Source organism: Cololabis saira, chromosome 20 (assembly GCF_033807715.1).
Source record: "Cololabis saira isolate AMF1-May2022 chromosome 20, fColSai1.1, whole genome shotgun sequence".
NCBI classification, from domain to species: domain Eukaryota; kingdom Metazoa; phylum Chordata; class Actinopteri; order Beloniformes; family Belonidae; genus Cololabis; species Cololabis saira.
This window is the reverse complement of record NC_084606.1, coordinates 9,203,762-9,275,850: the sequence shown is the minus strand read 5'-3', so window position 1 is coordinate 9,275,850 and position 72,089 is coordinate 9,203,762. Positions and strand designations below refer to the sequence as shown.

The window sequence follows — 72,089 nt, the reverse complement described above, 5'->3', positions numbered from 1 at the left end:
CACTATAAATCTGGGGGGGGGATCGGGGTCATTATAAATCTGGGGGGGACCCAGTGCCATCTGCACCCTTGGAAGGGGGGGCGTGCTTTTTGGCGTCTATCGTCGCCACGGTAACGCTTTTGACTGAAAAAAGTAATGCGCGTCGTCGCAGGATCGAGACGCGCATTTTGATGTATAACACACCTGGGTGCATGTTACGGTTCGGGCAAAGAAACGGCCGAAGAAATGGCATAAATTGTGCCAAAATTACACGATTAATTCAAAATGGCCGACTTGCTGTTTGGTTTCGGCCATGGCGCCAAGAGACTTTTCTTTAAAGGGGACATATTATGAAAAACACGTTTTTTTCTTGTTTTAACATATATAAAGTGGTCTCCCCTCACCCTGCCAGCACAGGGGAGACACAATCCCATGAATTTCTGCAAGGTCTCTGACCCCCGCCTTACAGAGTCCCCCAGTGTCACGTGATTTTTTTTTAGCCGATTAGAATCTGCGCCTAGGGTGACGTCACCCGAGGCGCAGAGGTTCGGCCTCCGCTGCTGAAACCACGCCCACAACCAGCTCTCTCCGCCGGCTCGAGCGTCCGCCATTGTTCAGCAGCGGTGGCTGTTTGAACAGCGAGGGAGAGTTAAAATTAGATTTTGCATCGACATTTACCCTCATAAAAGGATCAGTTCCCACAGCACGGACCCGGCAACTGCACACGAGTCAGCGGTAAGTTCCTTTTTTTTTAATGTTATTTATATTTGTAGGATCTTTGCATGGGCTAAGTGTTTAGCTTAGCTCCGGAGCACCGGCGCCGCATACGGAGCTGCCGGAGCTGCTCACGGACCAGACCGCCGAGGAGCCCCGGGTTCCGGGGGAGCTCCGAATCCGGAGCTCGGGGGCTCTATTAGTACCGTAATACATTTTTCTTCTGTGGTTTCAGATCTTTCAAGCACCTGGAGCTGTTCACATTCAGAAGATGCGCGGTCCTTCCTTGAGCCAGCAATAGTGCATAAATTTTATTTATATATTTTAACAATAAAGTTGCCATTTGTGAAAATTCAGTGTTGTGATTTCTTTACAGTTAACATGATTCATTTGTCTTGTAACATAAGAAGTGAAATGATGAGGAATTGGAGTAAATAACCGTGGTGTACCTGTTTAGAATTAAATTCAATCTTCCTGTGTGAAGAGGTGACTAAAGGCTTATGTATGGTTCCGCGTTACACCAAAGCAGAGCCTACGGCGTAGGATACGTGTCGTAGGATAGTTTTCTAGGGGGCGCTCTTGAGCCATTAGGCCACACCCATTAATGCAAACCATTAAATATCACATTTTTCACCAGGGGCTTGTGGTACAACAAAAGCTTGCTTCCCAAGAACAATAAAATACATCAAGATAAAAATACAGTGCATAGCGGATAAGAACATAAGACAGCAATAACCAGGTCTAAAATTAATAACAATATTCACACCACAATAAAAGCTTTTCAAAAAAGGAATGTTTTTAGTAAAGATTTAACAGCAGTGGGGGATTTAGCTGAGTTGATCTCAGCAGGTAAAGAGTTCCAAAGTTTGGGGACCCGGACTGCAAAAGCTCCATCACCTTTGGTCACAAGCCGGGCCCTGGGAATGATCAGAAGGCCACTACTAGGGGCTTGGTTATTTAGGGCCCTAAAAGTCAGCGATAAAATTTTAAAATCAATGCGATATTGAACAGGAAGCCAGTGGAGGGACGACAGAATTGGAGTTTTATGTTCAAATGTTCTTGAGGCAGTGATCAGACGAGCAGCGCCGTTTTGTACCGACTGAAGGCGGTGGAGTGATGATTGAGAAATACTGGTGTAAAGGGTGTTACAATAATCCAGGCCAGACAGGATAAAAGCATGGACAACTTTGTGGAGATCATCAGGAGATAAAAAAAAGATTTGATTTTGGAAATCAACTTCAGCTGGTAAAAACACGACTGGACAACTTTCTTAATTTGTTCATTAAAACAAAGGCCGGAGTCAAATAAAACACCCAAAATTCCTAGCAGTTGGTTTGATGTAGTGTGACATGGTTCCGAGATTGGCAGCTATCTGGCTGGAGGATTTTGGAGTGGCAAATAAAATAATTTCTGTTTTATCATCGTTTAATTTGAGAAAGTTTTGGGATGTCCAGGATTTGATGTCAGAAAGACAGGCAGTGAGTTGGGTGAGAGGGCTCTGATCGGTGGATCTTAATGGAACATAATACTGAGTGTTGTCGGCATAACAATGGTACTGTATGTTGTGTTTCTTGATGACTTGACCCAGGGGCAGCATGGGTGAAGTCTGAGATAGAGGATGAAGAGTTTTTAAGGACCACATTAAAAGTTCTGTTTGACAGGTAAGAGTGTGATAAGTTAAAAGCAGACCCTTTTAAACCAACCCACGTTTCAAGACGCTGTAGCAGGATGGATGGTCAACTGTATCCAGAGTCATCGCGATCCACCCTCCGAGGACCAGAAATGTTCAGTGTAAGCATCACTGCGATCTTTGCGTGGCGGTATTTCAGCGTGGATCACAGTTTCAGAGCAACGCTCCCATCAGACTCAACACACCTCGGCCCCGCCAGCACCGAAACACCAGCAGCTTGTGCTAACACACAGCTGCGACCTGCGCTGGGACGACCTAGGAGTCATGTCCTCTGACCAATAGTGACGTGTTAGCATAGTTAGCCTTTTGTTACTGCCTACTTCAGACAAGCCACGACACCCTTCAGAAACTACCTGGAAGGGTCCAGGGTCGTCGTTGCAGTCCAGCTACTGCTGCTGACCGCCTAGCTGCGTTGAGGCTCCAGTTAGGCCACGGTATCGTCTGAATGTCCCATCATCAGTTATCACGGTCAAATGTATAAGAATCGGACACAAGGACAGATTGCGTCTGCATGAACCTAACGCTAGTTAGCATCATAGGACTACATGAGCTGACTAGCGTCACCAGGCTAATTCATCGGAGCAAATTACGTCAGATAAAAAATTCCTAGATATTAAAAAAAATTATGGAAAATTCAATGGAAACCATTCAAACAACTTTAATTATCCATTCAAACAGAACATGAAGGAAAACAGGTGGAGTCACACTGAGTTGCTAAAATAATAACTTCATTTTAAAAATACACAAAAGAAAAAGATAGAACAACATTAAAATAGTTAAATTACTCTGATACACATGATTCTAATGATATCTGTTGAACACAAGTGTTATTTAGAGAGAGACCCATTGACTTCCTGTTGAGAGATCAGCTCCATTCTCGCCATCAACCAGACGCCGTCGTTGAGATTTCCAGCGCTCCGTTGCTGGCAAGACGTAAACTGATATCTGATGGCAGCCCTCGTCTCACAAGTTCCTCTTTTAGCTGGAAAGACAAACAGGAGAAGCAGATGAGACGACATGTCGATAGATCAGAGACTGTTATTGGTAGCGTCGCGGTAAAGGACGATACCGACCAGTTGTAGGATGGTATCCATGTTGTCCAGGGTGGTGGAGATCCTCGCTCGGAGGCCGACAACAACTGGAAAAACAATGGATCAACATTATGATGGATATGATATGGATATCCAAGTGTTAGCAGCAGCCCCAGCCCCCACTTACATACACGTATAAGTATTAACACCCATAAGTAAATTAAACCAGTGGTTCCCAAACTTTTTTTGCAAGGCCCCCCTTTTGTACGTAACAGAATTTTCGAGCCCCCCCCCGACCCCAACACAGACACACACATCTTTTGCATTCAAATGCGACTGCAATTTATTTCATATATTGAACATATGTGCGAAAAAACTGTCCAACTCTGTAAAAATAGATTTTCAACCTGACCAGGGGTCCGTTTCACAAAGCAGGTTCAACAAACTCTGAGTCTAATCCTGAACTCTAGGTTGATCTACTCTGAGATCGGAAACTCTGAGTTTTCGGTTCCAGAACAGCGGATTTGAGGTAATTTACTCAACTCTAAGTAGTTTCACCTGGAGTTAAGCTTGTGCATGAGGGAAATCAAAAGCCATCATCAGTAGAGCGCTGATACAAGGATTCACCATGGCAACCGGCGACACAAAAGAGCAACGTACATTTTCTTTTTTTTCTTTTTAACTTTATTTATCATTTCAATTTACAAAATCCCTTTGAGGAAACATCAGTTTGCATCTCAAGATCCACATACTTCACGCCACTGGAGTTAGAAGTGTTAATACGTGCGTATGGTGAGTATGAGAGCATATTTTGGAAAAAAAAAATGAAATTTTATTGTCATTTAGATCAGGGCCGTCAATTGGGTACGGCAGCTGCCACACCTCGGCTTCAGGGGAAAATGTAAATGTTTTATTTTTTTAAATACATTTATGGAATTACTCTGTGTCTATTTGTATTGATTTGTTCTATTAATTAATACATATAAAATAACTACAAATGCATATCAGAACAACATGATGGATTTCAGTAGGTATTATCTTTCCCAACACTTGTACCCCCCTCATATCTTGAAATGTCCCAGCGTCCCTGACGACAGTGGTCGCAATCAATCTGGTTTTTAGTGCGCTCTGCAGTGTTACTAACTTACAAAAATGAAAAGGAAGCAGACAACCACGCAATAAAAAAAAAGAAAGAAGACAAGTGATGGGTCCAGAAGATATTAACGAGCCTATAGCCACTGATGGATTAATTATGCAAGTTCATCTCAAAGTAAGATAATCCTCTTATACATCTGTTTAAGGGAAATATTTTACTTTTTTTTACTCTCCCTCTCCTTTTTGCATTTGGACTTTAACTGTTTGAAGTTAAACTCGGATGTCCCTGTGATATTGTTGCACTGACATAGTGAATAAAGTGAACGAGTTAAATTGCGTTTGTTAGATAAGCCTTTTCTGCTCTCTAACTCTGCCGCTTGCTGTCCGTGGTGCAGAAAACGGATGTATATTGCGTAAAGACCCATTGGCTGAATTGACGCCACTGAGGGAGGAGACAGAGAGAAACTCCAGGTTCGCTGAAATAAACCTGGTCCCGACCAGGTTAGTTTCAGAGCGTCTGTTACTACGGTAACTGACCGAAAGCTTAAGTTACCTCTCTTTGTGAAACGGGCTAGAGTTACCTCTCTTTCTCTGGTTTGAGTTACCTCCCTTTGTGAAACGGAAAACTCAGTTTTCCCTCATTTCAGGGTTAACAGACTCAGAGTTTTCACTAAACCTGCTTTGTGAAACGGACCCCAGCTCACAGAGATTGAAACAACATCAATACAAACAGGAGCCAAAATCTGAACATTTGCTCTACAAAAATTACACCTTTAATCCCCACATCTTTTCAGTGATGTGAGTGGGCTTGCTTCATGTGTGCGACACATTTCTTTTTTTCCTTTTTACTGTACAATACAGTATGCATTACTTTCAACATATTTTTGAAAAACAGCAGCAACAGCTAAACAACTACTGTATTTTCGCGACCATAAGGCGCACATACATTTTTTTTTTTTTTTTTTATGTGCCGGGCACCTTATGAAACGGTGCGCCGTGTCTATTACCTGAATTACAGTAATGTAAGGCCGGCCCCATGAGAACGGTAAAAAGAGAAGGGGGCGGGTGAAGCCCCCGTGAGTTGCGACGTGAATGAGACTCCACTGAGCTGTTTAATGCGGAAACAGATGATGAAGACTTTTAAGGATTTGCTTGATGTGTAAAGTGAAATAAAATACAATCAAACTAAGTTTTGCTCCCGCTCTATTTAAATAAGCACACTTGTGTGTGTGTGTTCTGCAGCGCGCGTGTGTTTTGCATGTCGGAACCGAGGATGCACCTGCCGTGGGTTTGCGGGGTCCGATCGCCGCATCTCCGGGGCAGATCCGGCTGAAATGCCGGTGCTCTTTCCCCGGGAGCCCCTGCTACCAGTCCATGTGGGCTCCTCCGGTCCCGGCCGGTCGGAACCGGTCACGTTCCCCGGTTGAAGCCGTGGTGATGCGCGCTGCTCCTCCCGACTTCCTGGTTCCCCAAGCGGGGTCCGATCGACCTGGTTCCCGGCCGCTTTGCGAGCAGATATTTCTGGGGTATGTCTCAGGTCGGATCAGCTTCACCCTCCGAAATTTGCAGCCAAATCTGTCGGTTACAAACCCGGTACCGGATCTCCGACATGCGGGTGTGTGTTCGCGGCGCGAAACACACACATTCTCATTTATGTGGTGCTTGCCTGTGATGAAGCATTTTGACCATTTGGCCCCCCTGCAGGGACACAACGACGCCTTGCAGATTGCTCAAGCCCCCCCTTATGCTCATAGACATGCGGGTCCCAGTTCCTGGGGACCCCTGCCGGGACATTGTCACGCAAGGTCCGGCGTTCTGCATCCCTGCCGAGACTTCCAGCCCCCACAGAGACAAAGAACATATACGGACTTCCTGATTACTCAGGGGTGGTCCCAAAGCTAAAAGTCCCACCTCTCACTGGGCTGGTTTATTCCTGTAACTTTTGTATAAAAACCCTTTGGACAAAGCAATTGGGGTCGACACACCAAATACAGACTCGATCTGCGATGGTTATGTCGACCGCCGGCTGAACTGATTAAAACCTCTCTATACCACGAGCGGACTTCTGAACTGGTTTTTGATAAATTCCACAACAATTTGGCGCTGCGACCCGGATTGACAATAAACCTTCGACGGAAACTCCTTTTCCAGACCAACGACACAACCAGCGACTCTATCTAAATTTTCAAAGGTAAGGGATCCATTTAAATCCCAAATTATTGTTTCTGGACTGTTGTCGAAAGTCTGTGAACTGGAGTGCCAGAGAAAGTTGACGTTATCCTTAAATTTAGGTAAGTCCGCTGTGTGGTTGTGAAGGTTATATTTTTTATTATTATTTTGTGTTATTGGGAAGGTTATTGTAGAGATGTTTTAGGAATGCTGACAATTTCATAACACTTGAATTTGATTGTGTTGTGAGAATGTTCTGCTTCTCCTGCCTTAAGAATCTGACTCGCTCTTCTAAAAAAAGGTTTAATATCTCGGGTAACATTAAAGAGAGAAATGGCCAAGAGCGCCATGGTTGGTCTGGTACCAATAAAAAGATAGTCCAGGGGGACTATTCTTATGCATATGCAGGACGTGGGGTCCGTAAGTGTTGGAACACTGATATATTTGTGAGAAATAGACGTGGGGATGACACGCTCTCCCAAAATGGAGTATATTTCATTTCTGCAAGAATCGACTCGCTCTTCTTTGCATCAACAGGAATGATTTATATGCTCAGGTAGACTGATAGTTGGAAAGTTTTTGGGAAGTTTTTCAGTTCTTTAAACACATGTATGGTAATCACGGTACCGATAGTTTTATTTGTTAGTTTTGTTTGTTACTTAGTTAGTATTAAATATTGTTAAAATAACTAAAAAGCACTTCAAACTCCCTCAGATTTGTGGAGGGATGAAGGTAGACGCCGTAATGCAGAATCTCAAATAGCTTCGCTTACTGATCTAAATAAAAAGCTGATGGCTCTACTACAAGGATTTAAAAACACAACGCAGACGAAAAAGAAATTAGAGAACCAGTTAAATGATAAAATCAAAACCTTTATCCGGTGAAACTGATTAAAGAATCAAATGACGATGACACTTCTGATGACGACTGGATTTTACAAAAATCCAAGATCTGTTGCCTACAAAATTTGGAGCCAAATAATGGTAAGAGATTTTAAATTAATAAACAAAATGGCTAGAGGAAACAGCGGTTAAACTAACTTTGCCACATGATTTGAAAAGTAAAGTACTTGATGCGCAAAGTACTTGATGCTTGTAGAATTCCCTTTTAATCCCACAGCTGTTGCCAAAATCACACCAGAGCAAGCTCAGACCTTTTTTCACAGTATTTATTGCCTTAACAGTTCAAAGGGAAAATTGATAATCCCAGGGAACTTTATGCTAAAACAATTTTGACAGCAAAAGAGAATTGTGGTCTGTCACGAGATCAGATTGATGGATTCCCTCCAGGGTACATGCAAAATATATATTTGCTAATTGCCCTCCACAAAGGGTAGGCCTGGATAACGCAAAAAAAAGAATCTGAAATGTATGAAAATACTAAAGTCTTTTTCAAAAGTGTTTCCTACACAGGTTGAGCGCTGAGAGGAGGCGCAGAGGAAACAGCCAATGATCGGCTCCCATTGGGGTGAGCCAAATCAGAACATCCCAATTTACATAATCTTATCCTGCCTATGGTAAAATTCATCATGTAAGTGCATGGAAATCTGTCTGTGGCCTACTATAACGTCTCTGAATGCATGTATAACTAATCTCTAACTAGAGGTGTCAAGTAACGAAGTACAAATACCTCATTACCTTACTTAAGTAGAACTTTTGGTTGTGTATGCTTCACTGGAGTAATTATTTTTCAGACGGTTTTTACTTTTACTCCTTACATTTTCACGCAATTATCTTTACTTTTTACTCCTTACGTTTTAAAAAACAGCCTTACTCTATTTCATTTGGGCCTTTACAAAACTATCCAGTTAAATTGTGCCATCCGGATAGAGTGAATTTGGTTGTGGTTGGATGAGAAGTATAAACATATTTGGTTTGTACGTGTCTGGTCTCTGAAACGCATGTTAATGCTCAATAATGCACATATATGGTTCTTTAATATATTTGCATTATACTAAGATGCATTCATTTTCAATGGCTTTTAGCCTTAATGGTTTTTCCCCGCTTATATTACTTTTACTTTTATACTTTAAGTACTTTTGAAACCAGTACTTTATACTTTTACTTGAGAAAAAAAAATAAATAAATAAAAATAAAAAATAAATAAATTTTGAGTTGATACTTCAACTTCTACAGGAGTATTTTTGAACTCTAATATCTATACTTCTACCTGAGTAATGAATGTGAATACTTTTGACACCTCTGTCTTTAACACTCGTCCTGACCTTTCCTGTTTTCCTCACTGACGGCTCTGCTTATAAAAATGGAATACCATACGCAGGTTATACAATTTGTGATAATTCTTAATTGTTGAAAGCGCCCTCCATCTCCAGCTCCACCCAAGTAGATGAAACTATATACTGATCAAAAGGTAAAACTGTTACAATCTATACAGATTCCAGATATGCTTTTGGTTGTGTATATTGTATTTTATAGATTTTATATTTTTGGGCGAACCAAGGATTTATTTCATCCTCGGAGATAAATGTGGTTAATTGATTGGTGAACTGTTACAAGCCTGTCAACTACCTTCATCTATTGCTTTGTTAAATGTAAAGCCCACACCCAGTCCAACCCTGTTTTCACTAGGCAATGCTTCAGCTGACCATGCAGCAAAAGAAACTGCCAAATTTGGCTTACCTGTCTATGTAAAACTTTGCCCTTCTATACCCGCTAACGACCTGGTTTCTCCTAATGATGTAGCTCTCCTACAAGAAGACTACTGAGGTGAAGAAAAAACGGATTGTAGCATTCCCATGGTTGTAAAAATGTAAATAATTTGTGGGTCAGCAACGACGGCCGCGTTGTTGCACCCACATCCTTGTACACGTGAATAGTTGATCACAGTTGGCAATCACAGATGAGAAAAAGGGGGAATGTGTCAGATAGTGTTGAAAGACTGATAAGCTCCAAGATTTGCATCCTATAAAAATATTGCAAACATTATCAACACTTCCCCCCACCGTGATTTTTTTTGAAGCTCTGCAAATAGACATTATGTGAGGGATATGAAATTATTCTTGTATGAAAATGTTCATGTATGAAAATGTTTTTGTATGTGCAGAGAATTTTAAACTGGACTTAAATGGACAATGTTGACACCTGTTAACACCCATTAGGAAGCACAAAACTCACGCTTCATGAAAGGATTATGGGTAGTCCTATGACCATACCAAGCAATTCAGTTCTGTATATATGAAGAAGATGGACTTCCATGCCATGGATGAATCCATGATATCATTCTGTTGTACTCTAAACTTTTGCTGTCCAGTCAATCCACAGACAAGTAAAAGCTGTCCAGTCTCCTCCTAGTCACAAACCGTGCCATAACCTCCAACCCGGCAACTGGGTCTGTGTCAGGGAGTTCCGACGGAAAAACGCCCTGAAACCTCGCTGGTCTAAACCTCAACACGTCCTGCTCACCACCAACACCGCCGTCAAGTGTGAGGGGCGTCTAACCTGGTTCCACGCATCCCACTGCAAGAACACAACTCCTCGACCATGCAGCGGAAACCAGCCGATTCCTTCTTCTTCCTGCCCAGAAGTAGCTGAGCTCCAGCACCTGGGACCTCTGCAGAGGAGCAGGGGAGCAGGGGAGCAGGGGAGCAAAGGAGCAAAGGAGCAGCACAGGCCAAACTGTGACTCCACATGCTCTCCTTCTGAAGAACCGCTTGTTAAGCCTAAAACCAGCCAAAATCCACTATTATAGCTACCTTGCTACAATGGTTAATCGCTGTTCCATACCTCTACCAAAGGATGTTTACTGGATTTGTGGCGTGAAGGCTTGTGAATATCTTCCAAACGGTTGGTCTGGAATATGTGGTCTGGGCCATGCGGTACCAGCCATGAGAATCGTTCACATTGTTAGAAGAGAATTGTACACACACACACAAACACCATGGACAAGATTTTTTGGTGCCCTCGTTCCAAATTACGGAGTCATGGCAGCTTTGGAACAGATAAGATATTTATCCCATGCAGTTGAAGATTAGCCAACACCACTGCAAAAGACATGCCTATGCTCTCACAAGAAATGACTGCTTTAGGGATGATGGATTTATTAGCTTCTCAAGGGGGAACTTGTGCTGTCATTAAAACTGAATGTTGTACATTTATACCCGCAATGCCACAGTCCAAGAAATAACGCATCACTTGAAAGATATTGCCAAAATGTTACATACACCTGTCATAAGTAGTTTGTTTCATTGGTTTAAAGAACAGTTAGGACACGTTGGTTACTTGATTTTTGAATTTGCTTTGTTGGCTTGTTGTTATTTGGTTTCCGACCACATGTCTAAGGTTTACTTGCAAACATATGTATCACTCAAACTATTACTAAAATGATGTACTCCACTGTAAAAAAAAAAAAAAAAAAAAAAATTGTGAATTGATGAAGCATTTTGACCATTTGGCCCCCCTGCAGGGACACAACGACGCCTTGCAGATTGCTCAAGCCCCCCCTTATGCTCATAGACATGCGGGTCCCAGTTCCTGGGGACCCCTGCCGGGACATTGTCACGCAAGGTCCGGCGTTCTGCATCCCTGCCGAGACTTCCAGCCCCCACAGAGACAAAGAACATATACGGACTTCCTGATTACTCAGGGGTGGTCCCAAAGCTAAAAGTCCCACCTCTCACTGGGCTGGTTTATTCCTGTAACTTTTGTATAAAAACCCTTTGGACAAAGCAATTGGGGTCGACACACCAAATACAGACTCGATCTGCGATGGTTATGTCGACCGCCGGCTGAACTGATTAAAACCTCTCTATACCACGAGCGGACTTCTGAACTGGTTTTTGATAAATTCCACAACACCTGGCGCAGCTGAATTAGCGGAGCGGAGCTCCTGTCGGATACAACCCGGTACCGGCTCCCCGACGTGCGCGCGTGTGTGAGCGGGACCATCGCGGGGGGGGGGGGGGGGGGGGGGGGGTTTATTTACTCTTGTGCTTGCCTGCCACGCTGATGGACAGAAACTGCCGGCTATGGTGATTTTTAAAAGAAAAGCGTTGCCTAAACAGACTTTTCCAGCCAGAGTGAAATGAAAAGGGCTGGTGGTTGAGACAGGTTTATGTGCGGCGAACCGGTGTTTTTTTTTAATTCTTTAATGCGGAAACAGAATATGAACCTTTGAAGGGTTTGATTGATGTGAAAAGTGAAATAAAATATCAAACTAAGTTTTGCTTCCGCTCTATTTTTAGCACGTGTGTGTTTTGCAACGCGTGTGTGTGTGTTTTTTGCGGCACGCGTGTGTGCAGCTCCGTCTCTGTAGACGGCGCCTTTTGGGTCGGTGCGCCGTATGTGTGTTTTAAAACCAAAAATGACACACAAAACTGAGGGTGCGCCTTTCCACACGGTGCGCCGTATGGTCGTGAAAATACGGTAATCAAAATTTCAACAATTGCTCTGCAAAAATGTCCCACCTTTTCAGTGAGTGGGGTGGGCTTGTTGTCATGTTACAGATCCCCTCAAACCGGTTGCAGGTGAGAAACTGCCACATGCATCTTCCTTCCAGTAGCACAGGTTAGTTGTGGGGCCTTAAGCAGCAGGTCCCCGGTTAGATTCCCGCTGGCCAGACCATTACCTCATGTCATTCCCCTTCTCTCTTCCCCAGATTTCCTGTCTCTCTCTCACTGCACATATGTGTTGAAGGCAAAATCTTAAAGAAATAAAAAATCTTTAAAAAAAAAAAAAAAAATTTTTTTTTTTTTTTAAAATGAATCTACCTTCCAACCTCGCCGCACCCCCCCCCCCCCCCAGTTTGGGAACCACTGGATTAAACAATGTGAAACATCTACTTTTGCTACGCTTATACGTACTTGATGTTGCGTTGTTAGCTGTAGTTGGTGATAGAGTTGTGGGTTCTGTAGTCGTAGTGGTTGTAGTTGGAGCTACAGTGGAGGTGGTTGGAGCTACAGTGGAGGTGGTTGGAGCTACAGTGGAGGTGGTTGGAGCTACAGTGGAGGTGGTTGGAGCTACAGTGGAGGTGGTTGGAGCCAAAGTGGAGGTGGTTGGAGCCAAAGTGGAGGTGGTTGGAGCTACAGTGGAGATAGTTGGAGCCACAGTGGAGATAGTTGGAGCCACAGTGGAGATAGTTGGAGCTACAGTGGAGGTGGTGGTTGGAGCTACAGTGGAGATAGTTGGAGCTACAGTGGAGGTGGTTGGAGCCAAAGTGGAGGTGATTGGAGCCAAAGTGGAGATAGTTGGAGCTACAGTGGTGGTGGTTGGAGCCAAAGTGGAGGTGGTTGGAGCTACAGTGGTGGTGGTTGGAGCTATAGTGGAGGTGGTTGGAGCCAAAGTGGTGGTGGTGGTGGTGGTGGTGCTGGTTGGAGCCACAGTGGAGGTGGTGGTTGGAGCTACAGTGGAGGTGGTTGGAGCCACAGTGGAGGTGGTTGGAGCTACAGTGGTGGTGGTTGGAGCCAAAGTGGAGGTGGTTGGAACCAAAGTGGAGGTGGTTGGAGCCAAAGTGGAGATAGTTGGAGCTACAGTGGTGGTGGTTGGAGCCAAAGTGGAGGTGGTTGGAGCCAAAGTGGAGGTGGTGGGAGCCAAAGTGGAGGTGGTTGGAGCCAAAGTGGAGGTGGTGGGAGCCAAAGTGGAGGTGGTTGGAGCCAAAGTGGAGATAGTTGGAGCTACAGTGGTGGTGGTTGGAGCCAAAGTGGAGGTGGTTGGAGCCAAAGTGGAGGTGGTTAGAGCCGCATTGGAGGTGGTTGGAGCCAAAGTGGAGGTGGTTGGAGCTACAGTGGAGATAGTTGGAGCCACAGTGGAGATAGTTGGAGCCACAGTGGAGATAGTTGGAGCTACAGTGGAGGTGGTGGTTGGAGCTACAGTGGAGGTGGTTGGAGCCAAAGTGGAGGTGGTTGGAGCCAAAGTGGAGATAGTTGGAGCCACAGTGGAGATAGTTGGAGCCACAGTGGAGATAGTTGGAGCTACAGTGGAGGTGGTGGTTGGAGCTACAGTGGAGGTGGTGGTTGGAGCTACAGTGGAGATAGTTGGAGCTACAGTGGTGGTGGTGGTTGGAGCTACAGTGGAGGTGGTTGGAGCCAAAGTGGAGGTGGTAGGAGCCAAAGTGGAGGTGGTTGGAGCTACAGTGGTGGTGGTTGGAGCTACAGTGGTGGTGGTTGGAGCCAAAGTGGTGGTGGTGGTTGGAGCCACAGTGGAGGTGGTGGTTGGAGCTACAGTGGAGGTGGTTGGAGCCACAGTGGAGGTGGTTGGAGCTACAGTGGTGGTGGTTGGAGCCAAAGTGGAGGTGGTTGGAACCAAAGTGGAGGTGGTTGGAGCCAAAGTGGAGATAGTTGGAGCTACAGTGGTGGTGGTTGGAGCCAAAGTGGAGGTGGTTGGAGCCAAAGTGGAGGTGGTGGGAGCCAAAGTGGAGGTGGTTGGAGCCAAAGTGGAGATAGTTGGAGCTACAGTGGTGGTGGTTGGAGCCAAAGTGGAGGTGGTTGGAGCCAAAGTGGAGGTGGTGGGAGCCAAAGTGGAGGTGGTTGGAGCTACAGTGGTGGTGGTTGGAGCTACAGTGGTGGTGGTTGGAGCCAAAGTGGTGGTGGTGGTTGGAGCCACAGTGGAGGTGGTGGTTGGAGCTACAGTGGAGGTGGTTGGAGCCACAGTGGAGGTGGTTGGAGCTACAGTGGTGGTGGTTGGAGCCAAAGTGGAGGTGGTTGGAACCAAAGTGGAGGTGGTTGGAGCCAAAGTGGAGATAGTTGGAGCTACAGTGGTGGTGGTTGGAGCCAAAGTGGAGGTGGTTGGAGCCAAAGTGGAGGTGGTGGGAGCCAAAGTGGAGGTGGTTGGAGCCAAAGTGGAGATAGTTGGAGCTACAGTGGTGGTGGTTGGAGCCAAAGTGGAGGTGGTTGGAGCCAAAGTGGAGGTGGTGGGAGCCAAAGTGGAGGTGGTTGGAGCCAAAGTGGAGGTGGTTGGAGCCAAAGTGGAGATAGTTGGAGCTACAGTGGTGGTGGTTGGAGCCAAAGTGGAGGTGGTTGGAGCCAAAGTGGAGGTGGTTGGAGCTACAGTGGAGGTGGTTGGAGCCACAGTGGAGGTGGTTGGAGCTACAGTGGAGGTGGTTGGAGCCAAAGTGGAGGTGGTTGGAGCTACAGTGGAGGTGGTTGGAGCCACAGTGGAGGTGGTTGGAGCCAAAGTGGAGGTGGTTGGAGCTACAGTGGAGGTGGTTGCAGCCACAGTGGAGGTGGTTGGAGCTACAGTGGAGGTGGTTGGAGCCAAAGTGGAGGTGGTTGGAGCTACAGTGGAGGTGGTTGGAGCCACAGTGGAGGTGGTTGGAGCCAAAGTGGAGGTGGTTGGAGCCAAAGTGGAGGTGGTTGGAGCCGCATTGGAGGTGGTTGGAGCCAAAGTGGAGGTGGTTGGAGCTACAGTGGAGATAGTTGGAGCCACAGTGGAGATAGTTGGAGCCACAGTGGAGATAGTTGGAGCTACAGTGGAGGTGGTGGTTGGAGCTACAGTGGAGGTGGTTGGAGCCAAAGTGGAGGTGGTTGGAGCCAAAGTGGAGATAGTTGGAGCTACAGTGGTGGTGGTGGTTGGAGCTACAGTGGAGGTGGTTGGAGCCAAAGTGGAGGTGGTTGGAGCCAAAGTGGAGGTGGTTGGAGCTACAGTGGAGATAGTTGGAGCTACAGTGGTGGTGGTGGTTGGAGCTACAGTGGAGGTGGTTGGAGCCAAAGTGGAGGTGGTTGGAGCCAAAGTGGAGATAGTTGGAGCTACAGTGGTGGTGGTGGTTGGAGCTACAGTGGAGGTGGTTGGAGCCAAAGTGGAGGTGGTTGGAGCCAAAGTGGAGGTGGTTGGAGCCAAAGTGGAGGTGGTGGTGGTGGTGGTTGGAGCCACAGTGGAGGTGGTTGGAGCCAAAGTGGAGGTGGTTGGAGCTACAGTGGAGGTGGTTGGAGCCACAGTGGAGGTGGTTGGAGCCAAAGTGGAGGTGGTTGGAGCTACAGTGGAGGTGGTTGGAGCCAAAGTGGAGGTGGTTGGAGCTACAGTGGAGGTGGTTGGAGCCACAGTGGAGGTGGTTGGAGCCAAAGTGGAGGTGGTTGGAGCCAAAGTGGAGGTGGTTGGAGCTACAGTGGAGGTGGTTGGAGCCAAAGTGGAGGTGGTTGGAGCTACAGTGGTGGTGGTTGGAGCCAAAGTGGAGGTGGTTGGAGCCAAAGTGGAGGTGGTTGGAGCTACAGTGGAGGTGGTTGGAGCCACAGTGGAGGTGGTTGGAGCTACAGTGGAGGTGGTTGGAGCCAAAGTGGAGGTGGTTGGAGCTACAGTGGAGGTGGTTGGAGCCACAGTGGAGGTGGTTGGAGCCAAAGTGGAGGTGGTTGGAGCTACAGTGGAGGTGGTTGCAGCCACAGTGGAGGTGGTTGGAGCTACAGTGGAGGTGGTTGGAGCCAAAGTGGAGGTGGTTGGAGCTACAGTGGAGGTGGTTGGAGCCACAGTGGAGGTGGTTGGAGCCAAAGTGGAGGTGGTTGGAGCCAAAGTGGAGGTGGTTGGAGCCGCATTGGAGGTGGTTGGAGCCAAAGTGGAGGTGGTTGGAGCTACAGTGGAGATAGTTGGAGCCACAGTGGAGATAGTTGGAGCCACAGTGGAGATAGTTGGAGCTACAGTGGAGGTGGTGGTTGGAGCTACAGTGGAGGTGGTTGGAGCCAAAGTGGAGGTGGTTGGAGCCAAAGTGGAGATAGTTGGAGCTACAGTGGTGGTGGTGGTTGGAGCTACAGTGGAGGTGGTTGGAGCCAAAGTGGAGGTGGTTGGAGCCAAAGTGGAGGTGGTTGGAGCTACAGTGGAGATAGTTGGAGCTACAGTGGTGGTGGTGGTTGGAGCTACAGTGGAGGTGGTTGGAGCCAAAGTGGAGGTGGTTGGAGCCAAAGTGGAGATAGTTGGAGCTACAGTGGTGGTGGTGGTTGGAGCTACAGTGGAGGTGGTTGGAGCCAAAGTGGAGGTGGTTGGAGCCAAAGTGGAGGTGGTTGGAGCCAAAGTGGAGGTGGTGGTGGTGGTGGTTGGAGCCACAGTGGAGGTGGTTGGAGCCAAAGTGGAGGTGGTTGGAGCTACAGTGGAGGTGGTTGGAGCCACAGTGGAGGTGGTTGGAGCCAAAGTGGAGGTGGTTGGAGCTACAGTGGAGGTGGTTGGAGCCAAAGTGGAGGTGGTTGGAGCTACAGTGGAGGTGGTTGGAGCCACAGTGGAGGTGGTTGGAGCCAAAGTGGAGGTGGTTGGAGCCAAAGTGGAGGTGGTTGGAGCTACAGTGGAGGTGGTTGGAGCCAAAGTGGAGGTGGTTGGAGCTACAGTGGTGGTGGTTGGAGCCAAAGTGGAGGTGGTTGGAGCTACAGTGGGGGTGGTTGGAGCCACAGTGGAGATAGTTGGAGCCACAGTGGAGATAGTTGGAGCCACAGTGGAGATAGTTGGAGCTACAGTGGAGGTGGTGGTTGGAGCTACAGTGGAGGTGGTGGTTGGAGCTACAGTGGAGATAGTTGGAGCCACAGTGGAGGTGGTTGGAGCCAAAGTGGAGATAGTTGGAGCTACAGTGGAGGTGGTTGGAGCCAAAGTGGAGGTGGTTGGAGCCAAAGTGGAGGTGGTTGGAGCTACAGTGGTGGTGGTTGGAGCCAAAGTGGTGGTGGTGGTGGTGGTGGTTGGAGCCACAGTGGAGGTGGTTGGAGCCACAGTGGAGGTGGTTGGAGCCAAAGTGGAGGTGGTTGGAGCCAAAGTGGAGATAGTTGGAGCTACAGTGGTGGTGGTGGTTGGAGCTACAGTGGAGGTGGTTGGAGCCACAGTGGAGTTGGTGGTTGGAGCTACAGTGGAGGTGGTTGGAGCCACAGTGGAGGTGGTTGGAGCCACAGTGGAGGTGGTTGGAGCCAAAGTGGAGGTGGTTGGAGCCAAAGTGGAGATAGTTGGAGCCAAAGTGGTGGTGGTTGGTGGTGGTTGGAGCCACCACCACTCTACAGTGGAGGTGGTTGGAGCCACAGTGGAGGTGGTTGGAGCTACAGTGGAGGTGGTTGGAGCTACAGTGGAGGTGGTTGGAGCCAAAGTGGAGGTGGTTGGAGCCAAAGTGGAGGTGGTTGGAGCTACAGTGGAGGTGGTTGGAGCCAAAGTGGAGGTGGTTGGAGCCACAGTGGAGGTGGTTGGAGCCAAAGTGGAGGTGGTTGGAGCCACAGTGGAGGTGGTTGGAGCTACAGTGGAGGTGGTTGGAGCTACAGTGGTGGTGGTTGGAGCCACAGTGGAGGTGGTTGGAGCCAAAGTGGAGGTGGTTGGAGCCAAAGTGGAGGTGGTTGGAGCCAAAGTGGAGGTGGTTGGAGCCAAAGTGGAGGTGGTTGGAGCCACAGTGGAGGTGGTTGGAGCTACAGTGGAGGTGGTTGGAGCTACAGTGGTGGTGGTTGGAGCCACAGTGGAGGTGGTTGGAGCCACAGTGGAGGTGGTGGTTGGAGCCACAGTGGAGGTGGTGGTTGGAGCTACAGTGGAGGTGGTTGGAGCCAAAGTGGAGGTGGTTGGAGCCAAAGTGGAGGTGGTTGGAGCTACAGTGGTGGTGGTGGTTGGAGCCAAAGTGGAGGTGGTTGGAGCCGCAGTGGAGGTGGTTGGAGCTACAGTGGAGGTGGTTGGAGCCAAAGTGGAGGTGGTTGGAGCCAAAGTGGAGGTGGTTGGAGCTACAGTGGTGGTGGTGGTGGTTGGAGCTACAGTGGAGGTGGTTGGAGCCAAAGTGGAGGTGGTTGGAGCCACAGTGGTGGTGGTGGTGGTTGGAGCTACAGTGGAGGTGGTTGGAGCCAAAGTGGAGGTGGTTGGAGCCAAAGTGGAGGTGGTTGGAGCTACAGTGGAGGTGGTTGGAGCCAAAGTGGAGGTGGTTGGAGCTACAGTGGTGGTGGTTGGAGCTACAGTGGAGGTAGTTGGAGCCACAGTGGAGGTGGTTGGAGCTACAGTGGAGGTGGTGGTGGTGGTTGGAGCCAAAGTGGTGGAGGTGGTTGGAGCCACAGTGGAGGTGGTTGGAGCCACAGTGGAGGTGGTTGGCGCTAAAGTGGAGGTGGTTGGAGCCACAGTGGAGGTGGTTGGAGCTAAAGTGGTGGTGGTTGGAGCCACAGTGGTGGTGGTGGTTGGAGCCAAAGTGGTGGTGGTTGGAGCCAAAGTGGTGGTGGTTGGAGCTACAGTGGAGGTGGTTGGAGCTACAGTGGAGGTGGCTGTAGCTAAAGTGGTGGTGGTGGTGGTTGGAGCCACAATGGAGGTGGAATCAGGTGTCCACACAAAATCAGAAAAGAGGATCTGTGGCAGAGAGGAAGACAGGAGCCAGTGGAGAAACAAATACTGATGCGAAAGTGGGGATGGATCGGACACACCCTGAGGAAACCGGCAGCTACTACTACACACCAGGCCCTGACTTGGAACCCCCAGGGGAAGAGAAGGAGAGGACGGCCCAAAAACAGCTGGAGACGGGACACTGAGGCAGAACTCAAGAGCCATGGAATCAGCTGGGGGGAGGCAGAAAGGACAGCCCAAAGCGTTGTTAAATGGAGAAGAGTCGTCAGTGGCCTATGCTCCACTGGGAGCAATGGGCCTAAGTAAGTAAGTTATTGCATAACTTCAGAAACGTACCCTTAACGTTACACTCCAAGGATGTAACTTAGTTAGTTACGGCTGCTGTCAGTCGCTCTCCTAACTGGATTTGATGGGCCAGAGGAGACAATTCGACTTTATTCACGAAATTTCATTTCAACTTTATTCTCGAAATTTCGACTTTATTCTTGAAATTGTATTTCAAAATTAATCTCGACATTTTGACTTTTTTCTCGAAATTGTATTTCAACATTATTCTCGACAATTCAACTTTTTTCCTGAAATTGTATTTCAACAACTTTTTTCTCGACATTTCGACTTTTTTCTCGAAGTGCACAATAAAAAAAAATCTTCCCCTCTCAAATATTTTTTCTCCTGCATGGCCCTAATACTCTTCCATAGTTAAAGACATTTGAATTGTAAAAGACAGATAAAAGGAAGTACCAGGGGTCTTAACGTACCATTCTGGATCCGTTTACGTGAGTCTCCTGGGGGTAGTCGGTCGTCACCGTGAGTTGGTGAGTTGCCCGAATGCCGTTGAGCAGCAGCAGGAGCAGCACGGGGAGCCACATGATGGATGCCCGAGCGTCTCTACGCAGAAGACTGGTAATCAGAGGTGAAACTGACCTTTATATTGGAGTTGTCTGACTGGTGCTTTCAGACGTGCGAACAGGAATGTTTCAGGTATGAGGAAATGCTTCATGGCCGTCAGATTATGATCATACATTAATTTTTTTTTTTATATATTTTTAGCCCGGTTTTTTCCCCCATTTTATCACCCAGTGCTCCTATCTAAGTGACAGTCCTGGGCATTGCCATCCTCTACCAACCCCGGGAGGGCACTGCACTGAGCTCAGGTCTCCTCCTTAACCTGAGGAGTGAGCAGCCGCATCTTTTCACCAGACAGGGTGAGGATTCTCTGGCCGGACGTAGCGCGTGGAAGGATCACGTTATTCCGGCCAGATCCTCCCCACCCCATCTGGCGCCCCGGTTGGCCAGAGGGGGCATGTATAGCCCAGGACTGTGTGCATGTTTGTGAGGGAAAACCCAAGGGAACACGGGGAGAACATGCCAACTCCACACAGAAAGGCCCTTTCGCCAACCCCACCCAGGGTGTGGGTGCTGAAGTCATGGGGGAACTAACACGCACTTCAGCGCCCACAGCGTCCCCGTGCCCCCATGATCAGACATTAATACAGGAGCAGGTTTTCATTACTGGAACCCTGAACTGTAAATGCTGTAGATCATGTTGGATAAAATAATTCAAAATCACACTGAATATGTAAACTGCATGTGCTGATTAACTAAATGTGTCTATGTGTTGAAACTGATGTGAGTGTAAGGAGGAATGCTGTACCAGACACGAGATAAGGGGGGGCCCCAGCAATAAAATTTGGGCCATCTCCCCCCTTTTTCTAAAAGTAATAAACTTGCTCTCACACACAGAGCGGGCAGATCTAGCAGGACGGCTGCGGAGTCTGTTGTTCTGCTGGTCTCCCTCTGCAGAGGACCTTTTTAATTATATGCCAGTCTTGTGTCTTTCTTTAACTTTTCCAGCTCAATCAACAAACCCGGGGTGATCAGTTCGATCACAACAATCACTTCTCTAAAACAAGAAAAAGGAGCAACAGGAATCACACACACTTATCCAAATGCACTAATAAAACTGTATAAGTAAGCAATTAAATGGATAAACAAACAAGCACTTCACTCCACAAACGTGACAGTACACAGCAAACCTGCCCATTCTGGTTGCAACTGGTTGTTATTTTAACACTATTTGGATTAAAAGAGTACATTTCATCAAGTGTTAGTGTATATCAGCGTTAGATAACCATTTTAAAAGTGTTAAAATAACACTCTAAACAGTGGACACACATACACACTTCTCGAGTGTTGAACTTAACACCCTCAGGGTTTAACATCCGCTTGTAGGAAAAAGAGGCCCCGAGGACAGAAACCACCATGAGTCACTTAACGGATCTTAAAATCATGTTAAAATGTCGTATTTACAGCCAGGTACAAAAATCAGTACTGGTCACAGCTAGATGCCATGACAACTGTATAGGGAGGGATTTTTATGCACCTTATAAGGCAAAATCATATAAACAACAAATATGCGCAAGATTAGGGGTGTGGTCTTTTGATTGACAGCTGGCAGCCAATTGCTAAATGTCATCACTTAAGCTACTTGGTGCTAAACTTGACTTCTGCTGTGTGAATAAATCTTAATTTTGAGCCATTATGGTTTGTTGTGCTATAAACAGTACTAAGAGACTGGTACCAGCCGGTTTGGGACTGGCCTGGAAGGGTTTGCAGAGTAATGAAGCAGCCTCATTCTGCTATCGTTGCCCCCCTATGGAAGGTTTCTAGCCGGCCCCCCTTTGGTTTATAAGAAAATCTTTGAATTGGAAATGGTTAGATAGATACAAAGTTCGCCAGCCCTCGGGGGGCCAAAGCATATGCCTGGTATGTCAGTTGGCAAGTATAGACAAGTTTTTGAGCCGATTCCGCTCTACTTCCTGAAGTCCTCCCGTCGATGCAATCCACTTCCGTTCTGGCGGACTAGTTCTGTATTGCTGGCGTTGTGCCGAGTGCCGACATAGCACTGACAAAGAGGATTGTAGCAAGTCTCGCTGCTACGGGGGTCACAGACAGGACAGCGGATACAGGGATCGGTGCAGAAACGTCTTTATTTGCCAAACTTAATTCTCCTTTTGGAGGTAACTCGTGCACCAGCAGGGCTTCGCTCGCGCTCTGCTCTGCTTTCGTCCTCCTCCGTCTCCAGGGCCCGCACACCTACTGAAATACACAGAGAGTGATTAGACACACCTGTGTAGCGTCAGCTGTTCCAGCCACGTCACCTGTGCGCCACTCCCCTGCACTCCCTCTCTCCCTTGCAGACCCCGCCCTAATCCTGCACCCTGCCACATACCCCCATCGCCCGACTCAGGCCGTCCGGCCTAGCCAACTGATACCGGATACTCTTATTATTAATATTATTATGTTTATAGTGTTTTTTTAATTATTATTATTATTATTGTGTGATATTGTGTGATATTGATGCCTCTTGTGTTTTGCACTATTCCCTTTGCTGCTGTAATCTGGAAATTTCCCCTCTGGGGGTCTATTAAAGGATTTCTTATCTTATCTTATACCGTACCTCCCTCCGTCCAACCACACACTTCTTCGGGTTGGCCGTGAGCCCCGCCCGTCTCAGCAAACTGAGCACCGCACCCACCTGCCGCACATGCTCCGCCCAGCTGTCACTGTAGATGATGATGACATCATCCAAGTAGGCGGCAGCATATGCAGCATGCGGGCGCAGCACTCTGTCCATGAGACGCTGAAACGTGGCAGGGGCCCCGAACAAGCCGAACGGAAGTGTGCGAAATTGGTACAAACCGTACGGAGTGGAGAAAGCTGTGATCTCCTTAGACTCTGGAGACATGGGAATCTGCCAGTAGCCCTTGGTCAAATCCAGTGTCGTGAAAAAGCGAGCTGTGCCCAGCCGATCCAGGAGCTCGTCGACCCGAGGCATCGGGTATGCTTCAAAACGTGACACCTCATTCACCTTGCGATAGTCCACACAGAAGCGACCCGTCTTTCTTGCGCACAAGAACGATGGGACTAGACCAACCGCTGTGGGACTCTTCTATTACCCCCATTGCTAGCATGCCGTCCAATTCTGCCTTCACCACCTTGCGTTTGTGTTCAGGCAGACGATAGGGACGGGAGGGCACCGTCACCCCTGGGCGTGTCACAATCTTGTGCTCTATGAGGTCTGTGCGTCCTGGTAAGGGAGAAAACACATCAGCAAAGCGCTGTTGCAATGTGGCCAGGTCTGCCCTCTGGGACGCGGAGAGCTGGTCCCCCCAAGCGAGCGAGGCTGGATTCCCCGATTTTGGCACCTCAGGCCCCAACTCATCTCTCTCTCTTACCTGCGTGACCAGAGCGACCGGCACCGCCTCCCTCCATGCTTTAAGGAGATTGACGTGATATATCTGTGTCGCTCCACCCCTGTCAGGACGCACCACCTCATAGTCCACGTCCCCCACTCGCCGCGTGACCACGAAGGGCCCTTGCCACTTGGCAAGTAATTTGGAGCTAGAAGTGGGCAGCAATACAAGCACTTTATCTCCCTGAGTGAAATTTCTCAGCCTGGCTCCTCTGTTGTAAAGCCATTGTTGCTGCTCCTGGGCTGAGAGCAAATTCTCCCGTGACAGCCTCCCCAGTGTATGGAGTTTGGCTCTCAGCTCCAAGACGTGCTGAACCTAATTTTTACTGGGGCTTGGACCATCCTCCCAGTTTTCCTTAACCAGGTCCAAAACCCCACGCGGTGTTCTGCCAAACAGCAGCTCAAAGGGGGAAAACCCTGTCGAGGCCTGGGGAACCTCACGCACTGTAAACAGCAGAGGATCAAGCCACCTATCCCAATTCCGAGCGTCCTCGTGAATGAACTTACAGATCATGGCCTTAAGCGTCCGGTTAAAACGCTCACATAAACCATCCATCTGGGGATGATAAACGGAGGTCCTAACCGACGTAATGCCCAGCAATCCGTAAAGTTCCCTCAGTGTTCGTGACATAAACTGAGTGCCCTGGTCCGTCAGAATCTCTTTCGGGATCCCGACGCGGGAGATTACCTGAAGCAGCGCCCGCGCCACACTCGTTGCCGAGATGGTGTGCAGCGGCACTGCCTCTGGATAACGTGTTGCATAATCCGTCAGGACTAGTACAAAGCGATATCCCCGTGCGCTCCGCTGAAATGGACCGATGAGGTCCATGGCGACCCGCTCAAATGGAACCTCCATTAATGGCAACGGCTGCAAAGGTGCTTTTGGCACAGCCGGGGAATTAACTAGCTGGCATTTGGGACAGGAGGCGCACCAGCGGCGCACCTCCCCCCAAATGCCCGGCCAATAAAATTGGTCCATTATGCGGGCCAGTGTTTTGTCGCACCCCATGTGACCAGCCATTGGGTTGTAATGGGCTGCCTGGAAAACCATTTCCCGGCGGTTCTTTGGTACCAACAACTGGGTCATAATTCGGACAGATTTAGTGTCAGGGCTCACTCGATATAACCTGTCCCTATTCAATGCAATGATGCACACCCATACATGTAAATACACAACTATATGATAGAGAAGCAGAAGCACATTGTGCAAAACTCAGCTATTTTAATAATATGAAGAAACAATAATAAACATATATCCATATATATATATATATATATATTCATATATATCTGTATATCCATAAACATCTCCATACATACATACATACATACATACATATATATATATATATATATATATATATATATATATATATATATATATATATATATATATACATATATATATATATATACATATACATACATACATACATATATATGTGGTTTAGCCTTATTTTTAGATTTTTTTGTATTATTATTTTTATCCCTGGTCGCAATTGTTCGCCGATTTGTACACGAATAGGCAGCTCAGTGCTCTGGCATCTTCAATACTGTTCATGCTGTCGTATGGGTATGATGACCGGTCCAAGATGGCGGCCGTATTTCTCGCGCCCCAGCGGTTGATGGATCTATGTAGATATGTCTATATATGTCTATGGTTTCTTCCCATCAACCAACCTTCACCGCAGATCATTTCAAGAGGCTGAATAACCGGAGCAGATGACACCTGAAACAAGCAGGTCTACGCCGGGACCAGATACTTGGGCCCCCACCTGTGGGCCTTGGCTGGCTGCTCAATGGGACCGACATGGATATATAAAGGGAATAATAATAATAACGAGGCTTAGAAGCCGCAAGCAGCGATGAACGGGCCCTCGCGCGTGCAATTTTCACCAATGAAGGTGAAGTCCTCAAAACCGAGTTTGTTGAGACCACCCATGACTCTTTATGTCAAAACAATCAAAAGTTATAGCAGAAAAAAAAGGAACTATCACATATCGACCAATCAGAAGAAGGGGCGGGGCTAATTCATGTCAATGAAGGTCAAGGACTCAAAACCGAGTCCGATGACACCACCCAAGACACTCTATGTCAAACCATTCAAAAGTTATGGCAGGAACTATCAAATATGGACCAATCAGATGAAGGGAGGGCGCGCTTTTTGTCATCTATCGTCGCCACGGTAACGCTTTTGACTGAGAAAAGTAATGCGCCTCGGCGCAGGATCGAAATGCACATTGTGATGTATAACACACCTGGGTGAACGTCACGGTTCGGGCCGCATTAACGGCCGAAGAAATGGCATAAAATGCAGCAAAATTACACGATTAATTAAAAATGGCCGACTTCCTGTTTGGTTTCGGCCATGGCTCCAAGAGACTTTTCTTTAAGTTGCGACATGATTCAGGTGTGTAGCGATTTTCGTGCATGTACCTCAAACCGTATTGTGGGGCTTGAGGCACAAAGTTTCCTAGGGGGCGCTGTTGATCCATTTTGCCACGCCCATTAATGCAAACCCTTAAATATGAAATTTTTCGCCAGGCCTGACTTGGTGCAAAATTTGGTGACTTTTGGGGCACGTTTAGGGGGGCAAAAAGGCCCTCCTTTCGTCAGAAGAAAAACAACGAGAAAAACATTTCCTACAGATACAATAGGTAATTAAAGCTGCAAGCAGCGATGAACGGGCCCTCGCACTCATGGCCACCGCCCCCATAAGCATATCAGAAATGACACCACCCACGACTTCCTATGTCAAACCATTCAAAAGTTATAGCAGAAAAAAGGGACAACCAATCAGAAGAAGGGGCGGGGATAATTCAGGCCAAAGAAGCTCAAGGACTCATTACAGAGTCCCATGACACCACCCACGACTCTCTATGTCAAAACATTCAAATGTTATAGCAGGAAATAGGGACAACCAATCAGAAGAAGGGGCGGGGCTAATTTTCACCAATTATGGTCAAGGACTCAATACCGAGTCCCATGACACCACCCACGACTCTCTATGTCAAACCATTCAAAAGTTATTGCAGAGAAAAGTATTCTAGGGGGCGCTGTTGAGCCGTTAGGCCACGCCCATTAATGCAAACAATGAAATATCAAATTTATCGCCAGGCCTGGCTTGCATGTAAAATTTGGTGACTTTTGGAGAACTATCAAATATGGACCAATCAGATGAAGGGGACGCGCGCTTTTTCGCGTCTAGCGTCGCCACGGTAACACTTTTTTTTTTTTTTTTTTTTTCACCTTGTCATATGCGTACACATACATAAATATACACATACAAACCCAGTGTTCTTTTTTTTTTTTTTTTTTTTTTTTTTTTTTTTTTTTTTTTTGGGGGGGGGGTGATGGGGGGGGGGTGACGACATCCACTGCCAATCCAGGAAGCAGGAACACACGGAGACACACGTCAAGCACTGGAAATCTGCAACAAAAAAACCACAAACAAAGCATGAAACCGGCACGGAGCCATCCAAAACACGAACAGCAATCGACCTAAATCTTGAGATCTGATCGCAGTCTGAGCTAAGCTATCGCTACCGCTACCTAAACCCAAAAACTAGAGAGCCAGCATGCAGGTGAACAAGCCAGTGTGTATGTCTATGTGTGTGTGTGTGTATGTATATGATCATGCATGTGTGTGTGTGTGTGTGTGTGTGTGTGTGTGTGTGTGTGTGTATGCATGTGACTAAATGACTATATGTGTGTGTGTGTGTGTGTGTGTGTGTGTGTGTGTGTGTGTGTGTGTGTGTGTGTGTGTGTGTGTGTGTGTGTGTGTGTGTGTAATAAACCAAACAAAGCTCCACCTGAAGTGTATCTATAGTGGGGGAGGGGGGGGGAGCAACCCCGCCACCCGCGAGACCAGAGGCCGACAAGGAAGAGCCCGGAACCCAGGCCACCGGCAACCCCACAGAGGGGAGAAGTAGGAGGGAGGCAACCCACCGCCTGCGAGGCCCCCCCCCCACCCGGCGGCGGCCGAGGGGGCCCGCGGGCGGGGCCCCCACGGCGCGGAAAGAAGCAGCCAGGGATCCCGCGGCGGCGGACCGCGACCCAGGCAATCCCCGGCCACCCGGTCCGGGCCGGACACGCGGCCAGGAGGCCCTCACCCTTCAGGCCAACGACCCCCACCCGGCAGGGGGCCAGCCTGCCCGGAGAGACAGAGCCGCCCCGGCCGCCGACGCGGGCAGGCGCACCCGTCCCCCACGAAAGTGGCCCTCCAAGACCAGAGGGGCGCCCCGCCGTAGAGGCAGCGGGGGGGACCGGAGACGGGCCCGGAGAGAGGGAACCCCCCAACAAGGCGACACCCGCGCAGGCCCGACAACGGAGGGCCCCAGACCCAGGCATCCCATTCATTCATCCATTCACCTATTCGATACCTATACTAATAATAATATAATATACTATACATAATAATAATAATAATACTAATAATAATAATAATAATAATAATAATAATAATAATAACCATCTTTGTATAAAATAATATTGATAAATTATTAAGTTTTTGATGTCCTGCCAATGGAGGCTCAAATCCTCCATGGCAGGACCCTTCCATACCGCATTCCCACCGACACAGACATACAATCACGCACCGTTTCCCCCTCCCCGGGGGGATCCAGCACCGCCAGAAGGCACCCCAGGCTGCACGGCGGGCCCCGCCAGGCCCGGGTAACCCGACCCACCCGTCCCAGGCCCAGGCCGGTGAGGGAACGCGGGTGATGTGGGACCCCCTCCCGCCCCTTGTGTTGAGTGCATGTGATTAATGCCATAAAAACAGGGAGGAGGGAGGGCCAAGTATCGATTGACACAGCCCCCCCCCCCCTCCCGAACTACGTGTCCTTGTCAAATGTATTTATTAAGTGTTGAATGTGCAGTGTCTATTTTGCTGTTAAAACCGTGAGGCGGGGAGTGCCAGGCCCCGCGGGACAGTGCCCCCCACGACCCGGACCCCCCGCCTTTCGCCTATGTGCGTATGAATCGTGTAGGGGGGGCAAGAGGGGGAGCGGAGGCCGAAGCCAGGAAGCAGGACCAGCAAAGCCGGCCCTGATAAGACACCCGCGTCCCCCCACCGGCCGTCCAGTAGACGGGGGCCGGCCCCCCGAGCCGGGCAAGGGCCCCACCGTACCTCCAAGGGCGCCCCCGGCGCCGCCGGAGCCCCCAGACGGAGGGGGAAACGGTCCAACATCCTCCCATTCATACTGACAACATAAGACATAGATACCTGGGAATGGTGCCACCCCGCCGTCGCGCCCGCCCGTGCACCCCCCGGTCAGGGGAGGCCCGCTCCCCGGACCCGGCCCCACCCCCCCCCGAGGCCACCCCGGCGGACACCCCAAGGGTCCCGGAGTCCCCACATCCGCAGGGGCACTTGGCCCCCGCCCAGCGACGGAGGACCAAGGCAGCAATGCCCCCCCAGCGCAGACAGCCACCCCCCACCCAGGCAGGGCCGGGCCCTCCGGGTGGGACCCCCACGTCCACGGCCCCGCCCCCCCCGGGAGGCCCGGAGACGCCCCAGCCACAGCCCCCCGCCCGAGCCCTCCCCAGCCACCCCCCCCCCACCGCCATGAGGTAACCCCCCCCACAGGCCCCCAAGGCCCCCACCGGCTAGGGACAGGGCCCCGCGGCCCCCCCCACCGCCCCCCAGGGGCCACCCGAGGCCCGCGCCCCAGACCCCCCAAGCCGACCCCCAACCCCAAGGGCTACGAGATCACCACCCCCCCGCCCCCACTAGGTAACGAAGCCAATAAACGGGGACCACAGAGAGTGCAATTCAGCCGAATGTTGTTCAGTGGAGGCAGACATTATCTCACTACTAATATGATCTGATAAAAGATTCCTAAAATGGTTGATACATAAACTGGATTTTTGTTTCCAATTTACTAGAATGGTTTTCTTTGCGATACATAAGGCAGTGAGAACCCGGTGTGTCCAATTAGGATCTATTTGAGTGTCTCCCAGGTGACCTAATATACATACCGTGGGGCACACTGGGATTCTGTGGTTGATCCATGTGGATAAATCCTCACAAATCTCCTTCCAGAACCTCTGTACCGGTGTACAGAACCATAAAGCATGCATATAATTATCTGGGGTGTTCTCTGTGCACTGTGAACAGATATTAGAGGTGACAAAGCCCATCTGGAACATCCTTTGTCCAGTATAATGTATTCTATGAAGAACTTTGTACTGTATAAGTTGTAGGTTTGGGTTTTTAGTCATAGTAAACGTATTTAAGCATATTTGTGACCAAGAAAACTGGTCGGTATTAAGAGAGAGATCCGCCTCCCACTTAGAGATCGGGAGAGAGACTGAATCGTCCAGTTTAGACACTAACCTGTAGAGTTTTGATAACAACTTTAAAGTGCTTAGATTCAATAAATCTATTATCTTAGCGGGAAGTTGTAAATCTAATTGGCTAATTTTGTATGTTTTATTTATTATTGCCTTAAGTTGTTGATACTCTAAAAATGTATTCCTGCTAGCTCCGTATTGAACAATAAGTGTATTGAAAGGTACAAACTGTCCTCCTACAATTACGTGCTGTAAGTACCGTATTCCTTGATCTCTCCATTGAACGAAGTTAACCATCTTTTTATCCTTTTTCACGATGTCTGGGTTGTTCCATATGGGTGTACGGTCACATGGAAAAAGTGAAATTTTAGCTATTTTAAGAAATTCCCACCAAGCTGATAAAGTTGTGCTAATATTAATGCTTTTGAAACATTGATGACGTTTGATACTTTGACTAATAAATGGTAACTGAGATTTCTAGTTCATTACAAAACACTTGCTCTGAGTCCAGCCATTGACTATCTAAAGGATGATCTTTTGACCATTTTACAATATACTGTAACTTACTGGCTATGAAGTAATACTGAAAATTAGGTAATTCTAAACCTCCATATTCTTTGGATTTTTGCAATGTCTTTAAACTAATACGTGGAGTTTTATTTTCCCACAGAAATTTTGATACATATGAGTCCAACGATTTAAACCAGGAAAGAGGGGGTTTGCATGGTATCATTGAGAAAAAATAATTTACTTTTGGTAAAACCATCATTTTAATGGTGGCTATTCTACCCATGAGCGAAATGGGGAGAGAGCTCCATCTGGAAAGATCATCTTCTATTTTCTTTATAAGCTGAACATGATTTAATTTTATTAACTCTGACAGCCTAGGGGAGATGTTTATGCCTAAATATCTAATGTTCCCTGATTGTAATTGAGTATTGGTTATATTCCTAAAATTGCAGTTAACACACAAAACAGTGGATTTAGACCAATTAATAGAATAATCAGACAGAGATGAAAATCCCTCTATAAGTGCAATTGTCTGTGATAGTGAAGATCGTGAGTTCTGGAGGAAGAGGAGTACGTCATCCGCATAAAGACTTATTTTGTGCTCTAATATTTTACATTGTATACCTTTAATATTTTGATTTTGTCTAATAGCTGCTGCTAAAGGTTCAATAAATATTGCAAATAATGAGGGAGAGAGAGGGCAACCCTGTCTAGTGCCTCTTTGCAAGGTAAAAACTTGTAGAGATTTGATCATTTGTCCCTTACACGTGCCTTGGGAGAGCTGTATAATATTTTTTATCCAGTCAATGAAAGATTCGCCAAATCCAAATTTATGCAAAGTTTGCCAATAGAAAACTTCCAATTTACCTTATCAAATGCTTTTTTCCGCGTCTAAAGATATAATAGTAGTCTCCTGTTTTATTGATACTCGAATAGTCTATAATATTTAATAATCTGCGAATATTAGTAGACGAATGTCTACCTTTAATGAAGCCTGTTTGATCCGGATGTATAATAGAAGGGGTGACTCTTTTCAGACGTTCAGTAATGGCCTTGCTAATTATTTTAAGGTCTACATTTATCAATGAAATTGGGCGGTAGCTCGATGGGATCAAGGGATCCTTGTCCGGTTTTAATAAAAGACACTAATATTAGCAGAGTTCATATTTAAGGGTAAGCTTTTTATTCTCCCTAGCATTTTCCTAGCATTTAGAATCATTTTATAAAATGTTGGTGCTAATATACTCCAGAATTCCTTGTAAAATTCAGCTGGGAAACCATCTGGGCCCGGAGCTTTATTATTGGGCATATGTTGAAGAGCTTCATGGAGTTCTCCTATTGAGAGCGGTGAGTCTAAATTCGTAACCTGTTCCTGATGTAACTTCGGCAGATTAATGTCTCCAAGAAACTCATTAATGGATTGATCAGATGGTTCAATTTGTGACGAGTATAATTTATAGTAAAAGTCTCTAAAGACTGAATTTATTAAACAGGGATCATGTGTAACTCCCCCTGACTGGTCCTTAATGGATGTTATGGTAGTTTTTTCTTTGTTTATTTTTAATTGATTGGCTAAGTATTTTCCCGATCTGTTAGCATGTGCAAAGTTTTCCAGGCGAAGCCTTTGTACTAGAAACTGTGTTTTTGCGTCAATTATTTTATTTAATTCTATTTTAGTTTTCCTTATTCTGTTAAGGATACGTTCGTCTGGAGAGGTCTGGAAGGCCTCCTCTAGCGTCTTTATTTCACACTCTAATTCTTTTGTTTTTAAGTTGTCTTTTTTTTTCTTATTTGAAGAAAAGGAAATTATTTTGCCTCGCATTACTGCTTTTCCTGCTTCCCATAGAACGCTCGCTGATATTTCCGGCTGGTCGTTATTTTGTAAAAATATATCCCATTCTTTCTTAAAAAAATTAATAAAGTCGGGGTCTTTGAGCAATGATGTATTAAATCTCCAAACTTTGGAGGATGATACGCTCCCCCTCTTCCCCAGAGTGAAAGAAACAGGTGCGTGATCGCTAATAATGATTGGGTGAATTTGTGATTCTGAGATATCTCTCATCAGAGAGCTACTGACTAAAAAATAATCTAACCTAGAATATGAGTGATGAACGGCTGAGAAAAAAGTGTAGTTCCTAAGGGTTGGGTGTAGAGAGCGCCATGTATCGCAAAGACCCAGATCATTCATGTATTGCTTAACAATACTTGCTGACTGCCAACTCCTGTGTCCGCCTGCATTACTGAGCCTGTCCACTCCAGGGTCCAGAACCATGTTGAAGTCTCCTCCGATGATGACTGTGTTGTCTAGGTAACACTTTTGAAAGAGAAAAGTAATGCGCGTAGTCGCAAGATGAAGACGCACATTTTGAGGTATAACACACCTGTGTGCACGTTACGGTTCGGGCCGTATTAATTGCCGAAGGAATGGCATAAATTGCGCCAAAATTACACAATAAATTAAAAATGGCTGACTTCCTGTTCGGTTTCGGCCATGGCGCCAAGAGACTTTTCTTTAAGATGCAACATTATACAGGTGTGTACCGATTTTCATGCATGTACGTCAAACCGTATTGTGGGGCTTGAGGCACAAAGTTTTCCGGGGGGCGCTGTTGAGCCATTTTGCCACGCCCATTAATGTAAACCATAAAATATCACATTTATCGCCAGGCCTGCCTTGCATGCAAAATTTGGTGACTTTTGGGGAACTATCAAATATTGACCAATCAGATGAAGGGGGGCGCGCTTTTTGCCGTCTAGCGTCGCCACGTTAACACTTTTGAAAGAGAAAAGTAATGCGCGTAGTCGCAGGATAGAGACGCACATTATGATGTATAACACACCTGGGTGCACGTTACGGTTCGGGCCGTATTAATTCTCGAAGGAATGGCTCATATTGCTCCAAAATTACGCGATTAATTCAGAATGTTTAAAATGGCCGACTTCCTGTTTGGTTTCGGGCATGGCGCCAAGAGACTTTTCTTTTAGTTGCGACATGATACAGGTGTGTACCGATTTTCGTTCATGTACGTCACACCGTATTCTGGGGCTTGAGGCGCAAAGTTTTTTCTGTCTGAACCAACCAGATGAAGGGTGGGCACGCTTTTTGGCGTCTAGCGTCGCCACGGTAACGCTTTTGAAAGAGAAAAGTAATGCGTGGTGTCGCAGGATGGAGACGCACATTTTGATGTATAACACACCTGGGTGCACGTTACGGTTCGGGCCGTATTAACTGCCGAAGGAATGGCATAAATTGCGCCCAAGTGACACGATTAATTCAAAATGGCTGACTTCCTGTTCGGTTTCGGCCATGTCGCCAAGAGACTTTTCTTTAAGTTGTGTACTGATACAGGTGTGTAGCGATTTTCGTGCATGTACGTCAAACCGTATTGTGGGGCTTGAGTCACAAAGTTTTCCGGGGGGCGCTGTTGAGCCATTTTGCCACGCCCATTAATGTAAACCATTAAATGTCAAATTTTTCGTCAGGCCTGACTTGCATGCAAAATTTGGTGACTTTTTGGGCACGTTTAGGGGGGCAAAAAGGCCTTCCTTTTGTCAGAAGAAAAAGAAAAAAAAATCCTACAGATACAATAGGGCCTTCGCACTGAAGGTGCTCGGGCCCTAATTAAAGCTGCAAGCAGCGATGAACGGGCCCTTGCACTCCTGGCCACCGCCCCCCATAAGCATATCAGAAATGACACCACCCACGACTTCCTATGTCAAACCATTCAAAAGTTACAGCAGAAAATCGGGACAACCAATCAGAAGAAGGGGCAGGGCTAAGTTTTACCAATTATGGTCAAGGACTCAATACCGAGTCCCATGACACCACCCACGACTCTTTATGTCAAACCATTCAAAAGTTATGGCAGAGAAAAGTATTCTAGGGGGCGCTGTTGAGCCATTTTGCCACGCCCATTAATGCAAACCATGAAATATCAAATCTATCGCCAGGCCTGGCTTGGTGCAAAATTTGGTGACTTTTGGGGAACTATCAAATATGGACCAATCAGATGAAGGGGGGGGCGCGCGTTTTGGTGTCTAGCGTTGTCACGGTAACACTTTTGAAAGAGAAAAGTAATGCGTGTAGTCGCAGGACGGAGACGAACATTTTGATGTATAACACACCTGGGTGCATGTTACGGTTCGGGCCGTATTAACTGCCGAAGGAATGGCATATATTGCTCCAAAATTACGCGATTAATTCAGAATGTTCAAAATGGTCGATTTCCTGTTCGGTTTCGGCCATGGCACCAAGAGACTTTTCTTTAAGTTGCGACATGATACAGGTGTGTACCGATTTTCGTTCATGTACGTCAAACCGTATTATGGGGCTTGAAGCGCAAAGTTTTTTCTGTCTGAACCAATCAGATGAAGGGGGGGGCGCGCTTTTTGGCGTCTAGCGTCGCCACAGTAACACTTTTGAAAGAGAAAAGTAATGTGTGTTGTCACACATTTTGATGTATAACACACTTGGGGGCACGTTACGGTTCGGGCTGAATTAATTGCTGAAGAAATGGCATAAATTGCGCCAAAATGACACGATTAATTAAAAATGGCCGACTTCCTGTTCAGTTTCGGCCATGGTACCAAGAGACTTTTCTTTAAGTTGCGACATGATACAGGTGTGTACCGATTTTCGTGCATGTATGTCAAACCGTATTGTGGGGCTTGAGTTACAAAGTTTTCTAGGGGGCGCTGTTGAGCCATTAGGCCACGCACATTAATGCAAACCATAAAATATCACATTTTTCACCAGGCCTGGCTTGCGTGCAAAATTTGGTGACTTTTGGTGCACTTTTAGGGGGGCAAAAAGGCCTTCCTTTCGTCTGAAGAAAAACTGAGAAAAACAAAAACATTTCCTACAGATACAATAGGGCCTTCGCACTGTCAGTGCACAGGCCCTAATAATAATTTGAGCTATGGAGTTTCACTGACAACGTTTCAGTCATCACTAGTGACCCTAGGATGCCCTCCCTAGCAACGGGTTGAGTTCTCTGTACATGACATAGTTGAGCAACAACATGTTGCGTGGGGTTTCCCTCTTGTGTCCATGAGGCCCCAAGTTTTATTAAAGCACCTTCTGGTTGTGTTCGATGCTTAAAGCATTAGTCTGATCTAAACCGGTTTCTTCCTGTTCTGGGAGACCTGGAGGAAAATAGCCCAGCCTTCCTCGATTTTCTTAAGACTTTAATACTGGAGCTCCTCAAATAACCACATAAGACAGAATCTAGAAACAGACCAAGTCCCCCTGATGTCCTAATAAATTCCATTTTAGAAAAGAAATAACATTTGCAGCCAGGTGTATATTCATCACTTCACTTTATTAATTAATTAATGAATTAAATATATATATATATAAATAAATAAATAAATAAATAAATAAATACACACACATATTGTATATAAACACACAACCACACACACCAAACTAATAAAACTCAACTCCACATAAAGAATCAGGACCACGTGATTCACAGGTTTTGATTATTGTTTATTAAAAACAACAACAAGAGGCACAGAACTTCTCCAACACTGAACCGTCATCTAAAAACAACCCATATGAACAGAACTTTTACAACGTGTAAATAATAAACTGCTAAGAGCAAATCCTTCAGTGGAACTAAGCTTTGCTTCAAAATCTGGCACAAAGTGACTCTTTACTGAGGTAGTTTGGATCAGAGATATTGATCCCGGTGTAAATGTGAGACGCATCCCGGTTCACGATGCTCAATATCGGGGCTTTTCCTTCCCTTCTGCATCAGAGGCGTAACCTTGACCTCTCCCCGCGGAGCTCCTGGTAATATCTCTGGAGGAAAACAAACCAACAAGCAGAGCGATGAGGCCGAAGGCTTATGTCAAGCTGTTTGAATATTTAACAGCTAGACTGGATATGTGTTGCAGATATCCAAAATTCAATTCCTAGTCAAAAAGAGCATTTCAGATATCTACAAATGCATTCTTCCTATCCACAATTGTCATTTCAGATATCCACAACGTCATTCTGCCAAGGACAAATGACGTACTTTTGTCAGTCATGTGTGGGGTTTGTAATTACAGATATCTATAATTCAGTTGCAGATATCTGCAATGTGAATTACAGATATCTGTAACTGAATTACGACTAGCTGTAATTCCCTTTTAGATATCTTAAATTAAGTTTTGACTAGTCAGAACGAAGTTGTAGATATCTTGAACTGGAATTATGACCAGTCAAAATGACGTAGATATCTCAAACTGGAATTACGGATAGTCATAATTTAATTGTAGATATCTATCATCAAGTTATAGATATCTTGAAAGGAATTTTAATATAATATCTCAAATTGGAGATATCTTTAGCTTCCATTCTGCTTAGTCAAAATGTACCGTATTTTCTGGACTATAAGCCGCTACTTTTTTCCTAGGTTTTGAACCATGCGGCTTATACAAAGGTGCGGCTATTCTGTGGATTTTTCTTCCACCGCTAGGGGGAGTGCTAACCGGAATTAGAATAAAAACTAAGACAAAATAAATGCAAAGAAGAATACGCTACTTCTTCTTTAGCAGATAGAAGTAGAAGCAGATTTCAAACAGATAAATAGATAAATAAATGGCGGTTATTTTCTCTTGGTTCTGTCCCGTTTTAATCAGCAAAGTTGCTGCCGTGTTAAAAGACACTGTTAGGAAAGGATCTATTTAGGTACAAACATGTACATCATTTACAGTTCAAAATGGTTCTGTACATGTAGAAAATATCTAATCTAACAACATAAATATCTGCGGCTTGCATATCTTTTTTTTAAATAAAAGTGGGTGCGGCTTGTATATCTTTTTTTTATTGTTTTTTTAAAAATAGAGCTGATGCGGCTTATATACAGGTGTGGCTTATAGTCCAGAAAATACGGTAATTAGATATCTTGAATTAGAGTTTTGACTAGTCAAAATGACGTTATAGATATCTTTAATGCCAATTCTGACTAGTCACAATGTAATTACGCCTATAGTCAAAACGTAATTACGCCTATAGTCAAAATTTAATTACGCCTATAAAGTCAAAATGTAATTACGCCTATAGTCAAAATGCAGTTGTAGAAATCTGTAATGTTAATTCCGGATAGTCAAACTTAGCCATTAAATGTTAAAACGTCTTGCCCAAGGCATCTCCCTTGGCCGGCGCTGAAGCGTGGGTGTGAGTTCGTACCTGCAGGTTGTCGTAGTGCTCCCGGCTGCTGCAGTGCGTCTCCTCCGAAGTGCTCTCGTACAGGTAGAACACGGAGCACAGGTTACAGAAGAACCCAGACTTAGGAACCACAAACTCCTGGTCTGTAACAGAGACACGGGATTAACCCCCAACCTCCCCAGCACAAGTACCGTATTATGGAAGAGTTTTAGGGCCAGGCAGCAGAAAAAATATTTGAGAGGGGAAGATTTTTTTTTTTATTGTGCACTTCGAGAAAAAAGTCGAAATATCGAGAAAAAAAGTCGAAATGTTGAGATTAATGTTGAAATACAATTTCGAGAAAAAAGTCGAAATGTCGTGAAAAAAGTCAAAATTTCGTGAATAAAGCCTTTTTTCTCGACATTAAAACCTTATTCACAAAATTTTGACTTTTTTCTCGACATTTCGACTTTTTTCTCAAAATTGTATTTCAACATTAATCTCAACATTTTGACTTTTTTCTCGAAGTGCATAATGAAAAAAAAAATCTTCCTCCTCTAAATTATTTAAATTTTTCTCCTGCCTGGCCCTACTACTCTTCCGTACCGTATTGGCCCGAATATAAGACGGTGTTTTTTTGCATTGAAATAAGACTAAAAAAGTGGGGGTCGTCTTACATTCGGGGTCTAGACATTATACCCATTCACAACACTAGATGGCCGCAGATATCTTAACTCCCAGGCCAAAGCAAACCCCTGCCACGAAGAAGAAAAATAAAAATAGTGGTAAGAAAAAAAAAGAGGAAAATAAGAGAAGAGATAACAGAAAAAGGAGAAACGTAGCGACAATCTGGAGAAAAGTGGGTGGAGGATCGGCAGGTTAACCGGCAGCTGAGGAGAAGTTATGATGCAAACTTCAAGATGATTTGAATGAAGCAAAATAACAGGCTTTTTCTATCAAATATATTGTTATAATCATTTGTTTCAGATGTACTGTCATTATTTTCTGTATAAAAATTGAATTTGGTGTTCAAAAAGTCTTTTTTCAAACTTGAGTTTTGAAAAAGAGGGGGTCGTCTTATAATCAGGGTCGTCTTATATTCGGGCCGATACGGTAATATAAGAAAGTATATTCATTAAAACTGCTGAACACAGACCTGCATCATCATCCTCGTGTTTACGTTTTGCAGATCTTGAAGTTTTCTTTTCTTCAACTAAAGCTGGAAAAGCCTAAAAAAAAACAACAAAAAACCATGTTTTATTGATGCACAAATAATCCCGATGAGGATAAAGACTTGCTGGATTTGAAATCAGACCTCAGATTGCCTCTCCTGGCCGAGTGGAGGGGGCTCTTCGTCATTGATCTCGTCCAGCGTGATGAAGTCCTGCAGCTCGGCCTCCTCTCCCTCCTCGTCCCCCCCCACCTCGTCCAGGGTCAGCATCTCCTGGATCTCCTCCCTCCCTGGTCCTCGGCCATCGCTGTATCCTCCACCTTCCTCCCTCCTCCTCCTCTCCTCCTGGCTCTTCTCTCGCTCTTCAGCAGCAGCAGCCTGTCTTCTCTTCAGCTCCTCTTCCTCCGCTGTATCATAGGTGGCGTAATCCTCCTCTTCCTCACTCACTTCCTCGTAGTCGTCGGCTCCTGTTCCGGTTGCGTTTGTCTGATTCGTTGATGCCGCTACGACAGATGCTTCGTCTCTCACTGGACGTCCTTCGCTCTTCGTCGGCTCCTCCTGGACCGGATCCTCCTCCAGAGAATCTACTATCTGGTAGACGGGCTCCTCTTCCTCCTCGTTTACGGGGGACTGGGTTCCCGTCTCGGGTTTCCCGTCTCCGTCCTTCTCCGTCTCCGTGACGGGAGTCTGACTGTCCACCGCCTCGTCCTCCACCGAGTCCAGAATCTGATATTCTTCCTCCTCTTCGTCGTCAGCAGCAGCTTTGTTCCTCGCTGCCGACGTTTGCTGCTTCTTAGCGGTTTTCTTCGGTCTTCCTCTCCTCGGCTTTTCTTCCGCCGCAGCCTCGTCTTCGTCGACGGCGTCCAGTATTTCATACGTGGCCTCCTCCTCCTTCGTTGGTGTGCTCTCTTCTACTTTTCGTTTCAGTGAATTTCTCCTCGTCGTCGGAGACTCCCCCGTCTTTATTTTCTCCATCACTTTCCTTCCTCTGGATCTCGTCACGATTGCTGATTTTCCTGCTGCAGCTTCGTCGTCCTCCATCCCTCTAGAGGTTCTTCTCCTCGCAGACGTTTGGACGGTTTCATCCTCAACGGAATCAACCACTTCAAACACCATCTCTTCTGAGTTTTCAGTGTTTTGGTCGTTTCCTGTAGCGCCGCTCTTCGACCGTGTTGCATATTTCTTAACTGTTTTGTCCTGCTTCTTTGGAGACTTCTCTTTACTTCTGGAGCTTCTGGTCCTGGACTGGCTCCTCCTGGTTGGTCCTTCTTCTGTTGGAGTTTTCCCATCATTCTCCTGGTTGTCGGCTGCTGACGTCATCTCAGTGGTTGCTGACTGATCCTCCAGGGAGTCGAGGACCTGGTACACGTCTGCGGTGGAGATCTGGTCCCCAGTTTTTCCAGGTTCCTGGTCACCAGTTATTCCAGTTATTCCAGGTTCCTGGCCTCCACCTTCTGTTACGGTCGGATCAGCTGAATCCACCTTTACAGACACTTCTTTTTCTTCTTCTTCTCTTTCTTCGTGGTTTTCCTCATGAGACAGCGGAGCTCCATCTCCGGAGGTCTGGCAGGATTCCTCTGAAGGTCCATGGTCTGGTTTTACTCCCCCTGGAGTTTTCTCAGTACTGTGATCAGCTGCATCTTCTCCTGCCGATCGATCAGACTGATTGATGACCGGAGCAGCGTCTCCCTGGAACGGCTGCTGACCTTTGAACCCTCCATCTCCAACCGGATCCTCATCAGCAGCATCTCCCTGCTGGATCAGAGTGTCCACCTGGACGTCTCCCTCAGGAGCCCCGGGCGTCAGCCCTGAGGAACACCTGGTTTCTGATCCTGATTTTGAGGTGTTTTCAGACGAGGAGGAGGAGGTTTGGTCAGCAGGCGTCTCGTCCGTCTCCTCAACGATTTCATCAACGGTGACAAAGTCCTCCAGGTTGAAACCGTCCTCGTCAAAGACGTCTTTCATTTCATCCTGAACCTGAGGACGGACGGAGGACAAACCGTGTCAGAAATAGTCAGTTTTTAGGGAATCATTAACGGGTTGAGAGTGTCATTAACACTTGTGTTGTCTTCGGGTCAAGGAAGGAGGAAGGGAAGAAAGAAGGAAGGAAGGAAGGAAGGAAGGGAAGAAAAGAAAGAAGGAAGGAAAGAAGGAAGGAAGGGAAGAAAAGAAGGAAGGAAGGGAGAAAAGAAGGAAGGAAGGAAGGAAGGAAGGAAGGAAGGGAGAAAAGAGGGAAGAAAGAAAAGAAGGAAGAAAGAAAAGAAGGGAGGAAGGGAAAAAAGAAGGGAGGAAGGGAAAAAAGAAGGGAGGAAGGGAAAAAAGAAGGAAGGGAGGAAAGAAGGAAGGGAAAGATGAAGAAAGGAAGGAAGAAAAGAAGGGAGGAAGGGAAAAAAGAAGGAAGGAAGGAAGGAAGGGAAAAAAGAAGGAAAGAAGGGAGGAAGGAGGGAAGGGAGAAAAGAAGGAAGGAAGGGAACAAAAAAGGAAGGGAGGAAAGAAGGAAGGGAGGAAAGAAGGAAGGGAAAGATGAAGAAAGGAAGGAAGAAAAGAAGGGAGGAAGGGAAAAAAGAAGGAAGGGAGGAAAGAAGGACGTGAGAAAAGAAGGAAGGAAAGGAGGAAAGAAAAGAAGGAAGGGAGAAAAGAAGGAAGGTAGAAAAGAAGGGAGGAAGGAAGGAAGGAATGAAGGAAGAAAGGAATGAAGGAACAAAGAAGGAAGGAAGAAAGAAAAGAAGGAAGGGAGTAAAGAAGGGAGGAAAGAAGGAAGGAAGGGAAAAAAGAAGGAAAGGAGGAAAGAAGGAAGGAAGAGAGAAAAGAGGAAGGGAGAAAGAGGAAGGGAGAAGGAAGGAGAGAGCAGGAGGAAAGAAGGACAGGAGAATTAGGTCATTTTGACCCAAAGACAGTACCAGGGTTCATCAGATTACAACTTACCTCTGCTGAGCCGCTGGTTTCCATCTGGACTGGACCTACGAGGTGAAGATGAAACAGTCAAACCTCTTTCATGTTCAGTTTAGTCAGAGATGAACATGAACAAGTCTGGGACGTCTTACTGGTCTCTTCTGGGTTCTGGGGCGTCTCCATCTCCCCCTCAGCTGTCGGGGGGGCAACAGCAGCTCCGGATGATGCCGTCGCCTCCGTCTGCCGCTGCTCTGCTGCTTCAGGTGACGCTGCTGAAACACCTTCCTCAGTTTTCCCATCAGCCCCGGGACCTGCAGAGGAGAACATGGTTAGGATCAGGGCTGGGGATCCATTCAAATGTCAAGAATCGATTCAATTCCGATTCTTAAGATTCAGAATCGATAATCAAGATTTGATTCGATTCTGATATTGATTTGTGTTAGTGTTATTAAAACTGTTTTTTGAGCTGTTGCATGAATTATATGACTGTAGTTATGCAGCATGTTAATACTAGTATTATATTGAGATTCAACAGCAAGTATTGCAGCTAATGATGCTGTAAGGACCAATCAGCTCCCAGAATGCTGATAGAACTGCTTTCAGAAACATCGTGGTGCAAAATTATCAAACAAATCCAGGGCAGCAAACGGAGACGGATGAAATCGGTTTTATTTTTTAACACATTCCGTTTATATTTTTCGGTTTTTAATTTTTGAGAATTTGGTTTTTAGCATTTTATGCAAATGTAACCCCAAGACAGTATATAAAGTAATGAAATATAGACAATTTATGCAATTATAACTGAAAACTTTAATGTTTTCATACCTTTAAACATATCTAAAGGCAAAAACATGGCACCAGTTATTCTCGTGTCCAACAAAACATTCCTTCTTTGGGGATAAACAAAATGTACTGTAATGATGAAAAAAAAAAAATTAATCTTTAGACATACGAATCGATATTTAGGAATTAATATGAGAATCGATTTAGAATCGGAAAATCGATTTTTTCAACACAGGCCTAGTTAGGATGGACACCTGTGACTTCAGTCAGGAGGACGGGGCAGAACTTTAGACCCATTTAAGGAGAAAGTATTTACTTCAAAGTAGGGCCGTCAGTTTAGTGCGTTCATTTGAGTAATTAATTACACTGCTAATTAACGCATTATAAAAACGCAATTAATTATGAGTGGTAAAATGCGCGAGCATTTTAAGTTTGGCCCATTGAGGGACCCGTAGGTCACTACTTCCTCCTGCTGCTAGTCAAACTAACAAAGCAGTGACAGACCTGGACGCGACTCAAAACTTTGCTAGCGCCTTTGATTGGCAAGTTTATGTATAAAAAGAAAGAAGACGGTACTATCAACAAGAACGCAGTGATTTGTACATTTTGTACAAAATATTTTTCCTATCAGCGGAGCTGCTCCAGCCTGAATTATCATTTAAACACTAAACATGTCCGGACAAGTTCCACTGTAAACGTTACAGGTAATAGTATTTGAATTGCTGCATTGAGTCAGCTTTAGTTTTAATTTTGAATTGAGTCTGCTTAATTACCTATTTGAGACTCAGCCTTCTTTTATTTCTGACTGTATTTGCATTGCATTTTGGAATAATGCACCTTTGATTGGTTTGCTGATGTGCTTGAGCTTTTTCTTATAAATTTAATTTATGAAACACACTTCACCAATAAAAATGTGGATTTCAAATCTTCTCTTCTTAGTGTATTCAATTGATTAGTCATGCACTGCAATTTTGCAATGTCCTAGAATTCTAATTCTTTATTTGGGGACCATTAACAGATATGAGATTAAAACGTGATTAATAAGATTAATTAATTATAAATCCTGTAATTAATTAGATACATTTTTTTCGCCTGACAGCACTACTTCAGAGATCAGATCTGAATCTGATGATTTAATCTGTATTTTCAGAGATTCAGTCGCATTTAAAGGTCAGAGAAGGTGGAGTTTTAACCTTTACCCCTCACCTTGCTGCTCTGTGTTTGTCTCCGTCGTCTCCGTAGCAGGTTCTGGTTCCTGGACCTGCAGGTTCTGCTGGAGCCGTGATGAAGCGTCCAGCGGGTCTTCAGCTGCTCTCTCAGCTGGATCCAGCTTCAGCGGAGACGTAGCAGGGAGGGACGGAGGACTCTGGCCGGGTTTCCCTGGTGAGGTGTTGGTATCAACCCCCTCCTGTCCTTCAGCCTCACCAGAACCTCCAGGTCCGGCGGGTTCTGCCCCCCGCGACTCCCCGACCTCCGTCTGATCTCTGACTTCAGTCGTCTCAACCTTGACGAGTCCTGCCGGCGGCTTCGTTTCACAACCGGCAGCATCTTCTGATTCTGGAGGCTTCGTCTCATCATTTTCCACCGTTGCTACGGTTACTTCCACCTTTTCCTGCTTCACAGCGACAGCTGAAGTCCCAGCTTCGGTTTTAGGTTCTGCTTTTGGAGCTGGAACCTTCCTGACTTCGTCTTTGCCTGGTTCCCTAACAGGCGTATTTGAGGGTTTGAGAGCCACGACTGTCTCTTCAAGGGTTATCTTCCTCTCTTCAGTGGTGATTTCAAACTTTATAGGACTTGGCTTTTGTTTACAGGCACCAGAAACGCCCTTCTTTTCTGGGATATGTGACTTATTGTATCCTGAAATAGTTCGAATTATTTTTACTGGTTTGGCGGTTACTTTTCCAGCAACTTTTCCAGCAACGTTGCTGGTTTTCAGCGTTTTGACTGGCGGCTTGGTCGGGACAGTTTTTGCTGTTGAAGCAGAGACTTTAGCTTTCGTGTCTTTTGTGGTTTTTCTGACTCCAGAAGCTGAAGTTAAAGTTGTTTTAACTTTCCTGGAGGAAACCGTCGGGGCGGAGGAGACTCTGGCTTCTCGAGACGGTCTGTGGAGGAGACGATGAAGACAAGAGTGTCAGATGGGAGAAAGAGAAAACTTGAGAAATTAAAAGGAGATGGTTCCATACGATCAGTGTGAAGAGCAAAACAGCAAAAACTGTAGCAGCTTAAAGTCAAAAGCATCCACAACACAACTTTTTATGGCACCAAAAACAAGCATTTTGGTCCAAATAGTCGCTGCCTGACATTAGTTTGAACCTCTTGTGTAGAAATTCATCCACCAGCTCAACTAGATGACATAGAAACTGAACCAATCAGCTCTCACCAACCCCACTTTGCTGGCGGCCTCGGTTCACCGGTTCGGTCTCAACGTTTACAAGCACTCCAACGACAGTCGCAGTTTGTGTGATTTTTACCCAGCATGCACTCTTGATGCAAGTGTTACGGAGGACTTCGGCCTGGGTCCCACCAGGAGCACGGCGGATCGGACGCGCAGCGGTTTTCCCTTCGTCCCAAGCGAGACTTGACGTCCCGTTGGGAACCTTCCAGATGTGGAGCACCTCTGGCTTTACACCATTATAAAATTAGATCATCTGTTTTTTTGCAATTCAGTTCTTTTTCATCACATATGCGACGTGTCGGCGGCGTTCATGCAGCATCGGGGTACGGTTCAAACATTTAAGAGAGGCGGCAAAGACAAGCTGAGGTTCTTCTACGCCGTCAGGGAAACTCGTTGAAGACTACAACAACTAGAAGTATCGATCTGGTTCATGAGCAAGGCATCACGCCGCTTTTGCCTCTTTTATTTATTATTTATATAATAAGAAAGAAAAGAAGGAAGGAAGGGAGGAAAGAAGGAAGGAAGGAAGAAAGATATATTATATATATATTTATATTATATATATTATATATTATATATTTATATTATTTATATTTATATTTGTTAATTTAGATTAGATTTTGATAAAAATGTAACCCGGACCCATTCAATCTTGTTTCTACAATATGCATTTCTATACACCTGTGATGACCCTGTCTGTCTTATGTTTTGTTTTTGTTGAAAAACTAAATAAAAATAAAATATTTAAAAAAAAAAAAAGTTGGGGATATCCCCACGGTGAGTCATGGTTGTGAGATAAAAAGTCAAAATTATGAGATAGAAAGTCGAAATTATGAGATAGAAAGTCATAATTATGAGAAAGAAAGTCGAAAGTATGAGAAAGTCATAATTATGACATAAAAAGTTGAAAATGTGACTTGTGAGATTTAAAAAAAAATAAGATTAGAACCAGTTTTGCCCTAACATTTCCATTCATTCAATAGTCATGCAGCAAATGTTAGTATAAACCAGTGGTCCCCAACCTTTTCTGAACCGCGGACCGGTTTAATGTCTAACAATATTTTCGCGGCCCAATCTAAAGTTGTAGTTGATAAAAACTAAAGAAAATGACAAGATCGGCATTAAAAACTGTGGTATTTTCTCTATAGTAATAATAATAATAATAATAATAAAAAAAAAAAAAAACATAATTTTCGAAAAAATAAAATAAAATCATGGAAATTGTAAATTACCTTTAATATGAGTATTTCTATAAATGTGTTTTTATGTCTCATTAACTTTATTTAAAGCCAGGCTTTTTATTTTATTTGTTATATATTAAGGAGACCGATATTTAGTGCTTTTATTTTGAAGGCCTCTCACCGAGACCTCGTAAACATCCGGCGCTTCGGACTTTAACGGTAAAAGTTTAACGGCAGTAGAAAGTGTGTCTGAAAGACTAAACTAGTGTCAGGAATACTAAAGTGGAGCCTAACTGACACAAAAAGCACTTGCTGATAAGGATTTGTTTTCTTTGGAAATATTATGCCGTATTTTTGTCCAGCTTGAGTTTGGTTGCCATGGTTACTCATGTATTGTGGTTAACGGTAGCTTTATTACTGACCGAGCAGCTGCGTCGGTCTGTATTCAAGTTAAATTAAACTTATATGAATGTAGAAAGACTAACTCTATTTTATTTTATTCCTTTATAGCTGTTACAGTGTATTTCTGCAGTGTATTTACATCCAAGGAATAAAAACATTGTGAACCATCAGTTTGAGAGTCAACCATCATCAGTCGGGGCTACAGAAATGATTTTATTCTTTCTGTGCGGCCCGGTACTGAGCCGCGGCCCGGGGGTGGGGACCACTGGTATAAAGTGTTGAAAGTAAGATGAAAACTCCTTAATTGGTACGAGCCGTTTGAAGGTGAACTTACTGCTGAGGCTTCAAGCGACTCGTCGCGTGAGACTTTGTGGAACTAGCAACCTGTGAATGAATAAGGAAAGGTTGATTAAACTAACGACACTTTGAGGATAGACTGATATTTGGGGGAGAGAGGAGGATACCTTCACTCTGACCACTTTAATCGGCAATCCACTTATTTTAAAACCCTTTAAGCTCTTCAGTGTCTCTCCGTCTTCCGCCCTCTTGAAACGCACGATGGCCTACGAGTTCACAAAGACAAACGTGGGTCGTCAGGACGACGTCTGTCCGAGTCCAGCGGATACAACGAGCAGCTCACGCAGGAACCAACGTACCTCCGGCTTGGACTTGTGCAACACCACCGACTTGACTTTGCCAAACTTCTCCATGGCAGAGAGCACTTCGTCTTGAGAGGTAAAACCGTAGATGCTCTTGAGCTTCAGGATGCTTGCAGGCAAAGGTTTGTTCGACTACGCAGAAAGGAAAAGTAAAGACAGACTTTAAGAAAACATAGCAAAAAAGAGAAAATAAGTATAACTTAAAAGGAACAGAGATCTTTAAACTAAAAATAAAAATTCAGGACTAAATTAATGGAACGTTGTGTTTCTGTAAAAGGTATCAGTTCATGGAACAATCTGGATACGGAAGCCAAAGAATGCAAATCAAACATTACATTGAAAGGAATAATACAATCCAGTTTGATGAAGAAATATGATAATTGTTAAGTTAGGTGGGTGTTTTTTCCCCCTCTTTTTATTCTTTGAATAAAAAAAGAATACGACTATCTGTGTTTGACGACAGCTATTGTGTGTTATTTTGTAACTGTGTTTTTTTTTTTATTACGTTTATTGGAAAGTGTTTTTTTTTTATATTGCGTAATTTGTAAATTGTTTTTTTTATTATTATTATTACATTAATTGAAATTTGATTTCTTCGAAAAAAAGGGACGGATAAAATAAGCTTAGTCTTCTTGTTGTAATTATATTGAACTGTTTTTTTTTTTTTTTTAATGAATGAAAAATAATAAAATAAATAAATAAAAACACCTCCGGTAAATGTTTAGAAGACAGAAAACTATGGGCTGAAATTAATGCCATAGGTATTTTGTATCTGTAAATAAACTTTGTACTTGTAGAAATATTTTGTGCGTGTGCAAAAAATATTTGTACTTGCAAAAAATATTTGTACTTGCAAAAATATTTTGTGCTTGGGAAAAAAAATATTTGTACTTGTAGAAATATTTTGTGCATGTGCAAAAAGTATTTGTACTTGCAAAACATATTTGTACTTCTAGATACAAAGCTACAAACTTTTTACAAAGCTACAAACTTTTTTTTACAAAGCTACAAACTTTGTTTCAAAAGCTACAAACTTTTTTTACAACTACGAGTTTTGGCAGTGTTTTGACGTGCCAAAACTAAGAGCCAATCAGCGATCTTTGGCATGGGTTTCAAAGGGTTTCTGGAGAGCCAATCAGATCATTGCATCGCCTACTGACGTCGCCGCCATATTGGATGTGGCAAGACTGGGCTGCAAACTAATACAAGTAAATGGACTTATTTTCATAAAGCATCTTTCTACAAATAAATTTACGTTTTACGTCTCATTTATTCATTCACACACGCACTAGTATACTTGGGAAACAGTTAGGCACCAAATAATATATTTAATTTTCTCAGGCGGCAAAAATTAGAACTTTATTTATCCCACACAGGAGTAATTCATGTTATATCAGCTATAGAGACTCAGGGATTAAAGCAAAAAAAAATCCCAGGACGGAAAGTTTTCAGACCCCCCCCCCCACCCGGTGGTTTAAATTTAGTCATTTCAACCATCAGGGGGAAGGATAGGTTGCAAGTTTGGATTACAAGGTAGACCATACCTGTTACGTGTTGTAATCATATCCTTCTTTCTTTCCGTTGCGATTGAAAACGTAAATTTATAATCCATTCCTGTGAGTTAACTTCAAAAAATAAATAAATATTGCAGAAGCTTGCGCGTAACCTACGGCGTAAGGTACGCAGCGACGCGTACTCTACTCTGCGTCGGTGCGACGCGGAACCATAAATCAACGCACACGTGGATGTCGGCGCCGCAGCTCCGCTTCCTCCCGGCTCCCGGCACCGAGTAGCCTAACTGCGCGGTACTGCGGTAACAGTCCTGGGGCCTCATATATAATACATCCATGGCCTCATCTATAAAGCTTGCTTGCGCAGAAAAAGCGCATGAAAGTTGCGGAAGCCGCCATCTACGCAAAGCCTCTGATCTAAAAAGAAAAAACTAACCGATGGCTGCCGCTCCAAGCCCACTACTCCACGCCGAAGAGGAAAAAAGAAAGTGTTCTGATTAAAATAAGGAAAGTTGGACTACCGTATATAACAATTGCGTTCATAAGGATAAAGTTTTAAAAAAAAATAAAAATTAAAGAAATTGTCTCTTCTCCCCGTGTGTGTCTGCCTGTCATGCACGGGTACTTGGGCGCATGTTGTTTACTTTTAAGCCGGAATTATGGTTCTGCGTCACACCAACGCAGAGCCTACGCCGTAGGGCCTGGCGTAGGGTGCGCATCGCCGCGTCGGTGCGACGCGGAACCATAAATCAACGCACACGTGGATGTCGGCTCAAGGCTGAATTATGCTTCTGCGTCAAAACGACGCCGTGTCTACGGCGTGTGGTTTTTGTACACGCAGAGGACACGCCGTCACATGCGCCGTCTCTGACGTGCACCTCCCGAAAATTGTAACTACGCGTCGAGGAGACGCCGACCACACGCAGACCGAGAGGGCTGTGATTGGTTCGTTTGAAAGCGAAGCATTTCCGGTTTCCGGTTTGAAGCAGTAGTGAACTTCCAGGGCTTTTTTCTTCGTTTATGTGTGATTTTTTTTGTTTTTGTTTTTTGCACAATAGTTGTCCTTATTTCTTTGATTTACTGTGACCGTAAAAGTCGGATAAACCATTCAGAAAAAGATCGCTAACTAGTGGCCGCGGGGGGTACTGCACCGCGACCAAATGGAGAGACGGAGAAGTCCGAACGATTCGTGACGGCGTCACGGGTGCGCCGTGTGCTCTGCGTGTGTGTGACGCAGAACCATACTCAGCCCTTCATCCACGTCGGCTCATCTCAGCTGCGCTTCCTCCCGGCACCGGGGCTCGGCGTGTCCCTCCGCGGTACTCCCGGGGACTTTAGTCCCTAGTCCCGCAGCCCCAGTGAGTATTTTCACCGGACATTTTCCATCAGCATCCTTTGCCGGACACCGGAACCTGCAGGTGGTCGTGGGTGGCTTGTAGCTTGCATTACGGAGCACAAGTCTTTCCCCGACCCTGCACCCCAACCTGGGACTTGCTGATTGGGCCGGAGCTTCGGGAGCTGCGTGCTGGCCTGCGGTCCCCACCCCTGGTCATCCCGTTGCTGCCCCCCCCTTCTCCTCTCTTTTCTCTCTTTTGTCCTGCAGGTGGCCATGGGTGGCTTGTAGCTTGCATTACGGAGCACAAGTCTTTTCCTGACCCTGCACCCCAACCTGGGACTTGCTGATTGGGCCGGAGCTTCGGGAGCTGTGTGCTGGCCTGCGGTCCCCACCCCCGGTCATCCCGTTGCTGCTTCCACCTGCCTGCTGTGCTGTTGCCGTCCCTGACCCACCAGTCTGGCCCTCGGCAGGAGGGTCCCCCCTGATGAGCCTGGTCCTGCTCAAGGTTTCTTCCCTCCTAAAGGGGAGTTTTTCCTTGCCACTGTTTGGCTTAAGGTTTTTCTCCCACTAGGGGAGTTTTTACCTGCCATTGTTTATGTAATAATTGCTCGGGGGTCATGTTCTGGGTATGGGTCTCTGTAAAGCGTCTAGAGACAACTATGTTGTATTAGACGCTATATAAATAAAATTGAATTGAATTGAATTGAATTGAATTTTGACCGGAGAGATTATAAAATACCGGATTTCGGCATATTTTACCGGACAAAGTCCGGCAATTACCGGACAACGGAAACCCTGGTGCAGTACCCCCCGCGACCGCTATTTAGCGATCTTTTTCTGAATGGTTTATCCGACTTTTTCCAGTCACAGTGAATCAAAGAGATAAGGACAACTATTGTGCAAAAAAACAAAATAAAAAAAAAATAACATAAACGTAGAAAAGAGCCAACCACACGCCGTAGGCACGGCGTCGTTTTGACGCAGAACCATAACTCAGCCTAGGCTGAGTTATTAGGTGTCAGGTTACGTGCATCTAAAACCAGAGGAGAACTTTACTGTGTGTGCACAGCCAACAGCTGATTGACTGCAGTGGGCGCCGTTCGACAAGTCACCGCGGCGCTACAGACACCCCGGTGTTCATATTTTTTGTCGGATTTGCGCTGATCTCATAAAAAAATATCCCCAAAAAATCCCCAGGACGGAAATCCGTACCCAGTACGGAGAACTTTAATCCATGTATAGAGAACAAGGTAGTGCCGATAAACAATATATATCCCCCCTCACAAAAATAGAGACATATTTTTTTATCAACAAAACGAATAAAAAAAATTCAAATAACAAAATAACATATTTGAACCATTTTTCAGACAATAAAATAACAATAACATAAAATGTCATGTAATGTGTAAAGATGTAAAATATGCTTTGTTAATGAGAGAATATGTTTCTGTATTTTTCTTATTTTTGTGAGGGGGGATATATATAGTTTTTCGGCACTACCTTGTTCTCTATAGCTGATATAACATGAATTACTCCTATGTGGGATCAATAAAGTTCTTAATTTTTGCCGTCTGAGAAAATTAAATATATTATATTTGGTGCCTAATTGTTTCCCAAGTATATTAGTGCGTGTGTGAATGAATAAATGAGACGTAAAACGTACATTTCTTTGTAGAAAGATGCTTTATGAAAATAAGTCCATTTACTTGTATTAGTTTGCAGCCCAGTCTTGCCACATCCAATATGGCGGCGACGTCAGTAGGCGATGCAATGATCTGATTGGCTCTCCAGAAACCCTTTGAAACCCATGCCAAAGATCGCTGATTGGCTCTTAGTTTTGGCACGTCAAAACACTGCCAAAACTCGTAGTTGTAAAAAAAGTTTGTAGCTTTGTAAAAAAAGTTTGTGGCTTTGTAAAGTTTGTAGCTTTTGTAAAAAAAGTTTGTAGCTTTGTAAAAAGTTTTCTAGCTTTTGTAAAAAAAGGTTGTAGCTTTGTATCTACAAGTACAAATTTTTTTTGCAAGTGCAAATATTTTTTGCAGGTACAAATATTTTTTGCACACGCACAAAATATTTCTACAAGTACAAGTATTTTTTTCACACGCACAAAATATTTTATTTATAAGTACAAAGTTTATTTACAGATACAAAATACTTATGGCATTAATTTGAGCCCATAGAAAACAGCCAAATGTTTTGCGGTACACCGATAATACGAACCTTCAGCTTGGTGGAAGAGCTGGTCCTGCTCTTCTGGTGGCTCGGCTTTGCTTTGGTGGATTTAGACGAGGCCTCGTCCTTCACCGGTTTGGAGGACGACGGCGTCGAGGCAGCGGAGGAGGCCGAGGTCATTTTAGAAAGCTCGGCCACTAAGGCGGGAGCCAGAGACTCGACCACAGCTTTCACCAGGTCCGACTGGTTGGACAGGGACTGCACGGCTACGAGACAAACGGGCACAAGGTCAGTCGTTGACGAGCTTCATGAAAAGCTTCTGACGAAGTGGAAAAGTTGTCATTCTCTCTAAAAAGAGAGAAGGAGAAATTTGACCAGATGTATCTAAGTGGACTGAGAACATAAAACCTATTAGGTCTGACTTTTGCTAACTTGACAAAAATAAGGAGTGGGATCAAAATGTGTTTTGTAATATTATATATTGATATAATCTACAGCACGATCTTTACTCATTCTGCTTTGCGTGTAATTTACATATACAGGGGATATTTTTTGAAAGAGAGGGAGGCTACAATCTCAGGGGTCAGTTTAATTTTAAAGTTTTCAACAGACACACAAACACTGAAGAGCTTCTGTACGTCGACCTGCGGAGTGAAACTGGAACAGCCTGAACTTGGAGCTAAAACAAAGTCAAAACATGTCACCATTTAAAAAAAGATACAAAGAAACATTCTATTCAAAATACAGATGCGAATAAACATGTAGATATGAACATTTATTAATATATGTAGATATATAGATGTATATTATGGATATAGATATGTTATATGTAGGTATGTATATGGATATATTGAGTTATATCTTACTTAGGAGTATTTATATATCTGTATCTCTATTAATATATATTGATTTATAGTTATATGTAGATATGTCGATATATAGATTTATAGTATTTTTATGTATATAATTGGAGGTAAATATATGAACCAGTGTATATATAGCATATCTACTCTTATATAGTTATTCAAGTATATCGTTATACTATTGCTGTCTATTGTTCTCTATTATATTGTAGTATTATAGTAAAGTAATGATAATGTAATACTATACATTACAATTACTTCTATTAGTACATACATACATAGTAGCACAACTAAATGCTGGGCGTTTGTTTTGTTTTCTTTGATTTGGACTATATTTATATATACATATAATTCATTTTCTGTATCTTCCAAACTATATCGTAAACGATTCTTGCACTCTGACTGATAAAACAGCCATGCTTGGTTGTTTTAATGAGCATTTTATTTCTGCTGGTTTTATATTGGAATCCTTGTACCCGGAATTGACAAATTCTAACGTGCACACGGATAATGTTTTTCCTGCACCAGGAAGACAGTAGGCCTCATGATCAGCTGTTTCACTTTATGCCGGTATCTGTCTTGGAGGTCCGTAGAGCATTAGTACAACTGGACACTAAGAAAGCAGCAGGTCCTGAAAAACTGGATCCCTACTTTCTTAAACTAGCTGCTGATTTTCTACTGCTGCTTCTCCCTCAGTGCTAGGAAGTATCTGGTAACATCAACATTCTTGCCTCTGCTGGATTATGGTGATGTGTTGTATATGATGCATCTGCCTAGTGTCTGTGGTCGCTTTACACTGTGTATCATTGTGCCTTGAGATTTGTCACTGGCTGTAAACATCTTACCCACCACTGTACCTTGTATGCCAAATCCGCTTGGCCATCTTTATATGTACGCAGGCGTATGCATTGGTTGCGCATTATTTATAAAACCCTTCTCCGATTGGTCCCTGCTTACCTTTGTACATATCACCATAGAAGCCAAAGCCATTATTATGGAGGATTTTTTGTGCCAAAATTAAATAAATAAATACATCATTAATTACTTAAAATGGGAATTAAATATATCATTAATTAATTAAATGTGTCATTAATTAATTAAAATTAGAATGAAATATGTCATTAATTAATTAAAATACAATTAATTTTAAGTAAAAATATATATTTATTATTTCAGCATTTAATTAATTAATGACACATTTAATTAATGATTTCCTGTTGCTGAATCATGAAATGTAAAACTGTCAGTTTCACTTGTCAAACTCAGTGGGCGGATTCCAAACACCTCATTGGTTCCCCTGCACATCAAGTCAAGGCTAATCGAATCCACAAATCCATGATTGTTGCAGGGCTTCGGGACACATTCCGATAAACTAGGTGGCGCTATTCACCTCTACGTTGGTTTGGATACTCTACTCCAAAATTTTCACTCTACTCCAAAATGTTATTGACAACCACTGAAACCTTGGTCCTCTAACCACAAATGTTGAAACAGCAAGGTGTACAAAATGTGAAAATCCTGCCCAGAGCTGCTGAGAGAAGCAGCGAGTTTAATTGAAGCAGCTCTGAACAGAACTCCTCCGGCTCCAGCGGCTCCGTCACAGCAGATACCTGCTGCTGCATCACGCAACTCTCTACAACACGCAACTCACAGCTGTCATGTTTAGAAAGGCTCCTCTTCTACCTCCAGTTTCAGACCAAAGCAGTGGATTCCACTAGATTTGCGTTAGCTCCGCCCACTGAGTTTGATGAGTGAAACTGACAGTTTTACATTTCATGATTCAGCAACACGAAATCATTAATTAAATGTGTCATTAATTAATTAAATGCTGAAATAATAAATATATATTTTTACTTAAAATGAATTGTATTTTAATGAATTAATGACATATTTCATTCTAATTTTAATTAATTAATGACACATTTAATTAATTAATGATATATTTCATTCCCAATTTAATTAATTAATTATGTATTTATTTATTTAATTTTGGCACAAAAAATCCTCCATACATTATGGCCTGCGCTCACATGATGCTTTGCACTTCATTATTCCGCGTGTTCGCACTGAGCTGGGAAAAAGAGCTTTTAAATTCCCTGCCCCCTTTGCTTGGAACTCCTTTCAGAAAGACTTTAAAATGACGGACCTGATATCCTTCAATGACTTTGGTTCGATCCTGAAGGACCCAGAGCGTGAAAGCATTGGACAGAGTCTCTGTACCTGATGGTAGTTATGTCTTCCTCAACATCTGCACTTTATATGATTGATGTGATTACCTACTGTTAACTGGCTGTGATCTCTTATGCATCTGCACTTTATAAGACGTGGTTTTATCATTTTATTGCTACTTTGTTCCTCTGTTATTGTTTTGTATTCTGCCTTTTAACCTTGTGATTTTATTTTTTATGACGTGCTGCTCCTTCCTAGCCAGGTCACCCTTGTGAAAGAGATCCTTGATCTCAATGGGCTACTTTTTGTATTATTTATTTTTTTTAACATGCATGCCCGAAATAAAATATTCAAATCGAATCAAAAATTTCTGTAATATTTAAGATGAGAAGCTTTCCATGTTCCATGTAAATATTTGCCACAGCGCGACAGCGCTGTAAAATTTATTCTCAAGCTAACATGCTTATCAGGAAGTTTTATATGTGTTCTGACTCTGTGAAGTGTTCCCTGTTTCGAACCTACATCACACCGTTATATACTGCTCACTTGTGGTCTAACTTTAAGAAAAAGAGCATGCAGAGGCTCAAGGTAGCATACAATGATGCACTTAGGTTGCTGCTGCGTGTTCCTAGGTGGCATAGTGCCAGTCAATTGTTTGTGTCCAACAGAGTGCCAACTTGTGAGGCTCTCTTAAGGCAGTTGATGTTTGGTTTTATGTGTCGATTGGACAAATCAGAGAACCACATAATTGAAGCTTTAGTCAGCCCATTGAAAAGCTGTTATAGATTCACCTCTAGGCTAAGGTGGCATTGGTGCAATAGCTTGTATGTTTTATAAATTGAATATTTTACAAGCAATAGCTTGTATGTATTATAGATATATATTTAATATTTTTGTATTTCTTTTTTTATACGTTTTATATTGTATTATGTTTTATATGGACCTGTGTCTGCAATAAAGTTGATATATTTGCCATTTATAACAAAAAAAATAAATTAAAAAAAATTAATGATTTTGATATAGCTTATTTTGTGACAAATTGACTTGAATGTTTTATTTGTTATTTGCACAACTGTCATCCTCAGTGGAAAAGTCTGCCTGTTACTGTCTACATTGTATTAATTGTACAGTGTATTTTAATTTAATTGTTATGCAGGAAAGGGATATTTGTTTTATTTTATTCAAGAGGCATTTTTATTCTATATATGCAGGCAGTTTATTTTTATTTCATTTGTTTTATACATTTTTATATTGTACAGAGATGCTATGCTATAATGCTTTGGGGGAAACCCCAATTATGGCACAGAAAAAATATCGATATATATCGAGTATCGCCATTCAGCTAGAAAATATCGAGATATGACTTTTGGTCCATATCGCCCAGCCCTAAGACGTACTACAAAATGTCATGCCAATGTTATGTTAACTTACTTGAAGTGATTTTGACGCTATGTAAATCTGCATCTGTGAAATCAAGGCTTTTCCAAAATAAAAGAATAAAAGAATAAAAAAAAAAAAAAAAAAAAAGCTTCTTAAGCACAGATTTTTAAAGTTTCCCTTTTATATCTTAACATCTGAGCCAAACCTGATGTCTTGAGCAGTTTCTTGGCCAGTCTGTCTGCGTTGGTCGGCTTCCTTCGCGGCGGCAGCGCCGCCTCCGAGGTGGACGGTCTCTCGTGGCCTCTGGTTGCCGGCGGCCGCTGGTCCAGGCCTCTCGGAGACGCTCGCTGCTCGTGACTCCTCCAGGGCGAGAGCCGCTTCTCCACTCTCCTCTTGGGCGAGAGCCGTCTCTCCTGACTCCTGGACCGCGGTTCGTAGTGGGAGGAGCTCGACGAGTCGTACGGCGGAGAGACGGACCGAGACCGAGACCTGGCGGTAATAAAACACACCATTTACAATTTATTCATTAATAATCAGGTTACTGATTCTTGTTTGGTGAAGGTGATCTGTGATTTATCAGCTTTCAGAGACCTGCGATCGTATCTGAAGTTATGCGGCGACGGCGATCTCCTGCTCCACGTCTCTCTCCTGTTCTCTGGCTCATAGTGGCGGCGGGGACTGCGTGAACGTCTAAACTGTTGTTCCCATCTTCCCCCCGAGCCGCGGTGGTAAACTGGACTTCTGGATCGTGATCGGCTGCTGCGTTTATCCCTGGTCCACTGGCGAGGGCTCCGGGAACGAGATCTGCTGTCTGGTTTTTCCCTCTTCCACTGGCGAGGGCTGCGTGAGCGAGATCTGCTGTCGGGTTTTTCCCTCTTCCACGGGCGAGGGCTGCGTGAGCGAGATCTGCTGTCGGGTTTTTCCCTCTTCCACGGGCGAGGGCTGCGTGAGCGAGATCTGCTGTCGCGTTTCTGCCTCCAATCGTTGGATCCCCGCTGGCAGGGAGGACTGTGCGAGCGAGAGTGGCTCTCGTCTTTGGTTTTCTGGTAGCGACTCTGGGGAGCCTTGGCGGGAGCTGAGGTTGGAGGCTTGGCATCTTTACCAGCTCCCCTACGAAGATAGGAAAGGAAGAACTGGTCAAGAGAGGAGCCTTAAAAATAAAATGTATTATTATTATTATCAAGAGGGGAGATGACAGCAGCTTCGAGGATGATGCAGTTGCCGTGGGACCAAAACTTACCGTGGCAATGGATGAAACTCACCGTTCCACGCCGGGTATCTGCGGGAAAGAAAATGTAAATACAGATAAATAAAGAGCAAAGATTAAATTAAAAAATTAAGTTCACAATAACAATAACACTAGAGATTCCAGTCAGCTCAAATTACAGATTCCAAGGACCAATCATCTTAAGAGATCTTTTATTTATAGATCAGTGACTTTGTAACCTGCCTCAAAACCTCTGCTGCATATACAACAAATTCACTTTAAAAAAGAATCTTAAAGCCTACTTAACATTGTAAAGTTTTTGTTGCAGTTCTTTTTGCATTCTGTATTATTTAATAGTTTTCTTTTCTTTAATGTAAATCATGTAATCACTTTGTACTTGCAATTGTATAATTCTGTATGTTTCTTTTTTTCTTTGTGGACCCCAGGAAGACTAGCTGGTTGTTATGGCACCAGCTAATGGGGATCCTTAATAAAATAAAATCATATCTATATAACATCTAACAAATTGTCTCTCGGCACTTTTCAGAGATAAAATGATCCCCAGGCAAATATTAAAGAAACGTTTAAACTAAAAACTCCCCTCGCAGGAAAAACTCCCTTTAAGAGGGAAGGAACCTTTTTGCACTTTGCATCGTCCAATTTGGCCTTTTGCTTTTACCAGAAGTCTAGCAAAAGTGAGCGAATATTCCTTCAAATTAAATTAACCTGATATTTTAACAGCTAAACTCCTTCATGTTGTTCTAATGTACCTCGTCTTTCTCTTCCATCTTACATGTCCGAGTCTCAACAGAATTCACGGAACCAGCTCCACAAACTAAAATGTAGGTCCAAGTGAAACGAGTCCTGCATCAAAGCAGGAATACTATCTTAGATTATTGGTAAATGGTTCGATCAGATCAGGGGTATGCAACCCAAAATGTTTTAGAGCCATATTGGACCAAAAACACAAAAAACTAATATGTCTGGAGCCGCAAAAAATGAAAAGTCTTGTATAAGCCTTAGAATGAAGGCAACACATGCTGCATGTTTCTATATCAGTTATAACTGGGGGAAGATTTGTTTTTCATTATGCACTTCGAGAAAAAAGTCGAAATGTCGAGAAAAAAGTTGAAATGTCGAAAAAAAGTCGAAATGTCGAGAAAAAAGTTAAAATGTCGAGAAAAAAAGTTAAAATTTCGAGAAAAGTCAAAATGTCGAGATTAGAAAGGAAAGGAAAAAGGAAGAAAAAAAAAGGAAAAAATGTTGAAATGTTGAATTACAATCTCGAGAAAAAAGTTGAAATGTCAAGACAAAAGTCAAAATTCGAGAAAAAAGTCGAAATGTCAAGATTAAAAAAAAGAAAAAGAAAAAAAGGAAAAGAGAAGAGAAAAAGAGAAAAAAAGAAAAAAGGAAAAAAGAGAAAAAAAGAAGAAAAAAGGAAAAGAGGAAAAAAGGTCAAATATTTTTGAAAAAGCTCCAGGAGCCACTAGGGCGGCGGTAAAGAGCCGCATGCGGCTCTAGAGCCGCTGGTTGCCGACCCCTGGATCAAATTATTTAGTACAAGCACAATTACTGCAGGCACAAATGCGAGAGATAACAGATCAGCCTCTGAAGAGCCAGAACAAAGACAAAAACCAGCATGGAAGCAAAACAAAGGGATAACATGAACAGGCCAAGAAGTAAAAAGGTGATTTTGTCCCTCATCGGGAGGGGTTTCAAGTCTCACGCATTTCAACAAGATCACACGCCACATGTGGCATTTCTCACACTGCGAAAGTAACTTCAGGCCACAGAAATCCCAACAGCCCCGGTTACAAACGAGCCAAAGCCGGACTACACTAAGGCGCGCTCATACAGCTCAGAGCAGCCAATCACCAATCTCTCTTTTTTGTCACCACATAGTCTCAAAGCTGCTGAGAAACTTGTGATGATAATCAGTCGATCTCTAGAAACCTTCCAGATCATTCACATCGGTTCAGTTCCCTGCTTCAACAACCAGCAACAAAAAAAAAGAAATGACAAAAAGAGGCTCTGGTCTGGGACAGACGTTAGATTAATTGTTACTTCCAACAATTTCTTTCCTTCTCTAAACTATGGTTTTGCAAAGATCTATAATTACAAAGAACACCACTGGCGTCCCAGAGAACCCTGGAGTTCATACAGAGTTTAAACAAACAGAGAAACTCATCATTTCTCTGGAGAAAACAAAGTTTAAAGCTTCTGCACCATCTTACGTACACATTTTTGCAATATGTTTCTATACAGGACTGTCTCAGAAAATTTGAATATTGTGATTTTCTGTAATGCAATTACAAAAACAAAAATGTCATACATTCTGTATTCATTACAAATCAACTGAAATATTGCAAGCCTTTTATTATTTTAATATTGCTGATCATGGCTTACAGCTTAAGAAAACTCAAATATCCTATCTCAAAAAATTTGAATATTCTGGGAATCTTAATCTTAAACTGTAAACCATAATCAGCAATATTAAAATAATAAAAAGGCTTGCAATATTTCAGTTGATTTGTAATGAAATCAGAATGTATGACATTTTTGTTTTTTTAATTGCATTACAGAAAATAAAGAACTTTATCACAATATTCTAATTTTCTGAGACAGTCCTGTACATTCAAAACATTTAATAACTTTTATCGCTTGTGAAATCCATTGTGATGGGTGTTAAACTATACATAGTATCCTACCACACTCAACTCACGTTGTGCTGGTTTAATACATCACTACAATGTCAACATATATTTTACTAAACCACACTTTCCCTACGACTCTAGTTAAGATCATTGATAAAACTTTGATTTCAAAGGGTTCACGTTCCACAAACCACAAATCTCTCTGTGGGTTTGGTAATACACAAATCACACATCTACCGCCTCTCTACAGATATCTGCTGCGTAAGAAACATTTTCTAGCGATTGAAAAGTACAGCAAGCTCTTTTTTTTCCCCCAAAGAGGCCCAATAATATTAGGTTTACTTTTGTCAAACTAATGTTAAGTGCATCTGTTGATCACATATTCGATCATCCACCTTAGTTATACGAGTTACGACGTGCAGAAGATAAGAGCCATAACTTAAGTGCCTAAAGAAGGAGATCTGGCATTTACGGTACTTCCTCAAAATCACAGAAACACATCATTTACGGGTCGTAACAACAACGATACGGATCCCACAACTGAAATCTCTGAAGGTGAAATTAAAGAGAAGGAAAGCCTCACTTGGTCCGGAGGAGTTTGCAGTTCTCCAGATGAGAGCTGATGTTCTGGTGCGACAGCCAGTCCTGGTAGTCACAGCAACAAACAAATGTTTAGGAAGCTTCCCGGTCGTAAACAATAAAACACAACATCACAGCACAACTGACATAAAAGTTCGTAATCACTGGCAACTTTGTGATATTGTTCAATAGTTGAAACTGATTTAACAAGAACAGTTTTTTCTTTTTTTACAAACAACGGTGAGGAAAATTCAGCAGCAACAGATATTACAGACAGAATCATTAATGAAATCAAATCCAGAAGCAGATTGATATTCAACAGCTCAAGTATGATAAATACAAGAATCACAGTGCGGCAACATTCAAGATGAAACGGTCTTGCTGAACTCGAAGCTCTGATGTCACAGTTGAGTCTCGAAGGTCATCAGTTTCTGTGCCAAGAGTCGTTTGGGACATGAAGTTTGGATAAAGAAGGAAAAAAAACTTGTTAAAATGCATTTGGGCTGAAGCAACTGCAGCTGAGAGGTAGAGTGGACGAGCAGAAGTCAGCGAATCCATTTCCATGAGCCGGACCGAAAAAGGTCTAAATCCTGGTGTCGTTCCTCGACTACAACAGTCACTTAGAGTTCCTCCGTTCACACGAAAATAAACTGGCCACATACAAATCTGCCAGAATGACGACAAAGAGGTTGCTGCTTCATGGTATGAGACCCACCAGTAATAACTGACAAAAAAACGTATTCAAAAACTGAACTAAACAGTCAAATATGCAGTATAAAAAAATAAATAAAAAAGGGAACAGCATTATCCACCATCAAACGAATATCCTCTTCAGATCTTTCGCATCAGTCCATTAAGTCCTTATATCCAGTTGCTGCCTCGTTGGTTTCCAACAGTCTCAGTCTCTCAATCTCCACCACAAAATGATGATTTATCTTTTAAGTTTAATAAAACAGTTTTATCTTAAATATATAATAATACTTTTTGAGTTTTAAAGTGGACCAGTAACCACACATTACTAACTAAGAAGGTTCCTTTTGGGTACAGACATAAACAATGTTTAATATATATGTTTAATATACATGTTGTGATGTACTGTATAGTGTATGGAATATACAGCTCAATGTAGTTACAAATTGTGATAATTTCCACTATAGTGATATCGCTAATGTAACGATGTGGGTGAGGTTAATGGAGTGATGTAATTGTATTTATTTATGTATTCACGGACCCCAGGAAGACTAGCTGGCGTTTTGCGTCCGCTAATGGGGATCCAAAATAAAAACAAACACTGCTGCTAGGAATAACAAAAAAAAACAAATTGACATTCAAACTTGTTACACAATATTTACATCAGAGTATAAAGTGTTAACCAGATTCAACAAATCACAGTTAAACCTTGAAATCCATATTTAATCTAACTGTAATCCAATGCAAATATGTTTCCATCAAACCACAAAATAATTACAATTTAAACAGCATGTAGCACCACCAAACACCAAAATATAGGAACAATGAGAAATAAGATATTTTACAAAAAAAAAAAAAAAAAACCCCACTGAAATAAAACTTCAATTTTTAAAAATAGAGTAAAGAATACAGTAAAGTGCAGTCTTCAACTTACCTTCATACTGGTACACTCTTTGTTACAAAGACAACAGGTATGAGGAAATGTCCTTGGCGTGGTGGCAGCATAGTCCTGCATCATGGCCCGGGTGGGCAGGTCTCCGCTCACCCCCCCCTGAGCTGGAAACAGCTGACTGGAAGGCGGCGTGGCTTTGGTCAGACCTGAGAACGGCTGACCCGGAGGCCGGGCGATGGGACCGGGGCCAACACAAGTCTGGGGCATGGGCTTCACGGCAGTGAAGGGTCTCAGGTGTAAAGGCTGCCCCATCTGCAACGGCGGCTGCTTCGGTTGATGGGGCAGTTGTTGACTCTGTGGTTGCTGCTTTTTCATCTCCAGAATCATGTTTGATGCTTGTCCTTGAGTTTTATTCTGACCAATCTTGCAATGGTTGTCATTACTTCCAATGAGTACCAGGCCAGGACGACCCGGGTGGATCCCACGGTACAGGGTGCAGGACGGTTGGTTTACTTTCGGCAGGACAGGGGTTTGGGTTAAGGCCGATTGGGGATCCGGCTCTGGTCGTTTCCACGGGACAGGTCTGGAAACTTGAGACGTGAGACATCTTAGGTTTGCGTCTTTGTTTGACAAAGGAGCGGTGTTTAAGACTGGTTGTGAAGTCTGGTTTGGACGACTCTGCATTTGTCCGGTCGGAGGAGTATCTGCAGACGCCTGGGGCTTCTTGAATGAGCTGAAACTGGTAGCAGAACTGTTCTGGTCACGAGAAGAAACCAAGGCACCACTTTTCACCTGTGTTGTGCTTTGTTGCAGGGCGTCTCCACTGTCCAACAAAAAGCACCTTTTCCCATCGCTCTTAGTGCTACCCCCAACAGTTCTTTCAAAGTTCCCTCCAACCGCTGCATTGTACTTCCCAGTATGTCCATAATCAATAACTTTATTTGGTTTAAGAATTGGTTGTTTTAATTCTCCCTGGCCTTTCCCTCCCTCTCTGGAGGAACCTAGTCTCTCCATTCCAGTCGTGCTTGTGGCGGGTTTAGGTCCAGAGCAGGTTGCTGACGGCACTCCGGCGGTAGCGTCCTTGGCCTTCTGCATGCGGATCTGTCTCAAGATTGATGGCAGACTGTCGGGGGTGATCTGATCTTCGGGGTATGCAAGGAGATATTTCAAGTCGTCCATTTCAATTCCAAGTTGCCAGAGGACATTGAGGGCTGATTTTGAAGTGTACTGTGGGTGACTGGACCCGATAGATAGGGTTGATTCTTCTGGCAGTGGATCACCTAAATCACCTAGACCTGGAATGGACGGCGTATCAGATTGTCCTTTGGAGGCATTAAAACTGCCATCACCACCGCTTTGATAGTCAGATGAAGCAGATGTAAAGGTTTTTGAGGATTTACCCTCTGTGGTCCTTTTGTAGAGAGGGAGCCAGTCCAAGGAACCACTGCCAACATTACAGTTTTGATTTCCTTGAGAAGTTGAGGATGTCGGAAAGGAGGTTACCCTTGTGCTTGAGGCTGGAAAACAGTCTCTCTGAGTGTTGGTAAGAGGAACACCTTGGCCTAAAGTTTGATGCTTCATGTTTGATGTTTGATGCTCCCCCCTTGCTTTGTTAATATGCAAGTCTACAAAACTCATCGAGTTCTTGTGTTCTGCTTTCCGATTTGGTTCAGGGCTGTAGATTACTGGCCTAGTTCCCCCAGGTGTCCCAACAGCTACAAAAGCAGCTCCAGAAGGCTTGAGACTTGGTCCAGGTCCCAGGAGATTCGATGCCTTCCGAGGATCCCTCTGCGTCTGTACGCTAGAGAGTCCATATTGCACCTGGGATGGAGTTTGATTCCCAGGAGCGTAGGGGTTATACAGGGGATGGGACATGGCGTTGCCAATCTTCAGAATGCTCAGGAGATTGAGGGCCACCGCAGTTGGTAAGGATGGTATTGAGGCTCGGTGTGGATCAGGTGCATTGGAGTTTGCCGTCAAGACTGCTGGTCACCGACAGAAAGAACATTATTCATCTGCATCGATGCAACCGGGGCATTCAGCGGAGCCAGGCCTGAGGATGGGGCCTACCTTCAAATCAGCAGCAAGTTCCCTCCAAAAACGGGGCTCATCAGCGGCCCTGGAGCAGGAGAAGAAATACAGTGCTCCAAATAAACGCTGAAAAGTTAAAAGAAAAAATAATGATAAACAAATCAAAGAGAAGGGTTACTCAGTGGGACTGGACCTTCACGGGTTAAGATAAATCTATCGTTTGGAACATCCCTCCGACTTTGCTCTCAAACTACTCAATTGTGTCAGTTAATAACGTGATCATTTTGAGTCAAAATGAAAATATATGAGGTCAACAGAAATACAATTCATCACATTTCAGAGTACTTTCAGAGACAAATTGCTTTAGTTGCCCTGACCAGCAAATGTATGTGTATATAACAAACAAAGCTTTTTGGCTACTAACCTTTTTAGACTAAAGCCTAACCAACATAGGATATTTAAGAACCATTCAAAATATTTGCTCATGTAAAAATCAGATATCCCAATACCAGTTAAAGTTGTTAAAAAACCCTCCAGCTTTAACAAAAAAGACTTTCCGAATAGCAATAATTCTTAATAAAATATAAAAGCAAAGACGAGACCTGGGGAATGACCTAAAAACTGGGATACATAGACATAGTTTTTTTTTCATCCCTAACAATTCTTGTGTCACCTGAGCTAAAAATGACCAAAGTGCCTTTGTGCTACTTCAAATAAAGTTTTTCCTCATCTCTTTTTCAACCCCATTTATCAACAATAGAGTTAATGCCAATAAATCAGTAAATATGTTAGTCCCCAAAAAAACACATCTAAATAAATAAAGAGACAGTCAAAAGGTTTTCCCTTGATTTAAACAACATTTTGGATCTACATCACTTCTTTAAGATATTTTTTTAAACTATTGAATCTGGAGAAAAAAAAAATTTTCTAAAAGTTCTGAAATCCTGTTTTCACCTTCAATCCTATTAAAAACTAAAATATAATGATAATAATAAAAACACAAACAGGACCTCCTGAATAATAATAACTATCCATGAATCATAAACGCAAACAGGAATCCTGTAGAATAATTTCAAGACAAGTCTCACATGTACAATGGACAGGGCACATTAAACTGCTTAGTAAAATTAACTGAAAGTAAGTTTAAGTTGAGACTATTTTAATTGTCATGTCACGCATACAGTTCTAAGCTTAAACAAATAGATGGACAAGAAATACTGGTGTACCACTTGAGATTTAAATGATAAGTTTTTCTCTGAAGCAAGGGTGTCTCATCTTATTAACTTCCTGTTACCTTGACTCTTCTTTCCCTCAATCTGATGGAAAAGTTTCTGTAGGTGAACCGGCAGAATTAGAGGTGTCAAGTAACGAAGTACAAATACTTCGTTACCTTACTTAAGTAGAAATTTTGGTTATCTATACTTCACTGGAGTAATTATTTTTCACTTTTACTCCTTACATTTTCACACAATTATCTGTACTTTTTACTCCTTAAATTTTAAAAACAGCCTTGTTACTCTATTTCATTTCGGCCTTTAAAAAAAACTATCCAGTTAAATTGCTCCATCCGGATAGAGTGAATTTGGTTGTGGTTGTTTCAGATGTTCTTGTCCAGTTTTGTTCTTACATCCGTTCCCTCAGATTCCTGCAACTAAACTTGGATGTACATTCCAATAAAGGTTACGATAAATGATAACATGCCTCTGAAGTTTGACTTTTTGCACCATTACAATACTTATAGGCAACTAGTCATCATATCTCCTGCTCTCTGAAACACATGTTAATGCTCAATAGTACACATATATGGTTCTTTAATATATTTGCATTATACTAAGATGCATTCAGTTTCAATGGCTTTTATACTTTAAGTAGTTTTGAAACCAGTACTTTTATACTTTTACTTGAGTAAAAAACTTGAGTTGATACTTCAACAGGAGTATTTTTAAACTCTAGTATCTATTCTTCTACCTGAGTAATGAATGTGAATACTTTTGACACCTTTGGCTAGAAATGAGTGTGCCCTGCTTTGTCTCCAAGTATCCCATGATGCTCTCCCCCAGTCCCATTGTCAGCAGAGATCTCCTCCTCCCGAGATACCTGTGGAGTCTGTATCACCTCCTTTGTGGCTCGAGACCTCGGCCGAAAGAGACTGCATGGTAGGAGACACTAGTTCCCAGTGCAGGCACAAAAACACTGCTCTTTTTTCCCCAAACTAAATGATATGGACACGTTTTCCTTCTTAAAAGAGGAAGAAAAAAATGCAACATGGAAGAGCAGGATGCTTGCTCTTTTTCCAAATTAAAATTCCAGATTTTTCCCAGACCTTTTTAAAACTGATATTTTTTTTCCCAAGACCTTAACTTTACGTACTTGTATACTTGTGTGCCTACTGCCTACTTCATGGGTTGAGATTGTACCAATTGTGTTTATTAAAAATGTTTGTTAGAATTTTTTATAGGCTAGTATTCAATGAACGAATGCATTATTCACAGTAAATTATGTTTTTTACTGATGAAAACATTTCAAAACATGAAAATCACAAGTACATGAATTTCACATCAAACGAGTGTCACAAAGACTATCTATAAAAACACTTGAATGGATGGATGAATGTATGTAGGATTCAGTCTCTTCACTCGCATCTTATTTTTTCTGTCCTTGACATGACTGATCTTATCTTTATGTTATCTCATTTTAACTTCTGAACAAGCTGTATCACAACACATAAAAGTGCATATTTGACCTAGCTCACTTGGTAAGAACAAAAAATAAACTATTTTTATAGTTTATAGTTAAATAAACTATAAGTTTTATAGCCTACCTTTCTATTTCTCATTTCACAATGCCTTTGAGCATACTGTAAAATTCTACCATACATTTTTTCCCCATACTTCATTATGACTTTCACACAAAATTCAAGACTTTTCAAGGTCTGGAAAACAGTGTTTCAAAATTCCATACTTATTAAGACTTTCAAGACTTGGGCAAGCACCCTGAAGAGAAGTCAAATGATCATAGTCTCAATATTATCCAACATAAGTATGCCCTCTATTTCTACTTTAATTGCAGGGGCTGTTTAAGGTACAAACACTTCTTGAAAAAGGTTTGCAAAGTCTCAAACAAGAGATTACAAAGAGTTACATAAGTTGTGGGTGAATTGGCTCTATATCAAACACAAGGCCTGCTGGAAATGCAGCGTTTACTAAACAGATAACGCAGTTATTTTTGTATAATTCATATATATACACACAGACTTTACAGGAAACGTGGACACTTTATGTCTGCAGTGAAAGTTATTAAAACTGACAATCGGCAAACAGCTAATGTAATTGCCCCAAATTCCTTTGAGTATTAATAAAATAAACATTTAAATCAATAGAAACCCTCCAGAAGTTTTTAATGACAAACTTTTTTTATTGCTTGGCCACCATTAACACGGTCACATAGAGACCAAGAGCAGCCACTGCGTGACAAAGGTGGCAGTTTACATGGATTAAGACACAAATTCGTGACATACCGTTCGTTATTTGTACATTTCTCCCAGTTTTTGATGGATTTGAGACGTCTCCCGGCTGAGGAAAGCGCTAGTTTGATTCCCTCGGTGTCCTGGTGTGTTCACGGTTGTTAGCAATTAGCTGCTGCTGTGTGGAAATCCCGCAGAGATCCAACTACTTCCGGTTCCTCGGCCTTCAGAATAAAAGCACGAACAATGAAGCGGATTCAGGATTCCAACAAACCGGGTTGAGCTAATAAGAGTCAGTCTTTTTAGGGCTTTTTGACCAAAAGTGGTTCCAATGGTTGGTTCAGTTCTCCAGCCACACTTAGCACCATTTTTTTGTTGCTTTTTGATCGTCGTCTGAAGGAATGCACCAAAGTTGGTGCCAAGAAAACTGGCGCCAAAACGTTAAAGGGCCAGATACAAGGACTGCTACGTCATGGCGGGTGGTGTGATTATAGACATATACATAGAAACAATTTTTCAGACAATAAAATAACATTTGAACCATTTTTCAGACAATAAAAGAACTGAAAAAATCTGAAAAATTGTTCAAATATGTTATTTTGTTACTTGAAAAATATGTTAATGTAAAATATGCTTTGTTGATGAGAAAATATGTTTCTCTGTTTTTCTTATTTTTGTGAAGACGGATATATATTGTTTTTCGGCGCAACCTTAGCTGATATAACATGAATTACTCCTATGTGGGATCAATAAAGTTCTTATTTTTGCAATCTGAGAAAATTAAATATACCGTATTATATTTGGTGCCTAACTGTTTCCCAAGTATATTAGTGCGTGTGTGAATGAATAAATGAGACGTAAAACGTACATTTCTTTGTAGAAAGGCGCTTTATGAAAATAAGTCCATTTACTTGTATTAGTTTACAGCGCAGTCTTGCCACATCCAATATGGCGGCGTCGTTGACGTACGGCTCAGCACTCGATGGGGCGTCTACGACGTATATATGTCTATGATTATAGAGGGTATGCATTGACGTCACTTCCCCACTGGACCAGCCCCCTTACTGCACTGAGTGGCAAAAATGGCTGCAACTAGTGGAGAAGACGGGATAACAGCCGATTATGGTCTTAAATTAAAGGCAGTTGGACTTGACAGTGACCCGTACAGTTACCCCAAGAACCAGTGGTCCATGGACATTAATATTTGACCACAAATCCAGTTTCCTGATATTTATATGTACTTAATTTCTACGCCGGGGAAATACGTGAACCAAAGCTTGAAAGCATTCAAAAGTCTTGACGCTTGCTCCTACTTCAAGGCAGGATTTGTTGGTGAAATTAAAGTGATGAGGACACGGAACTTTATGATTTGACCGTTTAACGTTAGCTACCCAAAAATCCAACATTACCTGATACAAAATGGGAACCACAAATCCACGTTTTGGTGTCTGGAATTCAGTTGTTTCTGTGAATTGCAGCGATCCATTTGTCTCTCTTAAGCTTATTTTTCGGCAGTCTGTAAAACGATAACTATGATTTCTTGCTAACTCTATGAGTACAGTCGATCGCACAACAGCTCTTTCCCATTTTAGATGTTTTCCACTCAGTGGGCGTAACTCGCTGTGAAGTCACATCTGTGACGTCATGCGCATTCCCTCTATTCGAACCAGCAAAGTTAGCTAGGTTGTCAGGCTAGAAATTAGTGATGTTGGATACCACCGATTTCCTTTCCGATACGATATTGATCCGATATATCCGATATATATTTATTTAAATTTTTGTTTTTACCTTTTATTTCTATTTGTATTTTTATCTTTATTTTTATTTGTTTTATCTTTCTATCTTTATATGGGAGTTTGATTTGTAAATGGCAGTCCTGTGTGCGTGAGATGGAGATGTCAAATTCCCAGAGGGAACCTCCCAAAGGGATCAATAAAGGGATTAATAAATTCATCGGAATCTCAATCTGAATCTGAATTGAGTAAAATTCATACCGATACCTTGCGTAAATACTGTACACCAATGTGGCCGGTAAAACTAAAAAAATTGGTGTATTTTGGTTAGCTTAAGAATACAAAACATCAGAGTCTCTTATTTAGCTATTTATTTTAAATTCAGAAGTATACTTAGGTAGTGGCCGAGCTATTGCAACAACAGAAAAAAAAGATCCTGAGTAAAATAATAAAACCATTAAAATAAATAAGAGTATAATGAACAAAAATAAGAACTACTATAAAAATGAAAATGAAAAAAGTAGTTCCTACCAGCAGCGTGTCATTTAGACAAAATCTGAATAGTTTAGTTACTTTTCATCATATTCTTGTTAATGATATACATTACCACAGATGACTAAAATGTTCTTTTAACATGTCACTGATTTTTTACCTCTCAGTTTTACTATTTGTTTTGTTTATTCCCCTTTTTTTTAGCATATACATTGTTAGACTTGGTCAGTTTCATTTTGTCCCTTCAGATGTTAAAAACAGTAAGTCATTCATCAAGTGCAAGGGAATTATAAAGCTGTGATACTTCATCAGTGCTAATGTTGTAAGAATTGGTTGTATTTTATCAGAAAATGTGTATTTTATTCTAGACAAGCTAATTTGTCTTACCCATCTCAAACGTCCAGTGAAAGAATTTGGTTTTAACAACACCAGAAACAATCTTCTGAGGTTTGTAAACCTTTAAAACTGCCTGCAGCAGAGAAAAATGGAGCAACAAGAAAAGGTAAGTATATATAAAGGCAAAAGTATATGTTTCATATTGTATAACATCATAAAACAAAGTAATATGTATGGTTTTTTATCAGTAACACATTTTGATGGTGTATTTGGTCTGGTGTATTTGTTGCGTGCTCATTTCAAGACACCAAGACGGCCGATAAAGAGAACTAGGAAAACACCATCTCCTTTGGGGGAACCCTATGGGTTTATAAATGCTTCAGATATGTTTGTCTTGACACGTACTCTTAGTTTTGTCTCCTATAGGAGCATTGTTCATCTTCAAGATAGATTGTGCTAGATTGTGTCATAGATAGGCCTTTGACATATTGATCCCCATTTTATGTAAATCCTATTTCCGTGTCGTTACTACAGAATCAACCGTTGTCACAGCTTCTTCCTCCATAAGCCCAGGATAGAGTTGTGCTTCTGTTGCAGTTTAGAGCAATCTTCCCTAACAGGATGTTGATTGCTGAGTAGCTTAAGGCGTTTTTGGTTCTTAGATAGCTGTCTGACCACAAAGTTACTAGTCTGATAAAAAAAACACAAAGATTTTCATTGTTCTTGATTTCCCCTGCGGTCTAGACCACTGTGGTCATGCTGTCTAGCAGGGAAAGCAGATCTTCATTTGAGTAATTGTAACACGGTGCAGAATGAAGCTGCCCCTCCAAGACACGTTTAATTTTATTATAAGATTAATGATCACCGTTCGCCACAAGTCCACACTCAAGTGGTTGCTCTCTTTCTCTGAGCGTTGTCCTATTCTAACACGGAAAAATTATGAACCTCTGTAAAAAAACGATAGATCATGTACAGTGTGTTGTATCACTTCTCCAGACCATCATGTACATTTAATATCCACAAATACACAAATCATGTCCACCTAAAATTGTCACATTAACAAAATAAATCATGGATCTATTTTAAGTTATTTATTTATTTATCTATTTATTTATTTATTTATCTATGAACTGCACACATTTTCTGTAATGCAATTAAAAAAACATAAATGTCATACATTCTGGATTCATTACAAATCTACGGAAGAGTATTAGGGCCACTTAAAAAAAATAAAAAGAATTCTGAGAAAAAAGTCAGAATTCTGACTTTAATCTCAGAATTCTGAGAAAAAAGTCAGAATTCTGACTTTTTTCTCTGAATTCTGACTTTTTTCTCTGAATTCTGAGATTAAAGTCAGAATTCTGACTTTTTTCTCAGAATTCTGAGATTAAAGTCCGAATTCTGACTTTTTTCTCAGAATTCTGACTTTTTTCTCAGAATTCTGAGATTAAAGTCAGAATTCTGACTTTTTTCTCAGAATTATTATTATTTTTTTTTAGTGGCCTAGAATTCTGACTTTTTTCTCAGAATTCTGAGATTAAAGTCAGAATTCTGACTTTTTTCTCAGAATTCTTTTTATTTTTTTTAAGTGGCCCTAATACTCTTCCGTACAAATCAACTGAAATATTGCAAGCCTTTTATTATTTTAATATTACTGATTATGGATTACAGTTTAAGATTAAGATTCCCAGAATATTCTAATTTTTTGGGATAGGATATTTCAGTTTTCTTAAGCTGTAAACCATGATCAGCAATATTAAAATAATAAAAGGCTTGCAATATTTCAGTTGATTTGTAATGAATCCAGAATGTATGACATTTTTGTTTTTGTAATTGCATTAGAGAAAATCACAATATTCTTTAACAAAATAAATCATGTATCTATTTTAAGTTATCTATTCATTTATCTATTTATTTATTTATTTATCTATGAACTGCACACAAGCATCGTCGCCTTTAAGACCGGCTCATAGTTCTACCTGCTCACGGTAACTAGGCAACCGTTGCTACTGCT

The 72,089-nt window shown here is 43.3% G+C and overlaps 1 protein-coding gene across 4 annotated transcripts; it reads right to left on the bottom strand.

The window, feature by feature from the left end:
- Positions 1-35,369: 35,369 nt before the first annotated feature.
- Positions 35,370-67,714, bottom strand: LOC133419933 (zinc finger protein 638-like). 4 transcript variants are annotated; one of them, XM_061709406.1, is made up of 19 exons: positions 67,569-67,714; positions 64,091-64,177; positions 62,063-64,002; positions 60,443-60,504; positions 57,239-57,277; positions 56,590-57,108; positions 56,204-56,487; positions 51,635-51,852; positions 46,565-46,699; positions 46,373-46,471; positions 46,243-46,292; positions 44,402-44,551; positions 43,137-44,032; positions 41,300-41,458; positions 41,181-41,215; positions 38,400-40,232; positions 38,241-38,313; positions 37,127-37,248; positions 35,370-35,752 (listed from the first exon to the last, which is right to left on the bottom strand). In XM_061709406.1, the coding sequence occupies exons 3-19, from the start codon at positions 63,893-63,895 to the stop codon at positions 35,705-35,707; spliced, it is 6,555 nt and encodes a 2,184-aa protein (XP_061565390.1). In that variant the 5' UTR covers positions 63,896-64,002; positions 64,091-64,177; positions 67,569-67,714; the 3' UTR covers positions 35,370-35,704. The 4 variants fall into 4 exon arrangements, with proteins under 4 accessions (XP_061565390.1, XP_061565389.1, XP_061565391.1 ...); XM_061709405.1 differs by having other exon boundaries at positions 62,063-64,177; XM_061709407.1 differs by having other exon boundaries at positions 62,063-64,139.
- Between the last annotated feature and the right edge of the window lie 4,375 nt (positions 67,715-72,089).

What these genes read in the sequence shown, in the direction of transcription:
- LOC133419933 (XM_061709405.1), bottom strand. Translation starts at nt 63,895, where the DNA reads ATGTCCCATCCCCTGTATAACCCCTACGCTCCTGGGAATCAAACTCCA. An exon ending in GCATCAAGAGTGCATGCTGG is followed by an intron (nt 44,033 to 44,401) that starts GTAAAAATCACA and finishes TCTCCTCCACAG; the next exon opens with ACCGTCTCGAGAAGCCAGAG. An exon ending in GACAAACACAGAGCAGCAAG is followed by an intron (nt 41,459 to 43,136) that starts GTGAGGGGTAAA and finishes TCTCCTCTGCAG; the next exon opens with GTCCCGGGGCTGATGGGAAA.